The 72,089-nt window shown below is 44.9% G+C and overlaps 1 protein-coding gene across 1 annotated transcript; it reads right to left on the bottom strand.

Moving 5' to 3' along the window:
• Positions 1-24,286: 24,286 nt before the first annotated feature.
• Positions 24,287-57,010, bottom strand: man1b1a (mannosidase, alpha, class 1B, member 1a). The gene is made up of 14 exons (XM_056291199.1): positions 56,757-57,010; positions 56,261-56,403; positions 51,627-51,735; positions 48,479-48,696; positions 41,066-41,211; positions 40,211-40,332; positions 37,697-37,882; positions 37,238-37,386; positions 36,349-36,537; positions 35,378-35,568; positions 34,934-35,054; positions 34,466-34,657; positions 32,149-32,280; positions 24,287-26,673 (listed from the first exon to the last, which is right to left on the bottom strand). Exons 2-14 carry the CDS (start codon positions 56,384-56,386, stop codon positions 26,464-26,466), a joined length of 2,091 nt encoding a protein of 696 aa, XP_056147174.1. The 5' UTR covers positions 56,387-56,403; positions 56,757-57,010; the 3' UTR covers positions 24,287-26,463.
• Between the last annotated feature and the right edge of the window lie 15,079 nt (positions 57,011-72,089).

Genomic DNA, 72,089 nt, shown 5'->3' with positions numbered 1-72,089 from the left:
CGGGACCGCTCTGAAGAGTGGTAAATTGGTCAAGTACAATTGGGGAGAAAAAGGGGGGGGGCAGTCAAATAAATAATAAATTCAATTGGAAAAAAAATAATATTGAAAAGGTTGTCCACCAACATTTTTAACCTCAAACAGTTGCTATAACCACATTGAATCAGGATTTCGACCTCACCATAGTAGAGAAACTGCTCTCGTCTTAACTTTGATTCCGGTAAAACTTCATTCTTGATGTTACCAGATCTTAGTGCTGCGTTTGACACTGTCAAACATGCAATACTTTTAAACAGGTTAGAAAACTGGGTTGGACCTTCTGGAACAGTGCTAAACTGGTTTATGTCTTCTCTACAAGATAGGAACTATTTTGTCTGCATTGGTAACTATCCATCAGAGCTAACTAAGATGATGTGCGGGGTCCCCCAAGGTTCCATCTTGGAGCCAGTCTTATTCAACCTCTAAATGCTCCCATTGGGCAAAATTATGCAAAATAACAACATTGCCTACCGTATGTACTATATGGATGACACTAAAATGTACATAAGTCTTTCTCCAGGTGATTATAGTCCCATAGATTTGCTATGCCAGAGCATTGATGAGATCAACGACTAGATGTGCCAGAATTTCCTCCAACTAAACAAAGGCAATACTGAGATCATTATATTTGGTGCAAAGGAGGAACAGCCAAAATTCAATACATACATAATTGAATCCCTGTCTCTGAAGGCCGAAGGCCAGTCCAGATATCTTGGTGTTATTTTAGATTCTGGTCTGAATTTCAATAGCCACATCAAGTCAGTAACAAAACCAGCCTACTACTACCACCCAGAAAACACTGCAAGAATTAGAGGGTTTATGACTAAACAGGAGTTAGAGAAATTTATTCCTGCATTGATCACTAGTAGATCAGACTACTGTAACAGCCTCTTAGGGGGGCTCCCTAAAAAAAGCACAATTAGCAGCTTGTTCCGAACGCGGCCGCTAGAGTCTTAACAAAGATCAAAAAAGTCGAACACTTCACTCCAATTCTCAAATCTTTACACTGGTTCCCAGTGTGTCAGAATTGATTTTAAGACACTGCTGCTACTCTATAAATCCCTCTGTAGTCGGGGGTCAAAGTCAATCTCTGACATGCTTACACACTATTAAACCTCTAGGCCTCTCAGATCCTCCGGGGCCGGTCCGCTAACTGTTCCCAGAGTTAAAATGAAACTTGGTGAAGCGGGTGCGGGGTGGACATTTCCCCCCCGCTGCAACGCCAGCCTGCCCGCATCGATGATGTCGCACCAGAGATTCTGAGGTACTCTGACATAACCGGGCAGAGACGGAAAGAAAAAAAAGACAAAAACAGTACACACCGTCAGTCTGGGGTCCCTCTCTGTGCCCTTGGATTTAGATACACCTCCCCTTCACCCACCTTGCTCGCCACCCTGCCAGTCGGGATTTTTCAAAAGTACTAGCTGGGCCGAGCGGGTAGGCTCATAGGGCCTCACTAGCGGGTTCTGCATCCGTAACTTGAAGATGTGGTGTGCAGTATTGCTGGTTCTGATGGCGTACCAGTTCATCATTATTTTCACGAATGGTGTTTATTTGTCTTTGTCTCCGTCCTATCACCTTCTATACTTTTCACAGAGCTTGTCTGTGTTTTGTATTTTTCTCTGCAAATGGCCTCGTCTCCGCACAGACATCAATGGACGTCTAACCTGATCTGATTTAACGTGTCAGTGGTTGCCATTTGCTCCTAAACCAGGCTGACTGCTAGAATTCCTCAAAAGTGAGTCAAAGAAAAGTGAAAGTAAAGTAATGGTTCAGTATTGGTACAAAAGTAAAGTAATGATTCAGTATTCCCACTCCAGACACTGTGGAAAGACATCTCCTGTTGAGTCAGTATGTGTGTTCAATGTATACTATAGTTCACAGTCTGTGTGTGCGTGTGTGTGTTTCTGTGTTTTTTCTGTGTGTGTGTTTCTGTTGTTTCTGTGTGTGTGTGTGTGTGTGTGTATGTATGTGTGTGTTTCTGTGTTGTTTCTATGTGTGTGTGTGTGTGTGTGTGTGTGTGTGTGTGTGTGTGTGTGTGTATGTGTGTGTTTCCATGTGTGTGTGTGTGTTGTTTCTGTGTGTGTGTGTTTCCATGTTGTTTCTGTGTGTGTGTGTGTGTGTTTCCATGTTGTTTCTGTGTGTGTGTGTGTGTGTGTGTGTATGTATGTGTTTCTGTGTTGTTTCTATGTGTGTGTGTGTATGTATGTGTGTGTTTCTGTGTTGTTTCTATGTGTGTTTCCATGTTGTTTCTGTGTGTGTGTGTGTGTGTGTGTGTGTGTATGTATGTGTGTGTTTCTGTGTTGTTTCTATGTGTGTGTGTATGTGTGTGTGTGTGTGTGTGTATGTAGGTGTGTGTTTCTGTGTTGTTTCTATGTGTGTGTATGTGTGTGTGTTTCCATGTTGTTTCTGTGTGTGTGTGTGTGTGTGTGTGTGTGTGTGTGTGTGTGCGTGTGTGTGTGTGTGCAGAGCAGATAGCAAGTAATAAACAGCACCACTAAGACACTGAAAACACCAGCAGGTAAAATAAAGATGCTGGTAAGATGGACGGATGTCTCGGTGTTGTGCAGTGAGAAACACAACATGGCGTCTCAGAGACAGAGCGGCGTTGCAGCCATACTGATACAGAACTGGTCCCGCTGGTGGAATCTAAATGATATAATCACCATGCAGCTGGAAGGAGGGAGTCTCTCTAGGCTTTAGTTCAGAGGACCGTCCAGATATCTGTTGTTTTAGCACATCAGTGATGGACATGAGAAGGTTTAAGATCCGTGTTCTCCTGTGTTTCCAAGATAATACAGACTATACTTACTACTTATTAAGTAGTACAAATACACAATGGATATGTACACGTTATTAAGTAGTAAAAATACAGGATGGGATATGTACACATTACTAAGTAGTAAACAGACCAACTGAAGCTTCAAAGCTCAGTCAAAATTCGAGTCAAGCTCCTAGGTTAAGTCAGTTGTTTTTTTGCCACTCATGGCCACTTACAAGAAACAAGACTTGGTATGTTGGTCTTGGTTACACGTACACACACAAAGACACACACAGCAGTATAAAAGAAGTGCAAATTAATTATTACGTTTGATAACAAATCTACATATAGTAAGTATAATGCAAAAGCATAGGCTAAGTTTGATAAGTATAAAAAGTAAACATGTGGGGTTCCGGGTAGCATCGTGGTCTGTTTCGTTGCCTACCAACACGGGGACCAGCAGTTCGAATCCCCGTGTTACCTCCGGCTTAGTCAGGGGTCCCTACAGACACAATTGGCCGTGTCTGCGGGTGGGAAGCCAGATGTGGGTATGTGTTCCTGGTCACTGCACTAGCGCCCCCTCTGGTCAGTGGGGGCGCCTGTTTGGGGGGGGGCTGCGGGGGCGGGGGGAATAGCGTGATGCTCCCATGCGCTACGTCCCCCCTGGTGAAACTCCTCACTGTCAGGTGAAAAGAAGCGGCTGGCGACTCCACATGAGTCGGAGGAGGCATGTGGTAGTCTGCAGCCCTCCCCGGATCAGCAGAGGTGGTGGAGCAGCGACCAGGACGGCTGGGAAGAGGGGGGATACAATTGAGGCCGGATACAATTGGGGAGAAAAGGGGGGAAAAATCCAAAAGAAAAAAAAAAGGAAACATGTAATAAGTATAGAAGTATAGGGCGTTTGGATAGCGTAGCGGTCTATTACATTGCCTACCAACACAGGGATTGCTAGTTCGAATCCCCGTGTTACCTCCGGCTTGGTCAGGCGTCCCTACAGGTCTGTGGGTGGGGAGCCGGATGTGGGTGTGTGTCCTGGTCACTGCACTAGCACCTCCTCTGGTCAGTCGGGGCACCTGTTTTGGGGGGGAGGGGGAACTGGGGTGGAATAGCGTGATCCTCCCATGCACTACGTCCCGCTGGTGAAACTCCTCACTGTCAGGTGAAAAGAAGCGGCTGGCGACTCCACGTGTATCGGAGGAGGCATGTGGTAGTCTGCAGCCCTCCCCGGATCAGCAGAGGTGGTGGAGCAGTGACCAGGACGGCTCGGAAGAGTGGGGTAATTGGCCGGGTACAATTTGGGAGAAAAAGGGGGGGGGGAGTATAAAAGTATAAAACACGTATAAAAGTAAGAATATAATAAGGATAACATTATGAGTTCAGATCCAGTGATGAGGAATATAAGAGGTGTAACAGGATAGAGCTGTGCTATAAAAAAGGCCATGATAAGCCCTGTTACTTTGAGGCATATATTATATGTAGTATTGCACAGCAGTAAATAACACTGCACAGACCCTGTTGCACAGATTATTGCTCAAGTTCATTTTCCCACTGGACGATGCAGGGTTGCAGGGAATTTGTTGAAATGAATATGGCCTGGTAGTAAACAGTAGATGTGAACAACATAGGAGACTGTAGAGATATTAAGAAATACAGTTTATATGTATTCACATGTTATTCATGTTACATAATATATAATTATATGTTCATATTATTGTCATTTTGTCATACAAAAGAATATACGTCTATATCATTGTATTATTTCATATTGTATTACATAGTATGTTATGTATATTGTCATTTTAATAGTGGCTGTAGAACAAGGAACGAGTGACAGTACATGAACACTGCAGCTGCTGGATTCCAGCGGTGGAGAGACTTCTTTCCAGTGTAGTGTTGGTTGTGTTTCAAGTGCAACCACATTGGACCACATTGGAGTTTAACCACATTGGGGGACAGGGTGTTTGTGTGCCTGGTCGTTCGGGCTGTGATAGACTTCGGTCACGGGAGAGCTTGGAAGAGTTTGTGGCCAAGAGATGTGGGTCAGAGATGGTTTAGTCTGCTCACTTCTTGGCACTGGAAACACAGAGTTTGTGTATGGAGGGAAAGTTGCATCCGATCATTGCGAGTGTCCCGCTTGGTGGCTGAGCTGAACCAGACCATGATGGAGGTGGTGAGGACAGACTCAGTAACAGCAGGATAAAACTGGACTATCGTAGATTTTGGCAGGTTGAATTTCCTCAGCTGCCGCAGGAAGTACAACTTCTGTTGGACCTTTTTTGGCCCAGTGACTGATGTGTGGCTGTAAGCTCGGCCAGGCAACACGAGCGTCAAAAAATATTTTCAACTCAATAAACAACATCCTAAACAAAAATCAAATCTGTAGCCTTGTTTCGATTTTATTTGTATGATTAGCGCGGAAGCTCATCGTAGAGGTCACATGCAGAGCATCTAGTCATTCAACCAATCACCTCTGGGCAGGTCTGAAACAGGAGCCAATCGCTGCCCTTGCAGGGTATCACCTGGCAGCATGATATCACGAGATTTCATCTTTATATTGACGAAAATCCATCTATTGAATCGTCCACCAGTGGACGATTGTTTAACTTTTTTCGTCCTGCACTGGACGAATTTAAGTCAATGGAGATTTCAATGAACTGTCATATCCAAGATGGCGGCGCGCTGGACGCAGCGGCTGCTGCGGCTCCCTGTTCAGTGCTATGTTTTCTTTGTTATTTACACGTTAGTTTTAAGTTTATTTACAAGTTTACATCATGCACTCTTCTGCAGCCGTCAGGAACTTTTAAACTCCCTCATTTCATTTTTAACATGTGCCTGCACATTGTTTTTCATGACAATAAATTGAATTGAATTGAACTGAATATCATTTCAAAACTGACAGGGTAGATCAATCATGTTGTAACTAGCCAAGCTGTTACTGTTCAGTGACCCTATGTGAGTAACGTGTCAAACACGGTTGTATGTTTTGCTTGAAATATCCTGATTTGTAGAGTTATTTGCCGTCATTCACCTAATTTTAATTTGATGTGGTGTTCATAGTGCAAAGACTTTTATTGCAGTTATGGTTAGGGTTAAGGTTAGGGTCAGTGAACAGCGACATCTTGGCTAGTTACAACATGATTTATCTACCCTCTCAGTTTTGAAATGATACGACAGTCCATTGAAACCTCCATTGACTTAAATTCGTCCAGTGCAGGACGAAAAAAGTTAAACAATCGTCCACTGGTGGACGATTCAATAGATTAACTTTCGTCAATATAAGAACGAATTCTCGTGATATCGGGTTGCACCTGACGCAGGTGAGTGAGTGCACAGCAAACGAGGGCCCACGTGATTAACATACAGTCCTGAAGATTTACACCTAAGCAAGTGTCCTTTTAGATAATTTCCATCTCTGTTCAAAACAATAATCAATCTGGGAACATCCAAATCATAAATGATTTTGCAATGGCCCAATTTAATGACAGTCTTGGGGTAGCACATAATGTTTTACATCTTCACCATGAGCAACAAATGATATGGCTCAACAAGATTATAAAAGACCTTTCCGGACATGGATCTACTACTACTTTCGGCTGCGCCCGTTAGGGGTCACCACAGCGAATCATCCGCTTCCATCTCTTCTGTCCTCCGCATCTTCCTCTGTCACACCAGCCACCTGCATGTCCTCCCTCACCACATCCATAAACCTCCTCTTTGGCCTTCCCCTTTTCCTCTTCCCTGGCAGCTCCATATTCAGCATCCTTCTCCCAATATACCCAGCATCTCTCCTCCACACATGTCTAAGCCATCTCAATCTTGTCTCTCTTTGTCTCCAAACCGTCCAACCTGAGCGGTCCCTCTAAAATACTCATTCCTAATCCTGTCCTTCTTCGTCACTCCCAGTGAAAATCTTAGCATCTTCAACTCTGCCACCTCCAGCTCCGCCTCCTGTCTTTTCATCAGTGTCACCGTCTCCAAACAATACAACATAGCTGGTCTCACTACCATCTTGTAAACCTTCCCTTTAACTCTTGCTGGTACCCTTCTGTCGCAAGTCACTCCTGACGCTCTTCTCCACCCACTCCACCCTGCACTCTCTTCTTCGCCTCTCTTCTGCACTCCCCGTTACTTTGGACAGTTGACCCCACGTATTTAAGGGTCCGGACATGGATAATACACAGACATAATACATTAGCATATATGAAATAATCTTCGTATTGAGTTCTCACTCTGGACTGCGGCACATGGACTGTCATATCATATCCTGTGTATTGGCAAATACCCTCGGTTTGAACTTCTGGCTTGTCACAGCTAAGCCCCTGATCCTGATGTGAGTCATCTGGCTTTTTATGTCACGGAAATTAAGATTTAAGCATGCTCACTTCTTGTCAGGATAAGGAAAGGACTGACTGACGTGAATATGGAGATGTCGTCTCAGCCAGCTCAGGTTTTGTACACTTCTCCGTTCTTAACCGTGGCTCTAAATTACTGTAAACAGATCCAGGAGATAAAAAGGTCAGCTTGGCCGTGAATTTGCCTGCTAATCTCTCCACATTTCCAGCTGAGTAGCTTCCCGGCACTGCCGCGGTCACGTGACTCGCAGAGGAGCTTAGCCAGACTGCGAGGGGGGCAATGAACAGCGAGACGGCAATTATCCATTATGAAATGAATTTTTCTATACTCTTTATTTCCCAGCAAAAGGGTCTCATTAGCAAATCGGTCTCTCCTTATAAGAAAGCTTTGTGCACAAACTCGCAAAATACACAAACTGATGAACGGGAAAGTGTGCATACACACATTTCTCATTGAGCAACAGCGCTTCATAGATCTTATGACAAACCCTGTTTGTGAAAGCTTGGATCCTAACATTTAATGAGGCATCTGACTGGTTCAATAAATTTTCCTCGGCTCAGCTTGTCCTGGAGGAGCTGTGAAGACCCGAGGCAACATACACAATGCAAAACCAGAGTTTCCCACTCGAAACATTTCCAAATTAACGTAGCTGACCCATCTGAATGCACAGCAGCTTTAGTGGTGCACCTTAATTCTATTGAGAGTATTCAACATGAGTGGTTTGGATAATGGATGGATGGATGGATAGATATTCTAAATGACTTTTTTTTTTAATTAAGGCCAGTATGATGCATGATTAACTTTCTTATCTGCCCAGGTTCATAATCACCAACATGTTTCAGGTGGCAATTTTCAACCCACCCTCGGCCTGTCTCACTTTGTAGCACTGTATTGATCCGTATCTTAAAATAGGCATATTGTGTTTGTCACCCATTGATTTTTTTTTTTTGAAGAGACAAACAAAGCAAATGATCACACTTAACTGAGCTTCAGCCGTAATGAGTGCTGAGGAAAGGTAGATGACACAATTCTGGGCAATTTACACACAACAATGCAAGGGCGCGCACACACACACACACACACACACACACACACACACACACACACACACACACACACACACACACACACACACACACACACACACACACACACACACAGAAGCTGTGTATTATTTAGCTTGTTGCAACTGACTAGACAGATAATCTGCAGGGATGCGCTGGGCATCAGTCATCAGTTGCCCTGCCATGAGGGTGTGGCCTGAAATCTGTTCAATGGCTTTGCCCTCCTCCTGCCCTGATGCACAACAGCGCCGTTCTGTCCCATTCTTTGGCCGCTGAGACACAAATCTGTCTGTTAGGTTTGGACATATGAACGAAGACTGACAGACAGAGGTCTGTAACTACATGGACACCCCCCCCTTTTTTTTCTCCCCAGTTGTACCCATCCAATTACCCCACTCCTCCAAGCCATCCTGATCGCTGCTCCACCCCTTCTGACAACCCCGGGAGGGCTGCAGACTACCACATGCCTCCCTTCAATACATGTGGAGTCGCCAGTCACTTATTTTCACCTGACAGTGAGGAGTTTCGCCGGGTGGACGTAGCGCGTGGGAGGATCACGCTATTCCCCCCAGTTCCCCCTCCCCCCTGAACAGGCGCCTTGACTGACCAAAGGAGGCGCTAGTGCAGCGACCAGGACACATACCCATATCCGGCTTCCCACCCGCAGACACAGCCAATTGTGTCTGTAGGGACGCACGAACAAGCCGGAGGTAACACGGGGATTCGAACCGGCGATTCCCGTGTTGGTAGGCAACGGAATAGACTGCCACGCTACCCGGACGCCCCAATGGAAGTCTTCCCTCGTAATACAGTCTCATCTTAGTTTAAATTCGTGTAATTGTGGCGTGTCTCCAGAGACTGTCTTTGAGAAGAAACACGTTCTTAATTAGAAAAATGTGTTATGGCAAGTGAAGTGATGCGCCAGACTGGCCCGCTCGCTTATTCAGGTAATGAAACGTGGGCACTGGCCTGGATCTGACATACTCTCTGGCAGTTGTTTTACAATGGGAAGAAAAAAAGATGACTTACCCTTTGTTGCGTGACTCGATGAAAGCAGGACCTGGATTGTACTCATCTTTCCTGTATCGCTTTTCTTCATTTTACCCCCCCCTTGCTTTAATTTCTCATCTGAGAGACTACAGGGTTGCTGCTGACACTTTTTCTGATGGATAGAAATGTCTGTGCTCACAGCACAGACCGGTGCCAAGATCTCCAGCTGGTAAAACGGACTGAACTCTCTCTGGTCAGAGCAGCCGCTGTTCTGCCAGCTTCACCACCCATGTGTCACCTCCTGCTAACATAAGAGGAGATGGTGGAGAAGAAAATGAGGCAGGTAGGAAATCAATGGGTTTTCGCCCACATTTTTTTTTCAAATTATGCAATAAAACGACACAGGGACTCTAAGATGGCCGCCGTGAGGCTTGCCCCGGGTCCTGCTCTCCTGCTGGTGTCTTGCACTTTTGTCTATGCTTTATGTCAGAAAAGCATAGTGTCCATGGAAATACAACTGTGAGGAGTTGCCGCACATCAGGGGGACTACATTTGGCAATTTTGGGACTATCTGCCAACACTTCTGCCAATTTGTCCTCCTTAGTCCCTGTAGCGCTGGCCTCCAACAGCTCCTTAATATACATGTTCTGTGTACGGTGTTGAGCATGATATCAAATACAATGCTAGTAAGAGTGTTGTCATGATCTGCAGAACCAAAGAGGCCAACTATCTAAAATTTCCTGATTTTAAATTGTCTGATAATAATATTGGGGTATGTAGTAAGGTGAAATATCTTGGGACATTTTAATACTGAACAAATGACAGACGATGATGATATTTATAGGCAAGACTGCATGATGTATGCACAAGCAAACACTCTCACACAAGTTTATGCTTTACTTTATACTGCACACCTGTGGTCAAACTACATATTGTACAACACTTTATACTGCACACCTGTGGTCAAACTACATATTGTACAACACTGTATACTGCATACCTGTGGTCAAACTACATATTGTACAACACTTTATACTGCACACCTGTGGTCAAACTACATATTGTACAGCACTTTATACTACACACCTGTGGTCAAACTACATATTGTACAACACTTTATACTGCACACCTGTGGTCAAACTACATATTGTACAACACTTTATACTGCACACCTGTGGTCAAACTACATATTGGACACCACTTTATACTGCACACCTGTGGTCAAACTACATATTGTACACCACTTTATACTGCACACCTGTGGTCAAACTACATATTGTACAACACTTTATTCTGCACACCTGTGGTCAAACTACATATTGTACACCACTTTATACTGCACACCTGTGGTCAAACTACATATTGTACAAAACTTTATTCTGCACACCTGTGGTCAAACTACATATTGTACAACACTTTATTCTGCACACCTGTGGTCAAACTACATATTGTACACTTTATTCTGCACACCTGTGGTCAAACTACAAAAAAAAGCAAGCTTGCAGAGACTTCCAGTACCTTATAATGATGCTATGAGAATACTATTAAAAAGACCCAGATGGTGTCGTGCAAGTGAGATGTTTGTGGCTGCAGGAGTCAGTATCTTTCAGGCTCTTCTAGGAAATCTCGTGTATACTTTTATTTGCCGGCTCAGCGGCGCTGATGACGTCATCATCAAGCGATTAACTAATATGGTGATTCGGCGCCACACGCCATTGGTCCCGGCAGCTCCTGATAACACACTGATTTGTTCCTTTTGTGTTATTTTGTTGCGTTTACGCTGTGTATCGTCTAGGGTTTATCTTTTATGGCCTTATTCTTTCTTCTTCTCCTTTTTTGCTGTTTTTGTTTTGTTTTTTTGTCTTTGTTTGATATGGACCCCGAGTCTGCAATAAAGCTTTGGATTAAATTGAACTGAACGGATAGACTGGTTGTAAACAACACTGGCTCGCCACCCTGGGTAAATACCCCTCGCACAAGGAGACGGAGGACAGGGAGGGGCTCTCCGGCTCAGGAGGCGGCCCTATCGGCCCCCCACTACCGGCACTGATCCTGTCCAACGTGCGATCCCCCAAAAATAAAACAGATGAACTTTTGTCTTTAACACAAACCATCAGAGACTACAGGGCCTTCTGCTTTATTGAGGCATGGCTGGATCGCCCCCCCCCCCCCCGCGGGTTCACTATCTTCAGAGCAGACGGGTCAGTCAAACTACCCCACAAGTCAAAAGGTGGGGGTATTTGTCTCGTGGTCGATCAGCGCTGGGGTACCAACTCGACAATCCGCCATCGCCGCTGCTGCTATGACCTCGAGTTCGGCTAATGCTATCACAGCCGTTAGCTAACTCTCGCAATGCTAACACAGCCGTTAGCTAACATCTCGCAATTCTAACACAGCCGTTAGCTAACACCTCGCAATGCTAACACAGCCGTTAGCTAACTCTCGCAATGCTAACACAGCCGTTGGCTAACTCTCGCAATGCTAACACAGCCGTTAGCTAACATCTCGCAATGCTAACACAGCCATTAGCTAACTCTCGCAATGCTCACATAGCCGTTAGCTAACATCTCGCAACACAGCTCCTCTGCTGAAAACTCCAGCCCCGACACGTCCGTCACCGTGCGGGGTGATTTCAACCGTACGAACCGTCCCCTCGAACTCCCGAACTATAAGCAACAAGTCACTTGCCGCAGCAGAGCAAACAAAACATTGTGTCACCGCTACACATCCATTTTGAACGCTTACCTTCCATTCCCGAGGGCTCCACTGGGGACGTCCGACCACGCTGTTACTCCTCATCCCAAAATACAGACAAAAGCTTAAATCCATCTGGAAAACACCCGAATCTGTCCGGTCCTGGTCCGAGGACGCCCCCGAAACGCTTCTAAGGCGCTTTGAACGCACTAATTGGAATATATTTAGCGCAGCTGTGGCGACTCCCTCGACGAACTCCCCGGCGCAGTGACGTCATACATCCAGTTCTGTGAGGAAATGTGCGTCCCTATCAAAACAGTGACATTGCAGGGCAATTAATAAAAACCCTGCTTCTCCAAAGAATTACACCTCCTACACCAAGAAAAGAACTGGGCGTACAAAAACGGAAGCAGGGATCAGTTCAGAGCAGCCCAGTATAAGTTGCGTGCTGCAATAAGAAAAGCAAATTGTAGCTACGCCGCAGAACTCGAATAATTCTCTTCCAGTCACTCCAGATCAATATGGAAAAATCTTAAGCAAGTGACAGATTACAAAAAAAGGCCCCTGCTCCCCTCCAGATGATGATCATGTAACCGGTTATTTTCTTACCCGGTGCGGGATTCGATACGGAGTGTACTGCACCACAAGGCGACATCACTAACGGCTCGGCTAAAGGGTCAGATCCGATAGCTAGGGGCTAACGTGTCTTATTGGTAGTTTACAGTCGTCACCCTCCCCGGAAGCGCGCCCTGGCGCTTCTTCTTCCCGCGCTCCGAAGAGACTTCTGGGGATCTGCACACTTCCGGATCCCACCACTGCCACCAATGTAACCGGTTATTTTCTTGCCCGGTGCGGAATTCGATACGAGGTGTACTGCACCACAAGGCGACATCACTAACCGCTCGGCTAAAGGGTCAGACCCATTAGCTCGGGACTAACGTGTCTTATTAGTAGTTTACAATCATGACCTCCCAGATAAGTTAAATTAGTTTTACTTGTTTATTTAGTTAGTTATTTTACCCCCCCCCCGCCCGACTACCAAGGGCAGACTACCACGTGCCTTCTCCGATACATGTGGAGTCGCCAGCCGCTTCTTTTCACCTGACAGTGAGGAGTCTCGCCTGGGGGACGTAGCGCGTGGGCGGATCACGCTATTCCCCCGCAGCCCCCCCCTCGCCCCCCGAACAGGTGGCCCCGACCGACCAGAGGAGGCGCTAGTGCAGCGATCAAGACACATACCCACATCCGGCTTCCCACCCGCAGAAACGGCAAATTGTGTCTGTAGGGACGCCCGACCAAGCCGGAGGTAACGCGGGGATTCGAACCGGCGATCCTCGTGTTGGTACGCAACGGAATAGACCGTTACACTACCCGGACGCCTGTAATGTGGTATTCTTGACGACAAGTGTCAGTAAGAGGCCATAAATCACCATTTATAACAAATGTAACTTGGACATTGTGTCAACAGCATCATCACAGGCCACAAAGTAACAGACGTGGTGTGCTCTCTGTTATGACGCGCTCTCCCCCTCCTTCTTGTCTTCTAGTGTAGGTGAAGACAGCAGAAGCGAGGACAGTCGCGAGGACAGGGAAAGTGTAGCTGCGGGAAGCGTCGCGCAGACACGTGACAGGCACCGCACTAATAAAAATGGACAAAGTAAAATGAATTTTATATAATGGATAATGGTTTACACATTCTTTCTTTGTCCTAATGACGGCTGACTTCGTGTTGGTGGACGAAAATGATACAATTTAGTGTTGCGTTTTGACTTTCACTCACGTGTCTCGCTGTTACTGTGCTGTTACTGCTGCTGTTCGTTCGTTGACATCGAGTGTAATGTTCTGGAGACCACGCCCACTGTGGCCATGTGACCACGCCCACCCCGCTCTCACCTGGTCACCCTACAACGCACCTTTCTGTATTTGAATGTAATGATGGGGGTTGCAGACTGATTTGTTGAATGTATGGATGACCTGTCAGGTCATCGTTGTTGTCCTCTGACCCATGGCCAGATGGAGAAAGTAGCCCCACACTTCAGGATGGATGGATGGTGTAAGGTAAATTGTTTGAATCCTTGTATCTCACCCAGTGTCTGGGCACATTTATTAAACTCTAAAGCTGAGAGCACATTTGAAGAAGTTTCCTTTTTTATTTAAAGGGGGAAAAAATCTTAAATATTTGATGAAAGAGATTTAATAATGGTTAAACAGAACCATCCCTAACAAGCAGGACATTTTCAAAGATTAGCAAACTTCAATAAAATCATGAAATCGTGCTTATTTTTGTGTGTGGCTAGACTCTTGATAATGGGTGAATTACAGTGAAGGAAAACCCAGGCCTTGTGACTTATTCATCAAGTTGTGTTGGAAGGCGGCTGGCGACTGGTAAATCCAGGCTGAAATCTCAACAATTAGAAGTTTCCAGTAGCTGATTCTGGTGAATGAACAAGAAGGGCGAGGGGAGACAGAGAGAGAGACAGAGACAGACACAGAGAGACAGACAAACAGACAGACGGATCCAAAAGCCTCAGGCTTGGCCCCCGAGCCAAACCACAATCTACTGATTTCAAAAGCCATCCCAAAAGTGAACAGCAAACTTGGGAGGAGACTCAAAATCTAACTCTCCAAACAAGACCAAAACATTACAAAACAGTGTCAAACATCAATTCGTGCGATGGTATCAAATTGCACAGCAATAACTAGCAAAAACATGTTATTGAATCTATGCATAAAGCTTCAAATTCTGCACCCCTCCCAGTCAGGATGCCCTCGATGGTGCATCTTTAGGAGTTGCGGAGTATCCTGGAGTCCATGCCAGACTTCCTCAGCCTGCGGAGGAAGAAGAGCCGTCATCTTGACATCGATGATGTGGATGGGGATGTGTCCACCCCTCCACTACATATATACTATAGTGGGAGGGGGGGTGGTACTATTGTTACAGCTCTATAATAATATATATTTTCAATACAATTACAATGTTGTGATTTTACAGTGCTGGGGTGGCACAGTGAATTAGTGGTGAGCATCGCTGCCTCACAGCAAGAGGGTGCTGGGTCCATTTTCAGCCCGTCTCTGTGGCGTTAGTATGCTACTCCCGCTTTTCACGTGGGTTTCCACTGGATACTCCGGTTTCCTCCCACAGCCCAAAGACATGCCAGATGACGGTGAATCTCTACCTTGTACATAGCTGTGAATGGTGTGAGTGACCCGTGTGTGAGTCCTGAGATGGACTGGTGACCTTCCCAGGGTATCTCACCTAATGCACGCTCCAGCCCACCACACCCCTAAATTAGATTAAGCGGGTCCAGATAATGGATGGATGGCAGGGTATTCCTATTATCCATCCATTATCCAAGCCGCTTATCCCAATTGGGGTCGCGGGGATGCTGGAGCCTATCCCAGCAGTCATGGGGCGGCAGGCGGGGAGACACCCTGGACAGGCCGCCAGGCCATCACAGGGCCCACACAGTCACACCTAGGGACAATTTAGTGCGGCCGATTCACCTGACCTACATGTCTTTGGACCGTGGGAGGAAACCGGAGCGCTCACGCGGACACGGGAAGAACATGCAAACTCCATACAGAGGACGACCTGGGACGACCTCCAAGGTTCGAACCCAGGACCTTCTTGCTGTGAGGTGACCACGCTGACCACTGCGCCACCGTGCCGCCTGTTCCTATTATAATTAGGGCAAGTGTGGTGTCAGTGTACATTCTAAGCTAAATGCAGTACATATAGTATGTAATGAAAGTATGATAACCCCGCGAGAGGGAAGTGATCTGCACTGATGTCATGTAGTGAGAAGTGAATTCTCGTCTCACTACCCATTAAACGATAGTCCAGAGTGAGGTGATCTGAATTTGTAGTCTGGTTAAATACTCTCATAGGCTGTGATGAATATGTCAGCGTGCCTCTAAGGAATCTGCGAGGCCTTTGGGAAACTTGTGCAAGAGCAGGTATCAGAAACCCCCATGACCGAGCCCAGAGAAAAGAGCCTCATCGTGTTGCACACATCAGTCACACTGGCCCAAGGGCCCGCGTGTCAGGTCAGGTCTACCGGCATGTCAATCATACAAACAAACAATTTCCTGGAGGCACGTGTGAACGCCTTACTTGTTAATACACTAAGGTGGTTTATAACAGGGGGAAGGATCCAGAGATCCAGATCCAGATCCTAATTTAATCTATCTAAATATGAGATTACACACACATATATTGATAAGGTGTGTGTGTGTGTGTGTGTGTGTGTGTACGCTCACATTTACTATAATCAAAGTCGTTTACATTTCATACAGGGTGGCGCACATCAGGAGACCCCTGCAGAGCACAACAATGGTTTCTGCTGCCCCCTGGTGTTCCAATGCTAAACACAGTAGGTATGTGGAACGGGGATATGTATTGAGAAAGAATAGAATAGAATAGAATAGAATAGAATAGAATAGAAGTCTTTATTAGTCATTTTGTATACACATACAAATGCAATTTGCTCTCTGCGTTTACCCCATGCTAGCTGTGTAGCTAGGAGCAGTGGGCAGCCGCCGTGCAGCACCCGGGGACCACCTCCAGCTATTTCTCCCTATTGCCTTGGTCAGGGGTACAGACAGGAGTATCAACCCTGACATGCATGTCCGGAGTGCCCAAGGAAACCCACGCAGACACGGGGAGAACATACAAACTCCACACAGAAAGGACCTGTGACATGGCGTCCGGGTAGTGTAGTGGTCTATTCTGTTGCCTACCAACATGGGGATCGCCGGTTCGAATCCCCGTGTTACCTCCGGCTTGGTTGGGCGTCCCTACAGACACAACTGGTCCGTGTCTGCTGGTGGGACGCCGGATGCAGGTATGTGTCCTGGACACTGCACTAGCGCCTCCTCTGGTCGGTCGGTCGGGGCGCCTGTCTGGGGGGAGGGGGGGAGCTGGTGGGAATAGCGTGACCCTCCCACGCGCTACGTCCCCCTGGTGAAACTCCTTGCTGTCAGGTGAAAAGAAGTGGCTGGCAACTCCACCTGTATAGGAGGAAGCATGTGGGAGTCTGCAGCCCTCCCCGGATCGCCAGAGGGGGTGGAGCAGAGATCTGGTTGGCTCAGAAAGAGTGGGACAACTGACCAGATACAACTGGGGGGAAAAAAAGGGGTGGTCCAAAAAAAAGAGGGATCTGGGATTTGAACTCAGGACCTTCTTGCTGTGAGGCCACAGCGCTAACCAATGGGCCACTGTGCCGCCCCAAAATACTATCATAAAGATATGATTCAGAAAGATGAATTTCAACTAATACCCCATGGGACACCTCCTTATGTACCGCGTGACCTACCGAGCTGTAAAAACGCTCCGTCAGGCTTTGGTAACAAAGACGGTTTGTTGTGGAAGAAACCAACACAACTTAAATTCACCTTTACTGACCAAGTCTTTATTTCATCCCCTCAGCTGGCAGGTAAAGGTTCAAATGTTTCTGTCCGTTTTCACTCCGGTGCCACACACCTCACGGCTGACATCACACCACACAGTGTAAGATGACAAAAAGCGCTTCGACAATGGCAAGAAACCGCCAAGGCCGAGCTCACACACTACTGCACACAAGCAGAGACGCTGCATCTGGTACACCACTTCATGATGAAATACAAAAAAAAAACAAAAAAAATAGAAAATAAGTTTCAACTGTGAAACCATAACTAATCGCACATTTGCTGGGCTCCAATGTTTCCAGTGACTCTTAACGGTCTAAACAACACCACAAACGCTGGCCTCCATCCTTCATGTGGATGTGCTGAGCCTGACAAGTCTGTCTGTAATGGGGGAAACTGGAAGTTGCGGTCCAAGAGGAAACTGATGCAACTTCCCTATATCAAAATATTCCTCCCAACATTTTTTTAAATAATTCATCAAATCAGTGTAAATGTTGATGACTGGGCTTTGATACGGCGTCGCACACTGGCTCCCGCAGAACAGAGGCTTTTAGCGAGGCACGGCGTGACACAAAATAACAATAATAATAACAATAAAGATCCAATCATGTTAAGTGATCACAAACAGGGCGTTCAATATAAAATGACCAAGCAGGTGAGACAGAGAAAGCATCGCCGTCAGCTCAACACTCGGATGAGTGACCCGTTTCCTGTCCTTCATCTCTTTGTTTCCAGCAGTCTCTTCAAACACACACCAGCTTGGCAAAAAACAATGATCATGAATGTTTTATAGTTTTAAGTCTGACTGCAAGCAGATGGAGGCAAATATAATGGGGGGGGGTAGATGACTGTACTTAAGTGAATGTGGGACCTGCAGTTTGCTCCATTTTAGCTTCAGAACCGCATTTCAGAAAGAATCGAGATATATTTTCATTACAATATCCCCAAAAATACAAATATAGATTTTGATAAGCTGTATACTGCATCCTACTCAAGTAATCAAGAGGCGGTTGAGGGTTTAGAGAACCGTTTACAAGGATGGACACACAGGGCTGCAGTGGGATTCATACCTGTGACCTTAAACCCCTCCACTGCTACCCCGTGTCACTATGGCTTGGAAAGCACCAGCTTCAGTGCACATATGGGACTGGCTCTATAGGTATTATTTATTTATTTCATTTCCCCCCCTTTTTCTCCCAATTGTACTTGGCCAATTACCCCGCTCTTCTGAGCCGTCCCACTCGCTGCTCCACCCCCTCTGCCGATCCGGGGAGGGCTGCAGACTACCACATGCCTCCTCCAATACACGTGGAGTCGCCAGCCTCTTCTTTTCACCTGACAGTGAGGAGTTTCACCAGTGGGACGTAGCGCGTGGGAGGATCACGCTATTCCTCCCAGTCCCCCCCCCCCCGAACAGGCACCCCGACCGACCAGAGGAGGCGGTACTGCAGCGACCAGGACACATACCCCGCATCCGGCTTCCCACCCGCAGACACGGCCAGTTGTGTCTGTAGGGATGCCCGACCAAGCTGGAGGTAACATGGGGGTTCGAACCGGCGATCCCCATGTTGGTAGGCAACGGAAGGGACTGTTACGTTGTTTTTGATTACAGCACGTGTTGAGGCTAGTCAAGGCACCACAGCAGATTAAAAATCACTTCAGGATAATATCACGTGGTTAAGGCTAGTGTATGGCAGGGTGGGATACTGCTTCCACTGGCCCCGAGCAAATCCCCCATTCACCACTCAGCACTAGACAGGATGGGACGTGACCATCCCAAGTAGCATATCTAAAGATGCTATTTTGGCAGAGCAGCAACATAGATATCTTTTCTCATACGTTTTGAGGAAAAAGGTAAGCCTGGCTGAGTTAAAAGACCAATACACCCCTCCAGTCAGCTCAATATCAAGTTCTGGTAACCAAAAACCCAAACTCACTATTCATACCCCCTTTCACCCGTAACCAAAGTGTATTGTACTTGCGAGAGCATGCAAGAAAAGATATTGTAATGGGATGGCCTTGGGTTATATCTGCTCAGAGGCTTCATTAAAGGAACATACAGAGGGTTTTTGAAGGAACCAAGAGACAAAGAGCTGCTGAAAATTAGACGGACCCCAATTTAAACCGAGTCTCCTGGTGTCATGGCACATGTACTGAATAAACATTCAAGTATCAGGGGTTAATTCACAATCTGCAGACATTTATCTTTGATTTAGTAACAAGCTAAAAAGAATCTACACAAAACATTCACACAGCTTGCCCTTATTGTTCATTTGCCCAATATTGAAAACCCAAGCTGTATCAACCTGTTTACTCAAAATGTGTTAGAAAACCCTCACCGTCGATGCCGTATCCACAATGAACCAACCCCACGAAACGATAAGAACACATTTCAACAGGCATGGTAGAAAACTGGCAATAGAAATAGCCATTAAGTGATGTCGACTGGTGTATGCTTAATATGGTATACAGTGACAGTCACAGCCTAGTGATACCGGCCCAGCCTCCCTCTGTTCTCGCCTACCCCCTTTGACAGTGGCAAAGTCTTCCTGGACACTGATGCCAGCGACTGGGGAATCAAAGCAGTCCTCTCCCAAATACAAGGGGGTGAGGAGAGAGTTCTGCTTGTGGGAGTCGGAGATTGTCATCTACAGAGCAAAACTACTGCACTACCAGACGGGAGCTCCTGGCAGTAGTGGAGCTCACCTCCCACTTCAGATAATATCTGCTTGGGAGGTTATAACTGTCCGGACTGACCACAGCAGCCAGTGCTGGTTGACCAGGTTGAGGGAGCCGCAGGAACAACGTGCTCGCTGGTTGGAGAAACTGGCAGAGTATGACTTCCAGGTGCTCCACTCCCCAGGGAGACACCACCAAAACGCTGATGCACTGTCTAGGAGACCCTGCTGAAATCCATGTCACCTAGCCAGAGCCCTACCTCAGCAACAACCAGCGTCAGCACAAAGGGATACAGTGCAACCTTACTGATGGTCCAGCCGAGGAGGTCCTCATTATACCCCCACCCCCTAGAGCAACCTCCAGTGGGGGTAGCAGATGCTCTCAGTGGCACCAACCGCAATCATCTCCTGCCTCATCCGACCATTAACGGGGTGAGTGAGTCACCCCAAGCCAACCTGTTCAGTGGTTGGACCCAAGAGCAGTTGAAAGCAGCACAAATGACCAATCAAGACATAGCACCCATGTGGAAGTGGATTGAGTAAGTGTGAAGGCAGCCAACATGGGCTGACTGAGCACCCTGCAGCCTTGCCACCAAAGCCTACTGGGTACAGTGGAAACGGTTCTATCAGAGAGATGGGGTCAATACTGAGAAAGTTTTACAATGCCGAAGGGAAAGTGTTTTACCACAGATCCTGCTGCCACATGCACATGTTTGCTTTGAGAATGTTGTTGGAGTATAGAGAAGGCCAGAAAGAGTTACATTGTGTCTTTGTGGATTTAGAGAAAACATACGACAGGGTGCCGAGAGAGGAGGTGTGGTATTGTATGAGGAAGTCGGGAGTTGCAGAGAAGTATGTAGGAGTGGTGCAGGATATGTATGAGGGCAGTGTGACAGTGGTGAGGTGTGTGGTTGGAAAGGGTTCAAGGTGGAGATGGGATTACATCAAGGATCGGCTTTGAGCCCTTTCTTGTTTGCAATAGTGATGGACAGGTTGACGGGCGAGATTAAGCAGGAGTCTCTGTGGACTATGATGCTTGCGGATGACATTGTGATCTGTAGCGAGAGTAGGGTGCAGGTTGAGGAGAGCCTGGGGAGGTGGAGGTATGCACTGGAGAGAAGAGAAATGAAAGTCAGTAGGAATAAGATGGAATACATATGCGTGAACGAGAAAGAGGACAGTGGAATGGTGAGGATGCAAGGAGTAGAGGTGATGAAGGTGTATGAGTTTAAATACTTGGCGTCAACTGTTCAAAGTAATGGGGAGTGCTGAAGAGAGGTGAAGAATAGAGTCCATGCAGGGTGGAGTGGGTGGAGAAGAGTGTCAGGAGTGATTTGCGACAGAAGGGTACCAGCAAGAGTTAAAGGGAAGGTTTACAAGATGGTTGTGAGACCAGCTCTGTTATATGGTTTGGAGACAGTGGCAATGATGAAAAGACAGGAGGCGGGGGTGGAGGTGGCAGAGTTGAAGATGTTAAGATTTTCATTGGGAGTAATGAAGAAGGACAGGATTAGAAACCAGTATATTAGAGGGACAGCTCAGGTTGGATGGTTTGGAGACAAAGCAAGAGAGGCAAGATTGAGATGGTTTGGACATGTGTGGAGGAGAGATGCTGGGTATATTGGGAGAAGGATGCTGAATATGAAGCTGCCAGGGAAGAAGAAAAGAGGAAGGCCAAAGAGGAGGTTTATGGATGTAGTGAGGGTGGACATGCAGGTGCCTGGTGTGACAGGAAGATGCAGAGGACAAGTTTTTGCCTTCCTACGAGGGTCCGTACTTCATTGTAGGCTTGCTGGAAGACTTGGTCTACTGTATCCAAAAGAGCCAGAGGGCAAAAATCAAGTAGTCCATCATGACAAGCTCAAGCCTTACCATTCCAGGACTCTGCTGGACAACAGCTGGGTCTTCCAGAGCCCCGACACGTGGGCACCAGTAGAGGGGCCACCCCCAGCATCAGACAGAAGCTCTGCTGACCCAGACATCGGTCCCCTCAATCTGTGAGACATAGTGTCATAGACTGAGAATACTGCTGCTGGGGCTCCCCAGGGCCTCTACTCTTTGCCACCAGCTTCACTGAGCAGCAGCCAGCTTCCTGACAGCCCCACTTGGCTTCAGTTGGATGAGGCTGGCACCCAGTGTCCAGTGTCCTCTTATTAACTCCACACCTCTTCAGAGACCCCAGAGGATCTGCAGAGCACTTGCCATGTTCAGTGACTGGGTTGAAAGAAGAACTTCACCTGAGTCAAGGAACTGCAACATTGCAAGTTGTAGTTTAACTGTCCTGTGACGGTTGAGATGTATACTGTTTTACATCTCATGGGCCTACTTTAGTTAGTTAGCTGTACTAACAGGTACTCTGGATACTGATGGGCTGCATGCTAGTGCTTTGACACCTTGTGCGTGTTGAGTAACTGTCGAGATTGCAGTAGGTATGTGAGTAAACGAAAGACGAAAAGGGGACGAGGAATTGTTTAACATTTGCTTGACAAATGTTAAGTGGTTCAGTTAGCAGCATCACCCTCTCCTCAGTATGTGTTCGGATGTTATGTTTTGGCCGATTGGTTATATTAACATAGGAGGAAATGCAGTGTGTGTTCATGGATATTTTATGGACATTGCCCCTTCTCCTGAAGTCGTTTTCCACTGGAGGAGGACCTATTCACCTTGTTATGGGTAAGGTTTTAGTATAATAATGTTCTTATGTTTTCCTATCAATGCTGGAGTGACGTTAAGGGTTTAATCATCACTCAGAGTGGGAGTAGTGTTACCGGCCAAGCCTTCCCCTTTAAGGACGGCGGCCTTGAGAGTAAGCTGTGTGGGTGTGACGTAGTTTGTGTGTTGTTAAAAAAAAAAAAGTTAGATCTTGCTCGTGTGCATGAATGAAAAGTACATGCTACATGCTACGGTCAGTGGGTGATAATAGGCAGTGTAAAAGTGTCCAGATAAGCTCAGGGCACAGCATAACAGTGTCCCCCCCCCCACTTTTCTCCCCAGTGGCCTGGTGGCCTGTCCAGGGTGTCTCCCTGCCTGCCGCCCAATGACTGCTGGGATAGGCTCCAGCATCCCTGCGACCCTGAGAGCAGGATAAGCGGTTCGGATAATGGATGGATGTATCCGGCCAATTAACCCACTCTTCTGAGCCATCCCGGTCGCTGCTCCACCCCCTCTGCTGATCCGGGGAGAGCTGCGGACTACCAAATGTCTCCTTCGATACATGTGGAGTCGCCAGCTGGTTCTTTTCACTTGACAGTGAGGAGTTTCCCCATGGGGACGTAGCACGTGGGAGGATCACGCTATTCCCCCCAGTTCCCCCTCCCCCTCAAACAGGCGCCCCGACCGACCAGAGGAGGCGCTAGTGCAGCAACCAGGACGCATACCCACATCCGGCTGCCCACCAGCAGACACAGCCAACTGTGTCTATAGGGACGCCCGACCAAGCCGAAGGTAACACGGGGAGCATAACAGTGTTATAAGGCTGTGAATTGTGTTCACTGTTGCACAGGAAATAAATTTCCTGTTCGTGAACGCCACCACAACGTCTCGCCAGCATCCTTCATCAGCAGATCAGTCAGTACTGTGAAGGCTAGTTCCCAGCTACGAGCCAGGCTAAATTAGTCCAAAGAAACCAGCGCACTCCCAACTATGCTTCAGGGCCAACAAGCAGGCAAAGTTAACACGGGAGAAGATGGGTTAAACCAAGACTGTATTATCTGCCTTTTTACCACATAAAGGAGGAAAAACTGACATTTTGATTGACAAGGTAAGATAAAAAGTCAGCCCTGTGTGATGGTCTGGTGGCTTGTCCAGGGTGTCTCCCTGCCTGCCTCCCAATGACTGCTGGGATAGGCTCCAGCATGCCTGCGACCCTGAGAGCAGAATAAGCGGTTTGGATAATCGATGGATGGATGGACGTTAGATAAAACGATTTTTGAATAGAGATGCATTGTCATCGCAAAACAATGAAGACAATAATTTGTGGGTTGCCCAATCTGCTCCTTGTGGGCCTCCTACATGACATAGCACCTAGAGTGTTTGCTCTTTCAGGTGATTATTTTGTTCATATTTTTCTTATGGAAATAAACCAGTACACTGGTCTGCATTGATAACTGACTGATGGATATGCAGTAATAAACTGAGCTAATTAAAGTACGAAGAGAATAATCCAGAATTTCTGTTTTTTTGCAGGTTTAAGCGGCGTGCAAAGATGACTGCCGGATGGGTCCACATTTACAATCACATTAAACAAGAACTTCTCATAAATTAAGAGCAAGTTAAACAAAAGCTGTTTACTTAAATTGCGTTGATCTTGTGAGGACAAACTGCTTTATTTTCATCTAATAATTAAGACCGCACGGCGGCCTTAAGTGAATCCTTCATACATTTATGTTGAACAGTAGGTTTCGACTCACCGACAAGTGCTCACATCTCTCAAATTAACAAATGAAAACAAATGAAATTCAGAGTACAAATGCCAACATTCATCATCGAAACAAATAAATACGACTGTTCAGGGCCTTCAACTCAGCAATTTAAAAAAAAATTCAAACTCAGCGTGTGCTCGTTTCCTCCAGTCTGTCAGATGTGCTCCATCACCAGAACAATAACGCTACCAGTACTAAAACCACTGCAAGTGAAAAAGAAAATGCAGTGCAACATAAATTATCCACCTAATTGCTTAAATATTTTTTTTCTGTTATGACTGAGTATCCAGAGGACAGCATTTTTACCCCGCCCAAAAGAATTTTGCTTCTGGTGCTGATTGTTTGTCTTTAAACAGCTTGACAGAGAAATTGGCTGCAACAAATGACAGATATCCTTCAGTAGAGGTGGTCGACCAGATTTGAGGTAACTAGGCCGAGGTCATGGCCGAGGTCAAAATTGTGTTTTGAAACCATAACTTTCAAACATGGTCAAAAATGGCTCGATTTACTTCAAATTGACACCAAAATGTTTGTTTTTTTATGTAAAAGCTATAGTCTTATCTATTGCCGTAGTGACAAATGCAATGTTTGGGGAGATTGGTAGTGTTGAAAGTTCAGGAGAGTGACGTCGCAGGGTTTGTTGTGCTTGGTGCCACTTATTACAACTATCACCATAGTGTCAACTATAAAGTAATGTGGAGAAAACACTGCATCTGGGATCAACTGCACGCAGTAAGTTTTGCACCACATTACCACATTCACTTGAGTGGAAGTGCAAACCCTTTTTTTTCACAGTGGGATCCTTCAACTGGTCCGGCGTGTTAACAGTAATGGTTATCTGAAGCCGAATGGCCACACATTCTCTCAGCACCCGACCAAATATGCACATGTTAACTAGGGATTTTATCTGGGAGTCAATGTCTAAATATATCTCTAAAATGTTCAGGGAAAGTCAAATGGCCTGGAAGGGTCATACCAAATGTTCACAGCAAATGAACTGGGAATTGCCCTGTTATGGCCTGGCGGCCTGTCCAGAGTGTCTCCCCACCTGCTGCCCAATGACTGCTGGGATAGGCTCCAGCATCCCCACGACCCTGAGAGCAGGATAAGCGGTTCAGATAATGGATGGATGGATGGATGGATGGATGGATGAACTGGGAATTATATAGTCCCCTTCTTAATGGACAATATGACCGGTTTCATGTAAGGTTAACCCACACATTTCCAAAGTTTGATAAAAAAGTGCATTAGGGCGAATTTAATTTGATTTAGTGTTAATATCCACCTAGCTAGATGCTTACCAAATAAATGGCTAGTTACTGATAAACATCACTTTAGGTTTTCTACCTGAACCAGTGAGCTGGATGAGGTCCGACAAGATACAGAGGCGAAGTCCGAGCAGTCTCTCTGGGTTTGCGGTACACTGAACACGTTCCATGGACCTGATGATTAGTGCACTTTAAGACCAGTTAAATGACAGTAACCAAGGGATGAGACCGCCAAAATGCAATTCACCATAATTATCGAATCATTCCCTCCACTTTGGTGACAGACCCCTACCTAGATGTGACACCTACAGGTAGGAAGGAACTTCATCTCACATAGCAAAACAAAAGCCAGGGGTAGGACATAGCTGCTACCGTAAGTCCTGTCCAGCTGAAATGTGACGTCATCACTATCCCCCGACACAACGACAGAATGGCACTGGCCCACATCTGGTTTTGTTGTTAGCAGCAAAATTACTTTTCCTTGCTGGCCAGCTCTGTACATTTAACTTTCAGAACAAAAGGAAGAAAAAAATCATTTTGTTTAGAGACCAGCTCTATTTCAGACCTCTTTCAATTAGAAAAAAAAACAAACAAACAAAAGAAACCCCAAAAATAAGTTTCCTCATGTGGAAACACACCAAAGTACCTGTGGATGGCATAGTTGTAATGTTCTCAACACACCATTCTGGTTCGGACAATTCCAGAAAGAGGCTCTGATTTGTTGAGACACCCTGGATGAACACAGGACTCTGCAGGATGGCTGTTTTGAGACAACTCTTCTATGGCAACGTGTCACTTGGGAGGGGACGGCCATATGGGGAAAGGGTGGGCCTCGGTGTTGAAGACATACTTGTCCAAACTTAGCAGCTCCGTGTCATCAGAAAAGAGAAGATAGAAGTACTTCAGAGTCTCACCCAGAAAAAAACTCTCCATCTTGTCCCGGGGTCCTGGGTTCACAGGGTCCCGGACGTTGTTGATGGAAGTGTAGCCACCACTGGATACCTTGACAGAGAGGGACAAAAGGAAAGCGGGTCAAATAAACATGAGACATATAGATATCTGCATTATAGGAAACAATAAGAATCTCCCACATAGTGTGCAAGGAGCAAAAACTAAATATCACAAATAAGATAAATCCTTTAATTGTGAGTCTCTTACCATGGAGTCTCAAACCCTGAATATTACACTGGTAATGTCTTGATGCATGCTCAATAACCCAGGTAAGGAAATCCCACAAAGTTGCATCAGTTCATCTGGACACAATGTTTAGTTGGAGAAATGTTTCATCACTCATCACTCGTGTACTATTCACAGAGGATTGATGGTCTCGGCAATTTGCTTATGAAACCGATTGCTGGTTTCGGTTGTGATGCAACTGTGCCGGTTTCGGTCGTTATGCAACTGCGTTGTTTATAAGGGGTGGGATACCTGCAGTCAGGTGAGACTGATGATGTCTCCCACTAAATGTCGTGTCCAGATGAACTGATTCAACTTTCTTGGATTTCCTTACCTGGATTACTGAGCATGCATCAAGACAACTTGACTCATTTCGGCAAGGACTGCCTTAAACTTGTACGTGAGTATGAGTGAAGGGTACACTAAATAGAAGACTACAGGAACCACCTGGGATTCAGCCTCGGGGTGCAGACAGAGTGGGATTACACCTAAGAGCCTGCGAATGAAATCTTCTGTTAAGGGTCACCGAGCTAGCAAGATCCTCCAGAAGGCACCGAGCCAGCTGCTGAACGAACGGGTGAGACAAACTTAATTGTACCATCGATGCTCTGAAAGCCAGAGGAGTAGATCCAACAGAGACTTGCGTCGTGTCTAGAACAAACCACTTTCCAACATGTGATTGGGTTCATGAAGAAGGCTTTTTTTTATTGCAAGGTCTTTTTTATTACAGATTTTCAGAGTATACTAAACACAAACAGTACACCACATCCAACCCAATCCCAAGTTCCCCCCACCTACCAGACCTGCACCACTAAATTAGTCAGCCATTTTATAGTCTTGCCAAAGAGTAGAAGCACATAGAAAAAAAAACCCAGCCAAATACACAGCAACACAACAAGTCAGAAGTTTGTGCATATTATGGGGTTATAGTCTCTGCTTCCATATTTTCTACGTATTTCAGGAAATGCTGCCAAATTACATAGACTCTCAGAACAGACCCTTGGAGATAGTATCTTCTCTAGCTTGAGATGTTGCATAGTCTCTTGATCCAGTGAGGGTGTGTAGGGGGTGGGAAAGGGTCTTTCCACCTGAACAGTATAAGTCACCTGTTTAGGTGGAAAGACCCTTTCCCACCCCCTACATGCTCTCATTAGATCAAGAGACAATGCAACATCTCAAGCTAGAGAAGATAAGATACTATGAAGAAGGCTTGTCAAGCACAACATGGAAAGAAGTTCTACCTACTTGCTGTATGTCAGAGACATTGGCAGACAACAGATGGTGCCCTAAACGGCAGGCAGACAGAGAGACAGATGCCAGACAAGCGCCGGCGATGTGGACAAGTGGGTGAACAATCTGTCCAACAGACAACTCATCCAGGCGGAGAAAGACATCCTTGCTAAGGGGGTTGAATTTTGCTGTCAAACCGAGACAAGTCCCGCTAGCGGAACTGATCACAGCCATGGAATCGGCGATCCGAAACAACAACATCACAGACCTGCAAGCAGAGCAACCGCGGATGAAAGTTTCAGCCTGCCTCAGCAATGTGAAGCCGTCAGCGTCAGCAGAGACGAGAAGGACGCACTAACAACTCTCAGTAAGGACAATAACATCATTATTCTTCCGGCGAATAAAGGTATATGCACTGTTTTATTAAACCAGACAGACAATCATGAGAAAGTTATGATGTTACTCAGCGACATAAATACTTATGAGCCCCTGAAAACAGATCCAGACAGTGGTTACAGGAAAAAAGTTGATAGATTGTCTGAAGCTGTCAGAACAGGACAATGCTATTGACAGAATTTTGTACCACAGATTATACCAAGAGGAAGCTACACCTAGTCTGGATGGTTTACCCAAGATATATAAACAGGATGTGCCATTATGGCCTATTGATAGTATAAGCAAGTCAGTGACCTATTTCTGGCATCTATTCTTAACCTGATGGTAGGTAGTACTGAACATCACATTCAAAGCACAATTGATTTTGTGGATAAGATGAGGGACATCATTATGGAGGGGGATGAAACAATGGTCTCTTATGATGTCACGTCTCTCTTCACATGCATTCCTGTTGATGAAGCAGTGGAGGTAGTCTGTATGACATTACAGGGTGACCCCACCCTTAGAAACAGGACTACCTTTAACACTGACCAAGAGTGTCTGCCCCTGAAGCTGTGTCTTCAGTCCACATACTTACATACAGGGGGCAGCACTATAGGCTTAAGCATGGGTGTGCTGTGGGTTCCCCAATTTCACCTATGGTTGCCAACTGGTATATGGAGGAAGTGAAAAAGAGGGCTCTGATGTCCTATCCTGGGACACCACTGAGCCATTGGTTTAGATTTGTGGATGACACCCGGGTTAAAATTAAATCTCAGGATGTACCACATTTCACCGACCACATTAACTCTGTGGACAACCACATCAAGTTCACCAGGAAGGATGTGAAAAACGACAGGTTAGCCTTCTTAGACAGTGAAATTGCAACTGGTGATGGGGGACATTTGATTGTTGATGTTTACCATAGACCAACGCATACTGATCAGTACTTAAGGTTTGACTCTCATCATCCACTGGAGCACAAACTAGGAATTATCAGGATGCTGCACCACCGAACCGACAACATCCCCACTGACACAGTGGCCGGGGAAGGGAAGAAATCCAACATTAAACAGGCCCTGGGTAAATGTGGTTATCTAACCAGGCATTTGTCAAAGCCAGGAAGATGCCCAAACAGTGCAACAGCTTATCAAAGAGAGGAGAAGGACAACAGCTGCCTCAGTGGATAACCAGTTGTGGTTCCGTATGTGGCGGGAGAGTCGAAACAGTTGAGACGCATATTTTTCAAACATCCCGTGCCAGCTGCTTTCAAACCCCAGAACACACTGGGCCAGAAACTGGTTCCCCCCAAGCAGTGGGTCCCAGAGTAACACAGTGAACGCTGTTAAGTGCCGGGGGGATTGCCGTGACTTGTACATCGGGAAAACCAATCAGATGCTGGAGAAGAGGATGGCACAACACAGAAGAGCTACCTTGTCAGGCCAGGACTCCGCAGCCTACACCCATCTACAGGCCAGTGGCCACTCTTTCAAGGATGAGGATGTGCACATCCTTGAAAGAGAGGGACGCTGGTTTGAACAGGGAGTCAAAGAGGCCATCTATGTGAAGAGGGAATGACCATTCCTGAACTGGGGGGGGGGGGTGCTATGGCTATGAGTATATCTGTCACCATCTTACAATAATGTGAATGCAACTATTCCCCAGTCCTATGTGAATAATACACAAGGCCATTGTAATGGTCGCATCAATTTGCATATCAAACTGATCGCTGGTTTTGGTTGTTATGCAACTGTGCTGTTTATAAGGTTGGGGATACCTGCAGTCAGCTAACATTGAGTGATGTAACGTTTCTCTCGCTAAACGTTGTGTCCAGATGAACTGATTCAGCTTTTGGGATTACACTTGTAAGAAAATAATGTGTCAATGTAATAGTAAAAGAATCCTACAACGGACATACAGACCAATTTTCATAACTTTTGGACAGTAAAAATCCATGACACAGTAATCTGAGCTCATTCATAAGATACCATTGCAGCAGCTCAGCTGTGGAGACACTCTTCCATGGCATTCTTGTTGGCAGTGGCCCCAGTGAATTTGAATAATATATAAATGAAAGGTTGCATATTAAACAAGCCCACAATCATCCCTGGCCATGTGCAAACACAATGGATCAACAAGAAGGGTTCGAAAGGCAAAGCAGCTGAAAATTTTCAGTGGCAGAGCTTTGTACATTGAGAGGTCGTCATCTTTGGGACAAAATGTCTTTGTCCTCTAGCAAACAACCTCTTCCTTGTGAATCCCTAATGTTGTAACTGTAATTTCTGTCATGAACCCAAATCAATTGCCCCTTAAATCGGGTCAATATTAACCCGATTGATAAGATGCTACCAAATGTAGCATCTTAATAAGGCATATTAATACCTGTTTCCAAATACAGCACTGATGCAAACTGACAAAACATAACTTAAAGATATTTTACTTGTCAGTAAAACTTTTTCTGAGGCAGATAGTCATATGTTGGAACTATACTGCTATGCCAGAGCAGGTGGTATTTTAGCACAGCGGTGTGTTTTGATGATTCTTGTGGGACATGCAAATCACCAAAATGAGGTGGTGGCATCAAAATTGCTCAAGCAGTAAAAGTGAGGTGCCATTCCCCATTTATGAACAGGGAGAATGCCTACCGCGACGCTATTTGTGATATTGGGCTATACAAATAAAATTGACTTGACTTGACTTGACTATCACATCATTAGCCCTGCTGGTAAGTTTGATGAACAACCCCCACAGTGTTTTGTGATTGAACTCGATAATGGAGAAAAATTGAGCTTGGATATGCACTACACCTGGAACTAATCACATTTGTTTGTTCTTTTTTTGGTTTATCACAGATTTTATTGGTTCCTGGTGAATGAGATTTGCCATTTAGGGCAATAAAGCATTGGTCCATTTCTGCTGTTTTTTGTGATTGAGAACCCACAAACCTTCAATAGTCTTATGAGGTAAATTAACATCAAACAGCCCTCTAAAGATGCTGAAAACAAAATGATGAGATTTGTTCAGAAGCATTATTTGATCCAGGAATGATCTGAACAAATGCGGTCTAGAAAAGGCAGCAGAGTGCCTCTTAGCACAACCTGCAGTATGTTTCCCTTTGTGAGAACTTACAATGAAGTGTATGTTTCCAATATCTATTTGTAAAGTCTGTGAATGTTCTCATTCATCCAGGTCATAGTTATCCAAAGGAATTGAATCAAGTGCAACTGGACTTGGTTATATATCCGTGAAGACGTTTCGTCTCTTATCCAAGAGGCTTCATCAGTTCATGCCTTTCTGACTAGACCAAGCTAGTCTGAATGGCTGGTGATGAAACTCAGATATTTAGCCTCTTTGGAGTCGTAATCAGAGCTATTGATGTCAATGGCTCTTTTGTAAAGGGCACTGGAACTAAATGTCAATGTGCAAGAAATAGTTCTGTTCAGTTCCATTAGAATCCGTTAGTTTTTTGTTTTGTTTTTTTACTCAGAAATGATGATTAGTTGATGTCCCTTCATGGTTTCACCTCATCTAAAATCTTGGTAAGGCTGGGAGAGAGACAAAAGTGATTGTGCGCTAATGGGTCAATAGGTGTGGATCTAGAAGTGGCTTTGTTAAACGCTTCACAATTTCTGGGCACACAAACCAAACATGGCATGAGGAACCTGGAGGGATGGACAGGGTGTCATTTGACTGTACCTTTGTGTACTTGTTGAAGCTTTGTAACATGTCCCAGCCCCAGTCTCTGTACTTGGTGTCCTTGGTGAACCTGTACATGTAGAACAGACTTTCCACCGTTTCTGGTCGCAGCAGGTTGTGTCTGTCTGCAGGCTGTTGGGAAGGTGAGTCAGTAAGCAGTTGTGGATTTCAAAACCAATTAAAGACCAAAATTCAATATGCAGGTTCTTTCCAAAGTTTTAGAGAAAGTATTTAATAATCAGTGGACAACATTTTTAATAAAATATACTTTTTATGACAAGTTTTAGTCAGATTTCGCGGCTCACTATAGCTCTACAATTATGTAATTGTAGAGAGATAATGTTCCTCTAAAAAAAGTTACTATTGATCTTTACCTGAGCTTAGATGCCTGTGGTTGTACCATTAGTGTTCTGGGCGTTTCCACTGCTTTTGACACAATACTCGTGCTCTTTTAATTGATCATCTCACAAATTCTTTTTCTGACTTGGTACTTTTTAAATGTGGAATCCCACAAGGCACAATCCTGACATTTTATTTTTGTTTTCTTTTTCATTTATATGTTGTCTTTGGGCCAGGTGACACCTTAATTTCACATTTTTTTTATTTTTTTGGACCCCCCCCCACCCACCCACCCATTGTATCCGGCAAAATACCCCAATTTTCCGAGTCGTCCCGGTCACTGCTCCACCCCCCCTGCTGAGCTGAGGAGGGCTGCAGACTACCACATACCTCCTGCAATACATGTGGAGTCGCCAGCCACTTCTTTTCAACTGACAGTGAGGAGTTTCGCCAGGGGGATATAGTGCGTGGGAAGATCACGTTATTCCCCCCAGTTCCCCCTCCCCCCTCAACAGGTGCCCCCGACTGACCAGAGGAGGCACTAGTGCAGTGACCAGGACACATATCCACATCCAGCTTCCCACCCGCGGACACGGCCAATTGTGTCTGTAGGGACGCCCGACCAAGCCGGAGACAACACAGGGATTCGAATCAGCGATCCCAATATTGGTAGGCAACAGAATAGACAGCTACGCTACCCAGATGGCCAATTTAAAAAAAAAAAAAAATTAGCCTCACAAAAAAGAAAAATCAGTCAACACTGATAAGCGTCAGCTCGCATTACTAGAGCTAAGAATAGGGAATACATCTCCCCTACAGAACTGAGCTGGCTACCTGTGAGTTTTGGTTTCCTTTTAAGATGTCATGGATTACTTTTGATAGCCACTGTGGATGGGTTCAACCCCGATGTATATTAAATACTTTTGAATTCCTCACAAGCCAGGGGAAAGTTTGAGATCCTTGGTCAGAAAGCTAGGCTCAGGATAGAAGGTCATCAGGTTGTGGTCATCAGGGACCCTTGGCTTTAGGACAGCCCACTGGATGAGCTCTAACTCGCTTTGTCGGTATCAAGAAACATTACAGTATATTGAGTTCAGAGGAGTAAACTGCCTTTCATTTCACCCACAGAACTAATTTTATTCAGATTGTTATTTTAATCATATTTTATTCACGAGTTTTTATTTCCTTTAGGCTCCTTGATTCTTTTCTTTATTGGGACTTTGGTGTTTGTTTTATAGGAAATATCGGACTTGAAAACTAACAACTTGCAACGAACCCAAGAAAAACTACTAATGTGCAGTTCTAAAATTCAATTCACTATATGAGTGCTTAAATGACAGGAGGGTAATAACAGCCAACAATTGCTGTATAATATTTTGCATATAGAAAAGGAAACATAATTAGAGCCAGAGGCAGCGCATATATTTTGGTAAGGACAATTTAGGCAGCAACAGAGAGAAGAATACAAAATAGCTCACATTTTGAAAAACCCAGGGATCTTGGTGAAATATATGGTGACATTTAACTAGAGTATGAAAAGTTATACTGCAATGTTCAATTACAAATTACAGATCAGCTCCGTGCATCTGTAATGAGCATTTCCTGGAATACTTGAACTCAGTAGTGAATTCTAATTTCTTTTAGCTACTTTGGATTACTTAGTTTCAAAGTCAACTGAACATGAAGTTAAAAGACAATATATTCCAAATAACGGACTGTAATTTGAACACTGATACTGTCATTTGCCAACTTCATTTACACCCCTACTCCATCATAATCATCACACATTTTCCTGAATTCAGAAATATTTCTTAAACAAGAGCAAATAACAGAAGCATACTGAAGTTACAGGAACATCACTGTAATTAAGGAAAAATAAAGTAAATGTAAGTATAACCCTTTATACGCCATCTTGTTGTCCCCCCTCAAAGAAATAAACCCCAAAACTGAGTTGTAGCTGTGGCTTTTATAACCTCACCTTGACCTCAACATCACGTCCACGGGGCTGTAGGTTGAACTGGACGATCTCAGGGCTCAGCCCCGTTTCCATCTGTGCATACATCTGGTGACAGGTCTCCATCAGCTGTTTAGCCAGATCCATATGATCCCCAGGGAGGCCATTGTGGGCTCCGAGAGCCAGAGTCCCTGGTAGGAAGCATACCAGGTGGTCCTGAGAGTATAAAAAAGATGAAAAGGGGGTAGGAAAGAGGCAGGATTAGATGGACAGAAAGGGAAAAAAGACGAGGGGAGGAAATCTGGGAAATTAGTAACTGGATTTGATTTGACTATTTGACTGACTAAGTGCAAGAAGGACGGCACATGAATGTGTACACATACTGTTTGAACAAGAGAAGACGGACCGATTTCATTTGACAAAGCAGTCATGCGGCCTCTTTACAGGGTCTGTTTAGTTGGAGTACATACGTATGAGGAGCATCGGCCTTACCATCTTGGGGTTGAATCGGTTGTGGGACAGTTCTCCAACAAAGGTTAGGCTGCTGGGCCCTGTCTGTCTCAAAAGGTGCTTTTTCACCCCCTCAATTGCTTGGATGTAGTCTTCTAGCAGGCTGCAAAATGCACAAAAACCAACAACTTTAGCTAACATAAACCTGATGTGATCTGGTGCAGCTTTAATCATACCATACAGCTTGATAGCATTTATGTAGGTCAGTGTCAATATAATGTCATGCACTGACTGTGGAAAAACTATAAAACCCCTGTAAAAGTAAGTTCTTAGTGTCTCTGTGGCTGGGACTTCAGCGCACTTAATAATTAAAGAGATTGGGATTGTACGAAGGGGAAGTTGTGTTTCTTTCTGACCTTCCAAAATTCTCCTCTTACTAGAGAGCACAGAGTAACATCCTATGCGGGGGAAAAAAATCATTATTACTCGTCTTCTGTCTTGCCTCCCTGGATCCACTGTTTAAGCAAGTACTCGTAGTAGCTGTCTGCCCTCGCACCCAGCGTGAAGACTCCTTTGTGGGTGAACTGGCCACTGTTGGTGTTGATAAACATTGGCACCAAGCCATCGTACTTCCCTGGCAACTTGTGCACCAGCTTCATTACCTCATTCACCACCTCCTGGAAGGAGGAGGAAAGACACATCAGGTTACCGGGAGAGCTTGACATCTGTTCCTGCTTCTGGGGTTATGGAACTGGACCCAATTGGTGAATGCAAGTGTTTGTGTTAAGGTTAGGCATGGTATGTTCAGCTATATAGTTGAAAACGTGATTGGGCGATATGGAAAATGATACTCATGGGAATTTTACACAATATCAATATTTTTTTTTACATTTGAGATAATTTTCCCGTGGGGAAATTCCACTCTGCATTTAACCCATCCCAGCTGTGTAGCTAGGAGCAGTGGGCAGCCGCCGTGCAGCACCCAGGGACCAACTCCAGTTTGTCTTGCCATGCCTCGGTCAGGGGCACAGACAGGAGTACTAACCCTTACATGCATGTCTTTTTGATGGTGGGGTAAACTGGAGCACCCAGTAGTTTTCAGTGACCCACAAACCTCTGTCCTCACAACGTACCTCTATCCAGGGAGTAGGGATATCCTACATTGAACCCTCTTCCATTACCAATTTTTAATACATTCTCATAAGTAAGCGTCCTTTTGTATTTATTTTGATTTGGCTTATTACTAAAGACACAAATAAAAGCAACAAAAAAAAAGACACAGCTGTCATGGCATTTCATTTCAGCTCTTGAGGCAATAAAAACTATAGGATTTCAAAGTGCTTGCAGACATGAGACAGTTACATGGAGCGGTTTCTGGTGCTCTGACCTTGTATTGTGGGCCCTGTGTGAGGCGGCTCTGACCTGGTATTGTGGGTCCTGTGTGAGGCGGCTCTGACCTGGTATTCTGGGTCCTGTGTGAGGCGGCTGAGCTCTCTGAACTCCAGCTGGATGCTTGTGACTTCAGCGAGGGTGCTGTCCGATGTCCAGCGAGGAGGGTGGGCCGTGCCCTTCCCAATGTTGACGTCTGAAAAAGGAATCTTGGAAGGTGTTTTGAAGGCCGGCATCAATCTGGACCCTATGTCTTTCTGGAAGAAAAAAAAAATGAAGGAGAATAAAACTGAATAAACTAAACTTTTTTTCCTTCAAGAACAAAGCATCTCTGAATCCATTTAAATTAATGCTGCTCTTTTTTTGGGGGAGGGGGTTCCCCCCAATTGTATCTGGCCAATTATCCCACTCTTCCGAGCTGTCCCGGTCGCTGCTCCATCCCCTCTGCCGATCCGGTGAGGTGCTGTAGACTACCATATGCCTCCTCCGATACATGCAGTCGCCAGCCGCTTCTTTTCACTTGACAGTGAGGAGTTTCGCCAGGGGGATGTAGCGCGTCGGAGGATCAAACTATTCCCCCCAGTTCCCCCTCCCCCTCAAACAGGCGCCCTGGTCGACCAGAGGAGGCGCTAGTACAGCGACCAAGACACATACCCACATCCGTCTTCCCACCCTCAGAAACGGCCAATTGTGTCTGTAGGGACACCCGACCAAGCCGGAGGTAACACAGGGATTAAAACCGGTGATCCCCGTGTTGGTAGGCAATGGATTAGACTGCTATGCCACCCAAACACCCAATTGATGCTGTTCTGATGAGGCTGTTACATTTTTCACTCAATAAAAAAAAACTGTTAAGTAGTTTTTTTATTGCTTTGAGGTATTAGCTGGTGTTCGGCATCAAGAGCACGAAAGGACGGAAACCATGACACTGAAAGTGTCTTCGGCAGGTTGACTCACAGCCTTCTCTAAGAAGAGTTGGTCTCCTGATAGGTGGTAAGCACTGAGCAGACCCCCTAGGATACGGATGGTGCTCTCGAAAAGGTTCACATCCACATTCTTAGAGAAGGACAGCTCTTTCTCCACCCAATTTCGTGCTTCCTGAAACTCTGCATGGAGAGAGATGAAATAAGAGAGCAGGATGGTGAGTAGAAGTGCACAAGAAAGACAAAGATGGACAAAGACAGAGATAAATAGATAACGGAAAGAGTGGAGATGAAGAAAAGAACCGCAGAGGGCAGGGAAACAAGCAAAGAGGGAGGTAGACATCGAGTGAAAGACCACGAGATAGACAAGGAAAAAAAGAAAAATCTAATTTGATAACATCACTTTACCAAAGTGAATGGAGGAAGTGGCTCTTTCCCCATGGTGACATGAACCGGCGATATAACAGACTCGAGTTCATATGACTCACAGTACCTTCTTTCAGCCCCAGAATCCACATGGTGTCCAGCGAGTCAACGAGAGTCAGGCCCAGGCCAAACCACTCGCCAAATGATTTGGAGATGGGCTTGAGCTCATCATGACCCCAGGCATAGTCCTTATACCCCTTCCATGCATGTCTGAAGGCCTCTCGTACTGCCTCCAGTTTGTTCATAGATCCAACTGAAATTGCAAACACAGAAAAATACAAATAGGTACTGAGAGACAAAGAGACATATTTCAAGTAAAAAGAAATTAGAGTGCAACACAACAATGCACCTCCTGGTATTCTCTCTGCTTTAAATTTGCATCTTATTATTTTTCAATAAGACAGATGTGCTGTGCTGAGAGCCGAAAAACACTTAATCTTAAAGAAATAGAGGGATAGTTGGGCCTCAGACAGGTTTTTAATAATAGTCTCACAGCAAAAGTGGTAGTAGTTTCAAGAAAGGAGGTGAAGTGTGGAGAAGGAGACTTATGTGCCTCTGCATCACCTTAATGTTACATGAAGAAAGAAAAAAGAAAAAGAAAGCCACTTTATTTTATCATTGTATTGTTACAACGAATTATATTCTTACAATGAAATGTGGTCTCTGCATTTAACCCATCCTACTGTATAGGAGCAGTGGGCAGCTGCAGCACCCAGGAACCAAGTCCAGTTCTTCTTTCCATTGCCTTGCTCAGGGGCACAGACAGGAAGGAGTATTAACCCCAACATGCATGTCTTTTTGAAACCCACGCAGACACCGGAAGAACACACAAACTCCACACAGAAAGGACCTGGGACAGCCTGAGGTTCAAATCCAGGACCTTCTTGCTGTGAGGCAACAGTGCTAACCACTGGACCACCGTGGTTGGTACCGTGGTACCGTGAATGTATTCATGGCACCACAAACATTCTTCCAAAGATAAGATAAAGTTAAGATTTGTTGGTAGTTGCTTTTTTAGGGATTAAGGCACCAAGGAGGTCTGAAAAGTCCCTAAATCTAACGACAAAGTTGCCAAATAGGTAGTTTATCTTAGGTAGGGTAGTGAAGCGGCTAGGTGATTGGCTGTCTTATGCTGCATGCTGTTAAACATGAGAAGAATCCATCAGAGCCAATATTGAAAAAAATAGCTGACCTGGGTTAGTAAAAAGAAACACAAATGAAAATCAAATAATTTGAAATGACCATCATTTCATTGAACAGCACTATGTCAGTGTGACTCTGGAATCAGCGTCCATGATCGCCCCACAGTTTCGGACCTGAGCACTGCACTTTAAAGTCAGAGACTCAGGGTCTGCAGCAGTTTTCTGCATGCAGGACCAGAGACAAGGTCTTCAGCCTTACCAATGTTGAGCTATCGAAAGTGCAACCAGAAAAACTAAGATCTGAATCAGTTTAACACAGTTCCTGAACGGCCCAGCCAACTCTCAAGCATAGGAAGACGGCCTGCCTCAGTATCGAGTCGAAGGTCATTCACTACCATAACAACAGTTGTCTCTGTTTTGTTGTTGGTGAAAAAAACAATATATTATTGGAAAATATAATATTGGAGGTGAAATATTGATGCTGGATTGTGGATTTTAAGATCCTTCCATTTGGTTCTGTGAGAATAAAGATTTGATGTGGGTCAGTAGTAAGTGATAATGGAGGTGTCTAAGTTCTTAAAAATGTACAAGGAATAATTAAGATAAATAATGTATTAACAATTTCTAAGACATCAAATAGGGAGCTAAACCCCCCCCCCCTTTTCTCCCTTATTGTATCCGGCCAATACCCCACTCTTCCAAGCCGTCCCGGTCGCTGCTCCACCCCCTCTGCTGATCCGGGGAGGGCTGCAGACTACCACATGCCTCCTCCCACTCATGTGGAGTTGCCGGCCGCTTCTTTTCACTTGACAGTGAGGACTTTCGCCAGGGGGAACGTAGCCCATGGGAGGATCACGCTATTCCCCCCGGTTCCCCTTGCCCCCCCAAACAGGCGCCCCGGCCGACCAGAGGAGGCGCTAGTGCAGCGATCAGGACACATACCCATGTCCGGCTTCCCATCCGCAGATGGCCAATTGTGTCTGTAGGGACGCCCGACCAAGCCGGCGGTAACACGGGGATTCGAATCGGCGATCCCTGTGTTGGTAGGCAACGGAATAGACCGCTATGCTACCTGGACGCGCCCAGCTAAAAACACATTTAAAGAAGTTAGTGGGGAGGGGGTCAAGGGACCAGATGAAGGGCTTTGGCAATCTTATAACCTTGCCAAGCCTATTAGACTAAACCATTTGTCACACCACCCTCAGGAATACATGGCTTGACTCCCTCTCCATCCTCTACAGGTTTGAGCCAACTTTCAACCAATGTGTGAAATGTTCAGAGTTCTGCTTCACATTAAAACCAGTCTTAATAGCTTAATGATTATTTTCTGTGGGACCTGCTTTGTAGCCGACTGCCAATTTTTGGCAAGATGACCAGTTAATCGTGTAAATGTAAAAAGGGTAACTGTAGTGGGGTATTTTGTTTGACTGAGCACAAACCTGTTGCCGGTGGGACAGCATCTTCAGGGTTGGCGGACAAAGGGGGCCCTGCAGCTTCTCTCTCATTGGCAGACGGTAGAGGTTCTGTGGCCTGGTCTGCTTCTATCATTGCGCCACGCCAGCTGCATGTGAAACAAGAGTGTCACACGTATGGGTCATTTGCGAATCATTTTACACCATCGACTTGTCTGCTCGCGACTATCGGTGCGGATCTTTTGAGGCAGATGCTGTACTAAGGGTTCAGTATCACTTCTCACGTGGCCCTTATTCTAATACGTTTCTTCGTTGAAAGTAAGCACAATTCATCATGTCACATATGTCATTTACATGTAATACAGTTTGTGCTTTAATCATAAAAATTTCCCCTCGGGGATGAATAAAGTATTCTGATGCTGATTCTGATTCTGAAAATCCATGCTGATGCTTCTGGAAGGTGTACGCCTTAATAGTGATACTAATACTAGAGATTGGTATTTTGCCCCAGGTTAAGGTTTAAAATAAGCAGTTTTTAAGGTCTTTTTATCCTCTATCAACCATAACGGTGATAGTCACACATGGACATACAAACACACACTCATTATTGTTAAAAATAATAATAACAATAATAAATAGCAACTAAATTTTATTGGTTGTAATTTCAAATATTGTGATGAATGTAAAAAATTATATGAATGAAACCTACATGCTATAACTTATAAACACAGTTTATCACCTAAATGCCATTAACTTCAATCATTATCTATAATTAATTTTACTTTCATGCTGATAGTTGTTAAAAACTTAACATTATGATTTATTTGTTGACATAATTTGAAGAAAAAAAAAAAACCAAAAAAAAAAAAAACCCCAGACAACCTGACAATCTTCTTCTCTCCATTCTCCTCCTCTCTCTCTTCGGCCTTAACTGTGGTCTGCTTGGGGTTCTCCCTCCCCACATCCTCTGATACATTCCCCCGTTTCTGCAGGGTCGGCGGGCCTCTCTTGTTTGGCAATGGTCTTTTCTGTAGTTAAAGAAAGACAAAAAACTGTCAGTTAACTTGCCAAATTCTATGGGCATTAATGCTGCAAACCTACAGACTATTACAACTGACCTACTTGTCTATGCTTTAAAAGTGTCAAAGTCTAGGTCCAGACTGTACCCTCTCAGCACCAAAATGGTAGAATGAGGACCTGTATTCAATCAGAGCTCCAGTCTTGCTTACTTAATTCATTCATTCATTCATCTTCAGCCGCTTCTCTGGGGTCGGGTCGTGGTGGCAGCAAGCTAAGTAGGGCACTCCAGCCGACCCTTTCCCCAGCAACGCCGCCCAGCTCCTCCTGGGGGATCCCAAGGCGTTCCCAGGCCAGATTGGACATGTGGTCCCTCCAGCGAGTTCTGGGTCTACCCTGGGGTCTCCTCCCAGTTGGATGTGCCCGAAAAACCTTCAAAGGAAGGTGCCCAAGAGGCATCCTAATCAGATGCCTGAACCGCCTCACAGTGCTGTAGTCAAGTCACTAAACCTCGAGTCCGAGTTGAGTCTCGAGTCCCCAGTGTTCGAGTCTGAGTCCAAGTCTGAGCCCCCAAAGAAGAGTCCAAGTCGAGTCCGAGTCAAGTCCCCATTACCTGAGTCCGAGTCCGAGTCATCAAGGTTGAGTCTGAGACAAGTTCCAAGATGGGTTCTAGTGCTCCACCCTGGCATTGTAAAAAAGCTGACATACAAAAAATTATTATAATTAAAAATTAATATAGCTATCAATGTCTTATGCCAAATTATTAGGGCCTATTACAAAAAACTAACAAAAACGAAAAAAACAGTCTTTATCAATGAACAAGACCGAGTTCTCATCTCCAACTTCCGAGTCCAAATGCAGTCAATGCTCGAGTCCAAGTCCGAGTCATCAGTGCTCAAGTCCAAGTCGAGTCACGAGTCCTGGATTCGAGTACTACAATACTGCCACCTCAACTGGCTCCTTTCAATGCGAAGGAGCAGTGGCTCTACTCAGAGCTGTCTCCGGATGTCTGAGCTCCTCACCTTATCTCTACGTCTGAGCCCAGACCCCCTATGGAGGAAACTCATTTCAGCTGCTTGTATCCATGATCTTGAACCTTTATCATACCCTTTACCCCTTTACTTAATTCAGTAAGCCAAAAAAAAACAAAAAAACAATCCTTCCTTTTCCAGGCCTTCCTAAATCCATAGCCGGTCTCTAAGCGTGACTGTTAAAAGGATTCATGACATTGCATTGTTTAGCTAACTTGTAATTACAATTCCTTACTCTTACCACTGATGTCCATGTTGGTTATCTACATGACATGCCCTGGGCTATGATTTGTCTAATTCTAATCATTAGAGACTCAGAATCCCTCTCATTCTTCCAATCCCGTCTCAAGACACACCTTTTCTCCATTGCCTTCTCGTGCCCCCCCGTCCGCTCATACACCCCTGGTCTGGGGCAGGCTGGGGACTGAGCGCTTGACCTGCATCTGTGATTTATGTGATTTATGATGTTTGTTTTTCTTTCCCTTTATATCTGTCCAAGTCGGAGAGCACTGCTGCCGTCGTTTGTGGCTGCCGCTTCTCCCTCTCGTAGCCCCCCTTCCCATCCACCCCTGTATGTCTGTGTTATGTTCATCTGTCGTCTTGTTTCACTCCATTTATTGTCAAGCGACTTTGAGTACTTGAAAAGCTCTATATAAGATTGATTTATTATTATTATTAATTCTTTCTTCTTCCACTTTAATTTTTATTGATGCTTATAAACATATGAGACCAACAGATGCAAACAAAAAAAAAAAAAGTTTTTCTTTGGGGGATAGATTTTTAGTAGTCCATCTATCCTCACAGTTTTATCAACTAAATCAGTTTTCATTTCCATAGTCTGTCACTGTTTTGGGTCCTGAACAATGTCCATGTCTCTCACTTTTCTTCCAGCTGTGCTTCCTGCAATCTCAAACGATGCGTCGGTTTTTCCATTATGTAGATTTCCTCTATCTCTATCCATTGTTCCTGAGTGTGCGGATCCGCTTTACCCCATTTCCTTGTGACAGCTTTTTTACTAGCTATTAACAGTATTCTGACAAGAATCTCTTTTTCGTACATTTTCTGCAGAAAAAATTACACAGAGTACCATGTAGCTCAAAGGGATGTCATACCCCAGTACCGCTTACAAAGTTTTGTATTCCATTTTCCAAAACAATATTTTGTGGCATTTCCAATATACTCGTGTTTATTGACCTCCTCCCTCTTGGCAACACCTTCCTGCACTGTGGTATCCATTGCCACTGCTACGCTGATGATACACAGCTTTATGTGTCCACTAAGCCCACTTCCACTCTTCCTTCCAGTACCCTCACTGCTTGTCTCCATGATATACAGATATAAATGACTGACAATTACCTGAAATTCAACAGTGGTAAAACTGAGCTATTCCTCATTGGGGCTAAATCTGCACTCTCAAAAATTTTTAAATCCCTTATCATATCTTTATCATTAAACCTTATTAAACCTATTTATTAAACTTATTTATTATAAACCTTACCATTGCTTAAATCCCTTATCGTACCTGGCGATTTAAAATTACTATCAAATGCTACCCATTTGAACAAATTTTTATCTTTCTTTAGTCAATCATTTTTTATTTTTCCGAACCATAATTCCAGAGCACACAATCTAATTGAAACCATATGATTTTTAATTTTCTCATAAGCTTCTTTATCTATAATAGTTTTCTGGGTTGGATGTTGTCCAAACTCTTTTTCCATTTCTTTCCACTTTGCTGTGTAATCTGGCCTGCACCAACATACAGTATATCTTATCCGGGCAGAAGAAAAGTATTCCTTCAGTTTTTGGAGACCCACACCCGCTCTATGTTTTGATAGCTGGAGAGTTTCATACCTAACTACAGGCTTTTTGCCTTCCCAAATAAACCTGGATATTATCCTGTCTCAAGTCACAAATTGGGTTTCGGGGACCTCTATAGGTAGGGACTGGAATAAATAAAGAAGTCTAGGTTGCACATAGCATCTCCCTGGCGCTTTCATATGTCTGCACTCCGTTGTTCCAATGTGATGTATTTTTGTGAGCGGTGTCTGAAAACTGACTCCTCTTTTCCTTCAGCACCTTTCAATGCCCACGCTTGTGCTTTCTCAACTTCACAATCTTCCACATTGCAGTTGTCCTTCCCACATCTCCCACATCTTCTGACTCCATTACATACTGCAGCAACTTGTCCATCTTCCCCCCCCCCTTTTTTTTTCTCCCCAATTGTACTTGGCCAATTACCTCACTCTTCCGAGCCGCCCCTGTCGCTGCTCCACCCCCTCTGCCGATCCGGGGAGGGCTGCAGACTACCACATGCCTCCTCCGATACATGTGGAGTCGCCAGCCGCTTCTTTTCACCTGACAGTGAGGAGTTTCACCAGGGGGACGTAGTGCGTGGGAGGATCACGCTATTCCCCCCAGTTCCCCCTCTCCCTCCTGAACAGGTTCCCCGACCGACCAGATGAGGCGCTAGCGCAGCGACCACGACACATACCCACATCCGGCTTCCCACCTGCAGACATGGCCAATTGTGTCTGTAGGGACGCCTGGCCAGGCCGGAGGTAACACTGGGATTTGAACCGGCGATCCCCATCTTGGTAGGCAATGGAATAGACCGCTATGCTACCCGGACACCCAACATGTCCATATTCTTGACAGCAAAAACATCGGAGAGCAGCTCTTCCATATGGCCTCATCCTGTAACTCAAATCAAGGAACACTCTGCAGCAATTCCCGTTCCAAACTCAAACACACAGAATTACCGTCCTCCTCCTCCTCCCCTTCACGGAATCTAGCCATTCGTCTTGCCTCACACACACATGTGTAACATCCTGAAATGACTCAGCCTCTACTGACAGTGGCACACCACTTATCACTCCCTTCTTTGCTTTTAATCCGAGTGGGAAGCAAGTCCCACAAAGATACCTACTAAATACCTTGATTTTAAGGACTCTATCCCTCTGATGCCTTGAGATACAATCAATGACTACTATCCAACTTCTAGTCATCATTATCGAGCATACATCTCCAAATTTTTCCTCTCTGCTTTGCGAAATCATGCGGGTCCTTGAAAATCCCGTCTTCTCTTGCCAGGGCTTCCATCCCAGTCCAGATACGTCTGCTCTGTTCTCAGTGACTGACTAGAATCGCTTGAGCAATCTGATGTACTCCTTCTCCCTTTCTTACTTTCAAACCCTCTCGTGTCTTCATTTTCATTTCCAGTTCCGCTCTCCGACTCCGACACCATTTCCGCCATGTAGCCCCCCTCATCACCTTCCATCTTTACTTCGATGTCAACAGTGGCCAACCACCAATATGTATAATTCTAACTTGTGACATCATTCAGCTACTTTGTAATATGGCTCTCCTACCACTCACTGTTGATAATCTACCTACAGTGCACTTACATTGATTTTACTAGATATGACATACACTCTTGGCTATTATATATATACACACACACACACACACACACACACACACACACACACACACACACACACACATTATACTATTTAGTGATCTGAGATTGTCCATTGATCCATTCATTATACAAGCTGCTTATCCTTACTCAGGGTCACGGGGATGCTGGGGCCTATCCCAGCAGTCATTGGGCAGCAGGTGAGGAGACACCCTGGACAGGCTGCCAGTCCATCACAGGGCTGACACACACACACACACACACACACACTCACACATTCACACCCAGGGACTATTTTGTATGGCCGATTCAGCTGACCTACATGTCTTTGGACTGTGGGAGGAAACCGGAGCACCCGGACGAAACCCACACAGACTCGGGGAGAACATGCAAACTCCACACAGAGGACGACCCGGCACGACCCCCAAGGTTGGACTACCCTATGGTTCGAACCCAGGACCTTCTTGCTGTGAGGTGACCGTGCTAACCACTGCGCCACCGTGCCGCCCAATCTGATCTGAGATTGTGAGAGACACAAATGAAATATTTCAAATAAAAGTGTCTGCTAAATGGGAAAATGCAAATTATGACATTTTTATGCCAAAAAAATAAATAAATAAATAATTGCAATAATTGTAGAAGCTAATACAGCATGAGCGTAGGGATCAAGTACTGATTATTTTCATAATTGAGTGGTCTGTGGCTATTTTTTCAAAAATCTAATTCCTGTTTTGATTAGCCTTCACAAGTAGAAATAATGCTCCTAGAACCTTCAGCTGTCAAATCAAAAATGATTAAATCCATCATCCCTGATGTGAAAAAAGTCCATACGTCCTTAATAGCTAGAAAATAAAGTGCAAAAGAGAAACAATACATTCAATTTGTAAACAACCACTGTGGTCATCAGATTACGGTTTCAAACTGCACGCAGAAATCCAACGTGTAATTTCAGTCTATGCAGCGTTGTAAGGAGAGCCAACATGTTCAGCCAGAGAAAAAACAAATTGCCAGCTCTGAAGGTTAGATGCAGTGGCTCCCGGAGGCCTACGTTTCAAATGCTCATGAACTGCAGTTGTGCAGCAGTAAAACACCAGTTCACTTCTGCAGAGACTGACTGCACTGGACCTTGTTGTTAGGCCCACTTTTGAAATACTCCCAGACTTTAGACGTATGGTTCTTGCTGACTTTGATTTTGCTTCATTTTCCGCCATCTTTCAACCTCTCTATTTTTCCTGGTGCCAGTAAACGGTTGTCTTAATGCCCCGCCCCCCAAAAAAGCGTGTGTGGTTTTGTGTTATTTAATAACTCTGATATGATATGTCGACATAAAAATCTGGGTTGCTGATATTCCAGTTGACGTTGAATTTGCTGACTTGTCGTTTCAGCCCTATTTGAGTATTAACAGTAGATATATACTGGGCACATGGGAAGTTGGTATACTACTGCTAGATACTGCGAGGAATTGAGAGGTCTGCAGCACTTCTGCTTAGCACTCGCATGTACATATATACTCACTGGCCACTTTATTAGGTACACCTTGCTAGTACCGGGTTGGACCCCCCTTTGCCTTCAGAACTGCCTTAATCCTTCGTGGCATAGATTCAACAAGGTACTGGAAACATTCCTCAGAGAGTTTGGTCCATATTGACATGATAGCATCACGCAGTTGCTGCAGATTTGTCGGCTGCACATCCATGATGCGAATCTCCCGGTCCACCACATCCCAAAGGTGCTCTATTGGATTGAGATCTGGTGACTGTGGAGGCCATTTGAGTACAGTGAACTCATTGTCATGTTCAAGAAACCAGTCTGAGATGATTCGAGCTTTATGACATGGCGCGTTATCCTGCTGGAAGTAGCCATCAGAAGATGGGAACACTGTGGTCATAAAGGGATGGACATGGTCAGCAACAATACTCAGGTAGGCTGTGGCGTTGACACGATGCTCAATGCTAAGGGGCCCAAAGTGTGCCAAGAAAATATCCCCCACACCATTACACCACCACCACCAGCCTGAACCATTGATACAAGGCAGGATGGATCCATGCTTTCATGTTGTTGACGCCAAATTCTGACGCTACCATCCGAATGTCGCAGCAGAAATCGAGACTCATCAGACCAGGCAACGTTTTTCCAATCTTCTATTGTCCAATTTTGGTGAGCCTGTGCGGATTGTAGCCTCAGTTTCCTGTTCTTAGCTGACAGGAGTGGCACCCGGTGTGGTCTTCTGCTGCTGTAGCCCATCTGCCTCAAGGTTCGACGTGTTGTGCATTCAGAGATGTTCTTCTGCATACCTCGGTTGTAATGAGTGGTTATTTGACTTACTGTTGCCTTTCTATCAGCTCGAACCAGTCTGGCCATTCTCCTCTGACCTCTGGCATCAACAACGCATTTTCGCCCACAGAACTGCCGCTCACTGGATATTTTCTCTTTTTCGGACCATTCTCTGTAAACCCTAGAGATGGTTGTGCGTGAAAATTCCAGTAGATCAGCAGTTTCTGAAATACTCAGACCAGCCCGTCTGGCACCAACAACCATGCCACGTTCAAAGTCACTTAAATCACCTGTCTTCCCCATTCTGATGCTCGGTTTGAACTGCAGCAGATCGTCTTGACCATGTCTACATGCCTAAATGCATTGAGTTGCTGCCATGTGATTGGCTGATTAGAAATTTGCGTTAACGAGCAGTTGGACAGGTGTGCCTAATAAAGTGGCCGGTGAGTGTATATGACAACTGTGATCATGTGTGTAACTGAAACTAACAATCACTCCCAAGTACCACTTTGTGTACTGAACCGCAAAGGACACTTGTCTGACAACCCTTACCTTAATAGTGGGGTCAGGTAGGATGGGGTCTTTTGGTCTCTGCGGCTCTGGGATGACATCTGGAATAAGCCCCTGGCCTACAGTTGGCACCAGATCTGGCCCCGCTGCATGAACTGAAGCTCTGCCGACAGCTGGCCCCACCACAGGTTTCACCCCTGGTGGCATGGCCTTTAGCGCTCTGTCGTCCAACTCCAGCCAGTCCTCCTGGTCTGAAAAGCCTGCACAGACAGAACGGACATGAAGTGTGCTCTAAAACACATGTGCAAAAGCACACAAAAGAAACTGTAAGTGCTCTGTAACAAGTAGGCATGTGCACATGCATACATGCACAAAAGGCAATTATTACAAAGATGCAATTATCAAGGCATCCTATAGCGTCCGTTTAATATGTTGCGATTCATTATCATAACTCAAACAATAACAAATGGACCAGCATCCCATGTAGCAGCACCAGTAGAATGGATGACAGATTTCACTCTGTGTATATATATATATAGAACTTTGTTTGAAGAAACACTCAACGGTAGGGAAAGTGCTCATATATATATATATATATATATATATATGTATATATGTATATATGTATATATATGTATATATATGTATATGTATGTATGTATCAACACGGATACAGGAAAAAAGATTTTAATACATTGCAGTACAGGCCTGTTTCGTAGGTCTCGCACTTAACACCATTGACCATTTCGGAAAAAAAACACTATATATATATATATATATATATATACACATACACATATACATACACACACACACACACACATATATATATATATATACACTACCGTTCAAAAGTTTGGGATCACATTGAAATGTCCATATTTTTGAAGGAAAAGCACTGTACTTTTCAATGAAGATAACTTTAAACTAGTCTTAACTTTAAAGAAATACACTCTATACATTGCTAATGTGGTAAATGACTATTCTAGCTGCAAATGTCTGGTTTTTGGTGCAATATCTACATAGGTGTATAGAGGCCCATTTCAAGCAACTATCACTCCAGTGTTCTAATGGTACAATGTGTTTGCTCATTGGCTCAGAAGGCTAATTGATGATTAGAAAACCCTTGTGCAATCATGTTCACACATCTGAAAACAGTTTAGCTCGTTACAGAAGCTACAAAACTGACCTTCCTTTGAGCAGATTGAGTTTCTGGAGCATCACATTTGTGGGGTCAATTAAACGCTCAAAATGGCCAGAAAAAGAGAACTTTCATCTGAAACTCGACAGTCTATTCTTGTTCTTAGAAATGAAGGCTATTCCATGCGAGAAATTGCTAAGAAATTGAAGATTTCCTACACCGGTGTGTACTACTCCCTTCAGAGGACAGCACAAACAGGCTCTAACCAGAGTAGAAAAAGAAGTGGGAGGCCGCGTTGCACAACTGAGCAAGAAGATAAGTACATTAGAGTCTCTAGTTTGAGAAACAGACGCCTCACAGGTCCCCAACTGGCATCTTCATTAAATAGTACCCGCAAAACACCAGTGTCAACATCTACAGTGAAGAGGCGGCTGCGGGATTCTGGGCTTCAGGGCAGAGTGGCAAAGAAAAAGCCATATCTGAGACTGACCAATAAAAGAAAAAGATTAAGATGGGCAAAAGAACACAGACATTGGACAGAGGAAGACTGGAAAAAAGTGTTGTGGACGGATGAATCCAAGTTTGAGGTGTTTGGATCACAAAGAAGAACGTTTGTGAGACGCAGAACAAATGAAAAGATGCTGGAAGAATGCCTGACGCCATCTGTTAAGCATGGTGGAGGTAATGTGATGGTCTGGGGTTGCTTTGGTGCTGGTAAGGTGGGAGATTTGTACAGGGTAAAAGGGATTCTGAATAAGGAAGGCTATCACTCCATTTTGCAACGCCATGCCATACCCAGTGGACAGCGCTTGATTGGAGCCAATTTCATCCTACAACAGGACAATGACCCTAAACACACCTCCAAATTGTGCAAGAACTATTTAGAGCTGAAGCAGGCAGCTGGTATTCTATCGGTAATGGAGTGGCCAGCGCAGTCACCAGATCTGAACCCCATTGAGCTGTTGTGGGAGCAGCTTGACCGTATGGTACGCAAGAAGTGCCCATCCAACCAATCCAACTTGTGGGAGCTGCTTCTGGAAGCGTGGGGTGCAATTTCTCCAGATTACCTCAACAAATTAACAGCTAGAATGCCAAAGGTCTGCAATGCTGTAATTGCTGCAAATGGAGGATTCTTTGACGAAAGCAAAGTTTGATGTAAAAAAAATCTTATTTCAAATACAAATCATTATTTCTAACCTTGTCAATGTCTTGACTCTATTTTCTATTCATTTCACAACATATGGTGGTGAATACGTGTGACTTTTCATGGAAAACACAAAATTGTTTGGGTGATCCCAAACTTTTGAACGGTAGTGTATATATATATATAAGGGCTGTCATTCAATTTAAAAAATAACTAAATAATTGCACAATTTGCTGTGATTAATTGCAATTAATTGCTTTTCTTATTCTTCAGACTGAAGCTTGTAATAATGGATATTTACATGTATAATCATGGAATTAATGTGGAATCAACACAAATGAGGCATATTTAAATAGTACATTTAAATTTAAATACTGCTGTTTAATAGCAGTGGTCATACCAGTTTCCTGCTTGTTGGCGTGTACTATTGACAATGGCATATTTTTCACGTCAAGTTCAAGTTATGTCCACAATTCCGTCCGTCCATCCGCTCATCCTCATAATTATGGACATAACTTGATATGTACAACTTGAATATTTTCATCTGTTTGCTGATAGGTGCAGGTGCAAGTTTGTCGACAATTTTGTGCATGTCGGTGACATTTATCCCTGGTAAATCTTGCAGGCATCGCGAAATATATGCCATTGTCAATAGCACACGCCAACAAACAGGAAACTGGTATGACCGCTGCAGTAGAAACTGGAAGTCAGTGGACTACAGTTATGCACAGAGCCGATTGGGGAGAAAAAGGTGGACCCCCCCCCCCCAAAAAGAACATTTGACAGCACTAATATATATATATGTGTGTGTGTGTGTGTGTGTGTGAGAGAGTGTGTGCGAGAGAGTGTGTATCTATGTGTCATTGCATAGGTTTGCCTCTAGTGTTTTTTAGGGCTTAACTTACCTCCCCTCTGCTGTGTGAGGTTGGGATAGTACAGTACACTGAATATCAGCAACAGAGCAAGCAGGAAGAGGATGAGACTCCGCTGCAGCCGAGACAGCTGCTTCCACTTCTGCAGAAATACAAAGAGAATGGACTTACTATGCTGAAACATCTCAACCAAGTTCTTTATGCAGGTAAACAGCATCAGCCTGGTTGGCTGAACAACTAAGAACACGACGGAAGAACACGACTTTATCACGTCACTCTTGACAGAAAAATAGGAGAAAAAGGCAATTTTCTTACGGCCTTTGTCTGAAGTATAATAAAAGAAGCTGAAAAACTGTGGCTTGATGGTTATTGTGGTTACCAACAAATACACTTACAAATAATGCAAAAAAAAAAAAGGGAGCGATCACCGAGCCACAGACTATCCTCCTTCAGTCCTTTAAAAATAACATGAAAAATGCCGTGAGACAAGGCTGACCCAATTATCTGTCTTTGTTTCTGTGTAGCCTACCCTACGCTGTCCCCCCCAAAAATCTGAAAACCTAACAAACTGTAGTGACTGAGCTCACCCTGTGTAACTTCAACATGCCGCTCCGTTCGATGCCGTGAAGCCCATTGACTTAGCTGGCAAATAAACAATCTGACCTGCGCACCGCAGCACGGAGGGAGGGACAGAGGCGGTGCTTCTCAAGAGAGACAGCTAACAGGGCAAGGCTGAGTGCTGCTCATGAGTTCAAAGCACTCTGGGCTACCTGGTCTAATGCAATAGCTGTGCAAAACCACAACACAACCAGCGGCACAGTCATCTGTGAGGTCTGATGGGAAACAAAATCTAACCACCTCGGGATAGTTTTCCACTATTTCCCAATTTTTAACTTAATATTGATATCACCCGGGGACCAACTCTAGTTCTTCTTTCCATTGCCTTGCTCAGGGACAAAGGCAGGGGTATTAACCCTAACATGTGCGTCTTTTTGATGGTGGGAGGAAACCGGAGCACCCACAGGAAACCCACGCAGACACGGGGTGAACACGCAAACTCCACACAGAAAGGACCTGGGATGGCCTGGGGTTGAAACCCAGGACCTTCTTGCTGTGAGGCAACAGTGCTAACCACTGGGCCACCATGCCGCCAAGTCTGAGACACTCCCCATCGGGGAATTGAGCCCCGGTCTCCCACGTGACAGGCGGGGATACTGACCACTATACTAATGAGGCGTGGCAAATAAAATGAAGAATAGAAATGAAATTATTCAGATTATGTTTCTTCATCCCTTTTGGACTCTAATATGTCCATCCATCCACTATCCAAGCCGCTTATCCGAGGTCGGGTCACGGGATGCTCAGCAGTCATTGGGCGGCAGGCGGCGAGACACCCTGTGCAGGCCGCCAGTCCATCACAGGGCCGACACATTCACACCTAGGGACAATTTAGTACGGCCTATACACCTGACCTACATGTCTTTGGACTGTGGGAGGAAACCGGAGCCCCCGGAGGAAACCCACGCAGACACGGGGAGAACATGCAAACTCCACACAGAGGACGACCTGGGATAACCCACCAAGGTAGGACAACTCTAATATGTATAGCCAAAAATATATATAATCATCAGAGGTAGGCTTTGAACAAGACTGCGAGACAGCTACACAAGAGGACCAATCTGCCAAGCAGGAAGCACTGTCAGCTTTAAGTCCCTGTGAGAAAAAGCTACTCAACAACAGACAGAGACATGAGAAAAATGGTCTAACAAAAACAAGCATCAAAGTCTACCCAGGGCACGGCAGGTGAGAAAGAGAATAGTGAATAGAATCATGAATAGAATAGGTAAAGGGGGAAAAAAAGGAAGCAAGAGGAGAAAAATTGAAAACTTGTAGGCTTTGACATCCAGTTGTCATGATGGGAGGATACAAGCAGAAAAGGGAGGCCATAGAAAGGAGAGAGACATCTGTCCATCTTAGTGACGGTATCCCACGATATAACGTACAGCACATGACAACAAAATCAACCCCAGATGAGAAACAGCCTTATTTAAAGAACAATAGGATAATATCATTTGGTTGTCATAGTCATCGATGATAAACTATATTATCCAATCCTAACTTCTGGTGGACACCATCATTTGCCCAATAACCAGCCACCATGCAGGCCTCCATCAACAGTCACGTGGCCTTACACTGTTCTTAAAGAGTAAACTTTTGTCTCTGTCTGTGGTGGTGGTGGTGGTGGTGGGTCGGGGGGAATGAGGCTGGCAGTAGCTATGTTTAGATGCAGAGATCTTCACATATCCAAATGAAGATTCCAGATAAACTGTGAATATGCACAGCAAACATGGCGATCCATTCAGTGTCCATGTATGTGCAATATATATGTTGTCCGAACATATCGATTCTGCACGTGCAAAGAATGTATTAGCATCAGTTTACCATCATGAGTCCTGTCAATACACAAGTAGACATACCAATATCAAATGAGATTAGAATCAGAGACGTCACCTAAAATTCCCCATTTGAGTCAGAACTTTTTTTTGCGAGGGAATGCACCTGTACTTCCTCTATTGAATTAACACAGACATGGGCTATGGTGGGAAGCTTGACTATGGTGAAGTCTTTCAGTGTGATGCAAATGATCATGCACAATCATACCAATTAAAAAAGTAGTCAGACTAAACTGATTACGTGGCTAGTTAATGGATCGTCAAAAGGTATGCACCTCCTCTTTCCATTGGATAAAATTTTCAACCGGATAGAGCTCAGTCAGACAGCACTTGTGATCTAGGTGTTTATAAGAGGATTACTCTTTCTGATCAAACCATCAGCCAGATTACTATCACATTATTTAGATGCATATAAGCATAACTAATGTTTGGTCTTTTTTGGGGTGTGTGTGTGTGTGATGTTTCCCCCTTTTTCTCCCCAATTGTACTTGGCCAATTACCCCACTCTTCCAAGCCGTCCTGGTTGCTGCTCCACCCCCTCTGCTGATCCGGGGAGGGCTGCAGACTACCACATGCCTCCTCTGATACATGTGAAGTTGCCAGCCGTTTCTTTTCACCTGACAGTGAGGAGTTTCGCCAGGGTGACGTATCGCGTGTGAGGATCAAGCTATTCCCCCCAGTTCCCCTCTCCCTCCCGAACAGGTGCCCCGACTGACCAGATGAGGTGCTAGTGTAACGACCGGGACACATACCCACATCCGGCTTCCCACTCACAGACACGGCCAATTGTGTCTGTAGGGGCGGCCGTCCAAGCCGGAGGCAACACGGGGATTTGAACCAGCAATCCCTGTGTTGGTAGGCAACGGAATAGACCGCTACGCTACTCGCCCCCCTATAGCTAATGTTTTAGTAGAAAAACCTCGCCTCAGCTTCTCACAGATCTACCCAGAGAGTTTAGCTGGCTAATGCTGGTATGTCACCTTTCTACTTGCCTCATAATGTTACGGTATAATACACTGGACCCCAGGTTGACCCCAGGTTGTCTTTGATGCCCCCTACGTGACATAGGTAATTTGCAGGGGGCTGATCATAATGTGTGTTTTCCTCTGGATGTAAGAAAAAGCAGAGAGTTTCTCCCTAAAAGAAGCTGTATGATGTGTCTCGTTTCTTTGAATTTATCATAACGGCAACCAGTTCCACCATCCTAGTTCCACCATCCCATCCGAACAAAAATGGAAAAAGAGGATTTTCTATTTATTTAAGCAAGCCAATGCAGTTGTAACCTGGTATTCAAGTTACTTTGGATAGAGACATCATAAATATCACGCTGACACGGCTGTGTTTGCTTCCCTCATAGCCAAATGTCATATATTACTTCACTGGAAGAGTCCTAATCCCCCTGGCGTAACTTCCTGGTTAAAAGATTTAATGTCTTTTCTTCACTTGGAAAAAAATCAAGCACACAATCAGAGGATCTGAGAAAAGACTCCACAGAACTTGGGGCCCCTTTCTTTCCTATATTAACTCTTAATCAGACCAATATTCTTTTTCTTTAAAGGGGGACCTGCCCTTCCTAGGACATGGGGATGGGTGGGCGGATGGGTGGGAGGGCAAGTTTTGTGTCGTCTGTTTATGAGTTTTATTTTTTTTTTTTCATGTTGTAACTGTTTAATGCTCTAGAAAAAAAAAGAAAAAGCCCTCAGACTTCCTATTTGTAACTATTTTATTTTTTTCCTGAAATGCAATGTATTGAATCCTGTTTAACAAACAAGTTTGAAAATAAAATAAAAGCTTGTTGGACAATAAAGTATTTATCTTTTTATATATACATCCTATACCCATCCATTATCCGAACCGCTTATCCCGCTCTCCCCACGACCCCCTATACCCTATATATGCATATGGATAATCAATATGACTACAAACTATAAAGCTCTTTTACTATATTGTTTGTAATTATTGTCCTTGACAGTAATACACAAAATTTATCTAACTAATTGACTTAGTTTGTGTGGTCTAAATTCTCATATTTTTCCATTCTTTAACACGCTGTTGTTTCGAGGACCAGCGTATATTCTAAAAGCATCATACAAACACGTATAGGAACCTTGTAGGACAAGACTAAATACGTTTTTTACCCATATGTGGGGCATGGACTCATAATATTGGTACTGTCAGTGGCATTTTCTCCCTGTTGCACCATACAGTACTCACCCTCCAACAGGACTGCCTGCGGTGCTTGCCATTATTGTAAGTGCAGCTGTGCTGATCACTGAGGGTCAGAGAAATGAAGTCCTTCCTTGCAGGGGGGTACATCTCTCCGGCTGGGAGGGCTGTCATTAGTCATAGAAGGTGTTCTGGGAGAAGTGGGGGAAAGGAAAGAACAAGTCTAACCATTGCTTCTTTTTTTCTACAAAACCAAACAAGGTGAGGATAAATTATCCACAGGTAAGTGGAGATCAACTTTGCACTGGTGAACAGAGGTGGGATCCACACTCTTAATAATCTGGCTGCTCTATCAGCAGAGCAATCTTATCTGACTCAGCCCTGGTGCATGACCAAGTACAGAACAAAGTATATTGTCATCTTTAGCAACAGAGTTTTTTAGTGGTCTGCTGTCAGGGACAGGGCAGGCCGAAAGACAAGCTGAAACGCAGGCAAGCTTAAGACACGATTCTCTATCGTGTACGAGAGCGTGTTATCTGCTCACCGTCGTCTCCCTCGCCTTACGCCCGGGCGGACGGCCGAGGAGCTAACCAGCTGTTAGCCGAGCCAAGCTACAACGGGCTAGCTTGCGCGTCGACCGTTTTTTTCCTCTTTTTCATCAAAATTGAACAGTGACGGCGTGGCAGGCGAAGGCCTGCCTGCATGCAGCCTTGGGGTTGAGTCCGGTTCTTGGGCGAGTTGATCCTGCGTGACATAGGACACCGATGCTAAAGCTAGCTCGCGTGTAGCCGGAGGAGAGCAACGTGAGCCAGATGCGGAAAGTGACAGCGGAGCCAATTCTTTGTTGACAGCGAAGAGGGAGGGCGGTCACGTGATTTATCATGTGATTATCGTGACCATGTGCTCTGTCAAATATTGTCAAAAGCCAAACTGTTTTCTTTTGTCGTTGTATTTCCTTGTTATATTTTCTCTTCACTGTTTTTTTATCATTTACTTACTTTTACCTCTGTTGCTTCTTCATGTCCGTTCCCTTTATCCCGCTTGTGCTGTTTATTTTCTTCTTCGTGTCCGTTCTCTTTATCCCGCTTGCGCTGTTTATTTTCTTCTTCGTGTCCGTTCCCTTTATCCAGCTTGTGCTGTTTATTTTCTTCTTCGTGTCCGTTCCCTTTATCCCGCTTGTGCTGTTTATTTTCTTCTTCGTGTCCGTTCCCTTTATCCCGCTTGTGCCGTTTATTTTCTTCTTCGTGTCAGTTCCCTTTATCCCGCTTGTGCTGTTTATTTTCTTCTTCGTGTCCGTTCCCTTTATCCCACTTGTGCCGTTTATTTTCTTCTTCGTGTCCGTTCCCTGTATCCCGCTTGTGCCGTTTATTCTCTTGAGTCGCCATCGCCTACTTTGTGCCTGCGCGCTTTGGCATCGCGTCAAACGCGTTGCGTTTTAATGTACGACACGTGCTGTATCAATTAAGTGTTGATTGCTTTATTGCCACTCTGCCAGATGCAAAAACCCTGATTAGCGGTGGCTAATCAGTTGATCGATCTACCGACGAACCGTCCTTGTTTATGTTGCACATCCTATTACATGAAGTACGAGGCGATCCACTTTACGTTGAATGAAAATGCGCCGATTGAACTATAATTATAAAGGTACAAGGAGATATAACGGAATGGTTTGATTTAAAAACTTTGTCGAATTAAAACAAGACTATAACTGATCAGCAGCGGTTAAAGAGTAAAACTAGAAGGGGGTTACCCGAGAGGAGAGCGCCATTGAAAAGATGCGCTTCGAGGAGATGCTCAGGAATGACTATTGAAGCGGCTGTCACCCATCCCCACCCGTCCCGCAGTCCAGGACCATGTTCACGTAACGCTGCGAGAGGAGTTTTCCGTGGGTCTGGAGGCTCAGTCAGGAGCATTTATCTATGTAGCATATTGTCCCGTTTGCACGAAACATAAGGACATCTGTTGCAATATGTACGAATAAGTGATCTTGAAATGTACTCCAGCACTAATTGGCAGCCAAGTGAGGAGATTCCAGAACACGAGTGATGTGAGGTTGACTCTAGCAGCGGTGGTCTGGGCCAAATGCAATTGCCCCAACAGTTTCCAAGGGCAATCCTAACCGCACTATAATGCCAGTTAAGCCTGTAAGTGACAAAAGCTAGCACCAGCTTCTCAGTATCAGGTCTCCATGGCGATTTCACTAATTAGCACACCTTCAGCCAGACAGGGGAGAACTAATGAGCGAAATCAGCCGATGCAGTGTTGAGTTGGAAAGAAAACCTGCACACGCGTGGCTCCCCATGGCACATGACTGGGCACCGTTGTGCTGCAACAAACAGTTGTTAGCTGGACCGAGGTTGTATTTTAAGCCACAAATAAATGACGGCCAGCATTTCAGTATGTATGTTTTATTCAGTGGGTACATTTCTTTGAATGAGCTGATGGGATGGATAAAACACAAGACAGATGTCCAGCATATACGTTCATATTTTCAAAGTGATAATTTGTACAAAACAAGTTTATAATCAATAAAAAAAGGAACCAAATGATCAGTCTCAGCCAGCTAAGGCAATCATATTGAATGATGATGAGAAATCTCAATACAAAAAAGAGAAAAAAAGAAAGCACCTAAAATGAATCACTATGCCAGAGTCTAAGCATTTACCAAGGTTGAGTTGCAAACCCTCAGCAGAGATCTAAAATGCTCCTTGGACAAAAAATATTTTAGAAATAACGATATATCTGCCCTGATACACAGCAGTCATTCAATGTTTGTCATGCCTTAGATATATGAATAACTACTGAGCAATTAGGCTCTCAAGAGCTGGGAGTTTGGTATGGGTAAGAAAATTAGTGTTTGTCTCATCAGGCTCAACAGCAGATGGCCAGGTTCTATTACTTATGACCACATTTCCATCAGCCCTCCGGTACTAAACTCAAGAGACCATACATGACTCGATACTTGTCTCTATAGTGCACTACATTGTTAGTGATCACACACTGTACTGACCAGTTTCATGGAAAAAAACAAAAAAACAAAAACCTGATTCTGCTGAGAAGGTGCAGGACTTGTGACTTTTCTTTGGACCGAAGCGCTCTTTAGACTGAAAGCAGAAACTGGAGAAGACAGCCATTAGTCAGTGCTAAGTGGGGGTGGGGGGGGGTGGCATTGCAGGGCAAAGCAAGGACTCTCCAGGACCAACTTAAGTTTGTAACACCGGGGCCACCATTAGCCAACATCATTGCACAACAGCCAAACTAACAAATTATCTCTACTGGCAACGAGATATGAAATAAATTACAGTATTGTCAAAGCTGGCTGACGTTAATTGTGAGCCCTGAGTGTCCCTCGTCAGTTCTGTACTGTAAACTAGGCTAATTTGTGGCACCACAGAGCAAAAAGACAGATACAAAAAGACAGATACATTTCACTTAACTGACATCTAAGATGTCACTTAGTTGAGTGATGAAATGTATCTCAATAAACGTTGTATCCAGATGAACTAATTCAACCTCCTTTGATTTTGTTTCAATGCTCCTCTACTTAACCAATAAGTGTGCTGTCTACAGCCGCTTCAGTGCCCATATGTTTATCATATTAATATATACCTGAGACAATACGAATACAAACTCATGAGAATCTGTGAAAGAATGTATCATGTAATGAATTTTAGTGATGAGTTTTGACTTTGTTGTAGTCTATGACCAAAGTGAGTATAAGAAGGCGTTTTCAATGTGATAAATATGGATGTGATGAACTTCCAAGTATGTAAAAGACAAAATTGCTGTCCCCATATACTGCTTAAAGTTGAAAGGATTTCTAACGATTAGCACCTTGAAAATTGTGACACAACTATTCAGTTCACTTACAGTAATCACTAAAACATTGGTGTAACGGTGAACACTTTTGGATGAAGTTGACTGGCTCGGTCACAAGACCAGTACAGCAGTAGCCGCGCCCAATGGTGGAACACATTGTTGAGGCCAACGCCACTACAAATAATACGTTAGCGAGTTGGGATGATCTGACTTTTATCTATACACTATAGACTGGCTGTAAAAGAAGCCCGTAGAACATAATAAAAATTAAATTGAAAAGAAAAAAAACTGTAAAGAAAAGATGAGAGAAAAATACATTTTTAAATTATTCAATACAATATAAACATCTCTGTAAACAAGATTGAATTCTCCATTAAAAACACATGAGCATATGAAAACTGATGCCCTGTCAATGTCATGTGGAGTCACTCAACTTAAGAGATGCAATCCCCTAAACAGGGGGAAATGAAAAGTGATGCCCTCGCAAATCGAAGGAGAGATTCCAGTTTTCCTCCTAGTCTGAACATAGATGGTCCATGTCTTGGATCTGTGAGTCCTAGGTGATGATATAGCTGTTGCCCCCTCTAGCTGAAACACACAGGTCCAATGGTGAAGCCAAACTGATGTTTGAAATTTCCATTGTTCATCACGGCCACATCTCTCAGGGGGAGCAGCTGGAGGTCTTCAAACTCAAACACCGACTCTCGGGAGCCAGGGACCGTCTCCTCTCCAAGCTAACACATAGGAAACATAATACGCATCTTTTTACCCAATTGACTGGAATCATGAACAATTACAACAAGATTTAAACTGTATGTAAATATCCCTAAGCATTCCTCAATTACTGTGAAGCGATATTTCACATATCCACTTTTTAGTACACACATCGTTGGTAAAGCTTACAAGCAATCAACCTTCAGCATAGGCTGCACTGAGGGTCTGCTGTCACCTTTCCATTCAGGTTTTAATCCTAAAAGAAATCATACTGTTTTTGGAAGAAAAGAAAAAATCATATGGCTCTGGGATTCAACATCATTCTTGTCAAAATGAAGAAGACTACAGGGCAGACTACAGATACATAACTTATTGTTTAACAACTTTGCGTCAACATTCCAAGTTAAATCTGGACATTTAGAGTCAAGTGGCGGGGTTAAAAGTCTGGGTTTTTTATGGCACACTGACTGTGAGTTAGCACAGCATTAGCAACTATCACATTACTAGCTGTCCTGGGCCCAGTCATATCTTCCAAATCTACAGGATATTGCTGTTTTTATTCACTGAATATGGCTTTTTTGTCTCTAGTACTTGTAATGAAAACCACAAAGTTGAGAAATGACAAGATTTTTTTTGATGAGGTTTTGTTGGGAGACTTCTTTAGTGTTTTGCTTCCCCAAATCACCTATAAATGTAACTCACAAATGTCACATAAACAATTTGTGATGACGCTGTTTTGGAGGAACAGTCACTGGAAGTCTCTGCCACCAGAACAGATTTTAGTTTCATCAAAATGGAAAACCCCTGCCTGTTCCTCTTATTATACAGCTTTGGTAACAGGGTCATTAGATCCTACTGCTTAACGTAGGGTCTAGCTAGCGAGACTAGGATAAATATTTTAATCTGGACTGTCTAGTCTGGAAAGAGCTATTAGGAAAAGGTTAATTTTAGACAAAGAAAGAAAGAAAGCAAGAAAGAAAGAACATGCTAGATACAGCATTTCAAGTCATACTACCAAGATTTCTTTTGGGGGGGGGGGTTTCTCCCCAATTGTATCCGGCCAATTACCCCACTCTTCCGAGCTGCTGGTCGCTGCTCCATCCCCTCTGCCAATCCGGGGAGGACTGCAGACTACCACATACTTCCTCTGATACATGTGGAGTCGCCAGCTGCTTCTTTTCACCTGACAGTGAGGAGTTTCACCAGGGGAACGTAGGGCATGGGAGGATCACGCTATTCCCCCCAGTTCCCCCTCCCTCCCCCCTGAACAGGCGCACCGACCAACCAGAGGAGGCGCTAGTGCAGCGGCCAGGACATCACCCACATCTGGCTTCCCACCCGCAGACATGGCCAATTGTGTCTGTAGGGAAGCCGGACCAAGCCGGAGGTAACACGGGGATTCGAACTGGCAATCCCCATGTTGGTAGGCATCGGAATAGACCGCTACGCTACCCGGACGCCCCAATAAGATAATTTTTAAACCGTCTGCCAATGTTAACAAGTGTGTTGTAAGAGCTTGTAAGTGCCCAATTATTAATCACTTAACCACTTTTACCTACCACACAGTCTTTAATTTCTCCTAAATAGCTCTGTTTTCTTGTATCAGCAAGGAATTTGACGTCTGTGTCTGTCTGTCCTAATTTGTGACCTGGGTGGCAGGAGTAGGTCAGTTTCTGGACGGCAGTATGACTGTGGAGCCTCAGGAAGCGCATCTGGACAAGATTGGCACCTGGAAAGTCAAACTGACAAAAGAAAAAATGTGCTTCATTAGCAAGATTTCCCCACGATATCACAGGTAAGAAGAAGAGGAGATAAGAATGAGAAGAAACATTTTCACAAAATCTGTCAAGAGTAGCAGTAACACAGATATATAATTAAAACTAAAGCTACTGAATCACAAGTCACTTTGATGAGTGATGAAATGTTTCTCCCAATAAATGCTGTGTCCAAGTGAACTCAACTTTTCTGGGTATTTTTCTTCTTCTTTTTTTTTTGGACCCCCCCCCTCTTTTCTCCCCAATTGTACTTGGCCAATTACCCCACTCTTCCGAGCTGTCTCGGTTGTTGCTCGACCCCCTCTGCCGATCCGGGGAGGACTGCAGACTACTGACACATGTGGAGTCGCCAGCCGCTTCTTTTCACCTGACAGTGAGGAGTTTCACCAGGGGGATGTAGCGCATGGGAGGATCATGTTAGTCCCCCCAGTTCCCCCTCCCTCCCCCCTGAACAGGAGCTCCGACCAACCAGAGGAGGCGCTAGTGCAGCGACCAGGACATACACCCACATCTGGCTTCCCACCCGCAGACACATCCTAGCTGTTACCTGTGTAGCTAGGAGCAGTGGGCTGCCGCCCTCATGCTGCGCCTGGGGACCAACTCCAGTTCTTTTCCCATTTGCCTTACTCAGGGGCACAGCAGGGTTTGACATTGACCATGGCCCAATGGCCATAAAAAGTTACTCTGTGGCCACCATATATCCCCAGTAGGTGGCCCCTTGTGGCCACCAAGTCAAGGTTAAATCAAAAAACAAAAAACAAAACAAAAACATCGCCCTTCGCAAACGCAACGTCACAGTTCCGCAATCATCCCGAGTCATTCGTGCCTTGTAATTCAACATTCTACGAAAACAGCTAACAATAACTTAATTTTACTCATCGCCGGCTAGCTGCCGATATGTCGGGGCTGCTGAAGTATGGGTTTACTAAGCCTAACGTTACTCAAGCTGCGAACACGATCCCTACAGAAGAACCAGAAACACAAAAGGTGGACTATGAACAAACGGAACGGCAACGAAAACTTAGGAGTGAATGGAAGCAAGAGTTTAAGTGGCTGGAATACGACACAGCTAAGGGCGTAACGTACTGCGGGGTGCCGCCAGTTTCCTCAACAAGCCGAGAAGTCTAGCTCACTTTTCATCCAAAGCAATGTCTTCAGGAAACACCACATCACAATTCATGGAAAAAGTGGACAACACTTAAGGTGCACAGTTGCACACCTTGCAGTTACATCGCCTGAAAATACACCCATGGGGAGACAAATGCATCAAATGGGGAGTGGATAACGGGAGAAAATTATTCAAAATTTCAACATTGCACACTATTCTGTACGCAAGGCTCAGCCTTTTTGTTTTTTTATTGATTTTCACTGAAAAATACCCAGAGTTTTTTTTTTAAAAGGAGCAGATCCGTTTAAACTGATTTTCACACGGATTTTATGTTTCCACGGATCCAAAAGTTGGTCATCTTAGTGTGACGTTATGTAAGTGTCCTCTTGTGGCGAAATTCAGCATGCTGGATGGCTTTGAAAAATAGAAACCGAAAATGTTGAGCCCTAATGGTGTGAACGTTGTAGTCGGCAACTTTACTGCTGTAGATGAATCCCCCACATCTACAATGACACCTGGGAACCAACACTGGAGAAGCTGTACTAAGCCCGCTATATTTCGGTTCTTGCAGATTATAATTCTACTGCTTTTTGTAATGTTTTTATTGCACACATGACTGACAGGCACAATGCTGGGAGGGAGGGAGCAAGCAAGCGAGAGAGTATGAGGCAGATGGATGTGAAAAAGACTGAACTGACACTGTGAGAGAATATATGTACCATATGTTTACAAAAACTTGAGTTTTCAATTTAAATAATTATTAAAAAATTTTTTCGTTCTGCCCATGTATTTTGACAATTTTGGCTACAGTTAGAAGTATGTGTTATAGGTTTTTTACTGCTTTTTGTAATGTTTTTATTGCAGACATGACTGACAGGCACAATGCTGGGAGGGAGGGAGGCAGGGATGGAGGGAGCGAGAGAGAGCATGTATGAGGCAGAGGCATGGGGGGGGTGCAAAAAAGAGACTGACTTGAGACAGAGAATATGTATGTATGTTTACAAATGAACTTGAGTTTTCAATTTAAATAAATAGTTACATATTTTAATTTTGTTGATGTGTTTTCGTTTGTTGATGTGTCACAGTGTTAAGTTGTGTTAAATTGCCTTTTCTGTGTTTTTACATTTGGGTCACCAAAAATGTACTTTGGCCACCAAATTTAGGGACTTGGTGGCCCATGGGGCCAGTGCTTAAAAATATTAGCGTCTATCCCTGCACAGACTGGAGTATTAACCCTAACATGCAAGTTGTTTTTTTTTTGGTGGGGGAAACCAGAGCACCTGCAGAAAACCCACCGCAGACATGGGGAGAACATGCAAACTCCACACAGAGGATGACCCCCAAGGTTGGATAACACCAGGGTTCAAACCCAGAACCTTCTTGCTGTCAGGCGACAGTGCTAACCACTGGGCCACCACGCCACCCTAGTCTAATTGTGGTGTCTCTGTGGCTACATTAACATCGTCAGTGTTTGGGATTGACAACCATGCTTGCTAACTAAGAGTGAATCTTAAAATGTGTTGTACATATTACAGCAGAACGGAGTGACATAAGTACTGGGTGTATGAACACGTAGACAGTCAGTTCCCTTAGCTAGTCTCGTGACAGCCACAATTTAACGTCTGTAACAAAGACGGCCACCTCAGCAGATTTAGGAAGTATTCTTACCTCACTTGACCATCAAACAACAAGAGATGTGAGTTTATCCTTCAGGTTCTGATAATCTGACATTGACAACAACAGACCGCAAAACTCGTGGGAGCAAATCAGGTGGAAAGACAGTGACTGGGTTGAAAAGATTCAGATGACACACCACTCTTATCTCCGTGTCTGAGTTACTGGCACCCCACATGGAAAAAGTGCTTGTTGATTTGTGAGGTTTGGCTACCCTTGATGAGTAACACACCTTTTCTTTCAACACACTTGCAGTATACATACAACATGGCCAGCTACTCATTGTCCAGTGCCGTTCTAGTACATAAAGCAGAGCTCAGCCAAATCTGCACTCAAAAATGTGGTAATAATGACCTGAACATTTCTGGCAGTCACTGGTGAGAGAATGTAGTTGTAACTCTCTTTCATAACCAAGCTGTGCCCACACACACACACACTTGTATCCGGCCAACTACCCCACTCCTCCGAGCCATCCTGGTCACTGCTCCACCTCCTCTACCGATCCAGGGAGGGCTGCAGACTACCACATGCCTCCTCTGAAACATGTGGAGTCGCCAGCTGCTTCTTTTCACTTGACAGTTAGGAGTTTCGCCAGGCACCCTGACCTGAACAGGCGCCCTGACCGACCAGAGGAGGCGCTAGTGCAGCCACCAGGACACATACCCACATCTGGCTTCCCACCTGCAGACACGGCAAATTGTGTCTGTTGGGACGCCCGACCAAGCCGGAGGTAACACAGGGATTCGAACCAGCGATCCCCGTGTCGGTAGACAACAGAATAGACTGCCACGCCACCCAGACATCCCACTGTGTCTTAATTTAACCGGATTAAGAGCTCCTCCATAAGGGATGACAACTGTATTTAGCTGCTGTATGAACATAGCCTATATGAGCTACACTACATGACCAAAAGTATGTGGACATCTCTTTTAATTAGTGTGTTTGGCTACTTCAGCCACACCTATTGCAAACAGGTACATAAAATCAAGCATACAGCTATACAGTCTCCATAGACAAACACTGGCAGTAGGACGTGACTCATAAGATGCCACCTTTCCAACAGACCAGTTTGTCAAATTTTTGCCCCGCTAGAACAGCCCCAGACAAATTAAGTGCTGTTATTGTGAAGTGGGAACATCCAGGAGCAACAACAGCTCAGCCCTGAAGAGGTAGGCCACACAAGCTGACAGAACAGGAATGCCGAGTGCTGAAGCACGTAAAAATCGTATGTCCTCAGTTGCAACACCGAGTTGCAACTACCGAGTTCCAAACTGCCCTTGGAAGCAACGTCAGCACAAGAACTGTTCATCAGGAGGGTCCTGAAATGGGTTTCCTGGCTGAGCAGCCGCACAAAAGCCTAACATCACCATGCACTATGCCAAGTGCCAGCTGCAGTGGCGTAAAGCACACTGCCATTGGACTCTGGAGCAGTGGAAACACATTCTCTGGAGTGATGAATCACGTTTCACTATCTGGCAGACCAATCTAGCTTAGGCAGATGCCAGGAGAACGCTACCTGTCTGAATGCAACTGTAATGTTTCATCGAGGAGGATAATGGTCTGGGGCTGTTTTTAATGTTTTGGGCAAGGCCCCTCAGTTCCAGTGAAGGGAAATCTTAATGTTACATCATACAATGACATTCTATAGAATTGAGTGCTACCAGTTTTGTGGCAACAGTTTGGGGAAGGTCCTTTCCTGTTTCAGAATGACACTGCTCCCATGCACAAAGCAAGGTCCATAAAGACATGGTTTGCCAAGTTTGGTGTGGAAGAACTTGACTGGTCTGCACAGAGCCTTGACCTCAACCCCATCCAACATCTTTAGCATGAACTGGAACGCTGACTGTGAGCTAGGCCCTCTCACCCAAGATCAGTGCAAAACTTCACTGATGCTCTTGTGGCTGAATGGGAGCGAATCCCTGCAGCCATGTTCCAAAATCTAGTGGAGAATGTTGTAGCAGCAAAGGGCGGACCAATTCTATATTAATGCCCGTGGTTTTTGAATGAGATGTTCAACAAACACATATTGGTGTGATGTTCGGGTGTGAACATACTTTTGGCCATGTAAGTGTGTATGACCAACAAAACCAAATGAGATCACCAGCAAGAAAGGTAGATATTGTTATATAATGAATCCAATCTGAGCTTGTCTCCAGCTCCCTGCAAAACCTGATGAAACTATTAATGGCACACAGAAGGGATGCAAAAGCACATAACCTCATCCTTGCATATCTCTCTAACACCTGTTTTTCCAAAACACCACCAACTCCAACTCCACCTCTTCTCTTCATAAAAGATGCACTAGCTGCAAGAGGGTAAATGTAGATCTTTGCGACATTGAATTTCTTCCATCACTTTTGACCATGGAGGTGCACAAAATTAACAAAAATCCAAAACTCCTCACAGCAGCTGAACCACGTGACTATTGCTAACACAAAACAAAGAATGCCTCCTACAGTGTTTAGTGTGTCACATTCCTACAGACACTCGTTCACATTAAGGCAAGTCTATGAGGGTAACATCATGATGGCTGTGTAACACCATCATTGAAAAAAGGCACATTGATGCAGCTTGCAGTGTTACTTGAAGTTTAAATTTATAATCAGTTAAGACATACAATGTAGTTACAGTGGTTAAGGATACGAGTTGTGTAAGCCAGCATCTTAATGTGTTCACTCGATAGGATTCACCAACCTGAAATCCCTGCTCCAGACTGCTGAGCCATTCGAAAGATCCCTCTGAAACAGATTCTTCCATCCAGGCTTTCATGGGCATCTGCAGGCAGAAGAGGGAAGGTGACAAAATGTGCATCTAGATAGCGGCTGATGAATTTCCGATTAGCATGCAGCTCAAACCTGAGCTAGCGAATTGGATTCTCAATTTAAAATGACATTCACCACAGGGCATCCAAGAGCAATTTATGTTATTCCGTGGTTCAGTGACTCTATGTTTAATGTAGCGGTGAATGATAATCCACTGTATACGAGAGAGAAGGGTGAGAGATGAAGTGGCTGTTGATACCTTTGTTAGACTTGTAAATCTGATTCAGCTCAAAAGAATTTTTTTTTTTTTATCATCTCCAGGATCTTGACAGGCTTGCTGACTGCAGGGTGTAAAATGTCACATGCTCTAATGATCATTATTGATTTATTTTTGACTGTCTCTTCCCACAAGGGGCTCTGAGTGCAGTGTTTGCTATAAAACCATGACCCAGATGCCTGCCAGAGTGCTCAGGGGTACTTCAGCAGGGCAGACTCTACCACAGGCATGTGGTAGTCTGCAGCTCTCCCCGGATCGGCAGAGGGGGTGGAGCAGCAACCGGGACAGCATGGAGAGTGGGGTGATTGGCCACGTACAATTGGGGAGGGAAAAAAAGGGGGGGGGTTGACCCCTGTGTCGACATGCATCATGTGCATGTGACAGACTGGATTTGATATGCTGACAATGTAGTCTTGTGAGGCCAGATATACACAAGTATATACGTGTATTCTCAGCACAGAGTGGCATAGTCATGTGTGGCCCCACAAGACTAGTTGGCATACATACATTGTATATATGTGACAGGACATTGACCATTATCGTGTTTTCAGAACTACAAATAAGATACTGTGGGAGTGCAGGAATGAGGAGATGGAGAGATCGAGTCGAGTCAATTCCGTTTACTCGCCACACAAAACGACACTGATACAGCACAATCTCTCGTGGCAACCAGCTAACCACTAGGCTGCTGCAAACATGGCTCCACCCCGGAAACTCTAAACAGTGCCTATGTCAGCACTCTGAACGTCTGCCGTAAAGGAGCAGCAGCCCCTGGTGAATCTACCCTCAATTGTGTATCACCACAATACAAACATTTTGAATGTGAGACTGGATTACTTTCGTGCTAAATGCAATTAGCAGGCACATCATTGCTGCAAAACAGTTTCCCTAGCCGTTCTCTGATGATGCATTCATACCTGTGAATCTTGAGGATGAAGGCAAGTCTGTTTTGATGTGTCAGAGAAGCTGCAATAGGCCAGGAGAGCATCCACTGGGCTGCCTTGGTTGGGGTCGATGTAATACAATCCTGCAGACAGAGGGTAACTACAATTTAAATGAGACTTCCCAGGATGAAAGCTCTCTGTGATGCAGTCAAAGCCCTTAGATCCGACAGGGAGAGCAAACCTGAAGGACGCATGGAAACGCATCGTTCATGCCAATATCCTGGCAGTGAGATCATAGGCATGAGGGCAATGGGATGAGGTCTGAGGGATTTCGCTGTAAAGTGGGTCAGAAGTCTTTCATTGTACCAAAGAATAAGTTTTACGTCCTATGATATTCAGTGAGGACACATACAGGCCGTAGAATTAGTCGTTTGATTGTCCATTGGACAGGCACCCACATTCCTGAAGGGTTGCCTTGTTTTTAAAGATTGTTTACTTTTAAAGACAACGTAGCTTGCGCCAACTCTCTATTCATCAATGAATCGACATTCATTCATCACATGAAATATTCTTAAGGATCATTTGCGACTATCCAGCATTAAAAGATCTTAATTTGGTGGGCGTCCGGGTGGCGTAGTGGTCTATTCCATTGCCTACAACATGGGGATCGCAAGTTCGAATCCTCGTGTTACCTCCGGCTTGGTCGGGAGTTCCTACAGGCACAATTGGCTGTGTCTGCGGGTGGGAAGCCAGATGTGGGTATGTGTCCTGATCGCTGCACTAGTGCCTCCTCTGGTCAGTCGAGGCGCCTGTTCAGGGGGGAGGGGGAACTGGGGGAATAGCGTTACCCTCCCACGCGCTACATTCCCCTGGTGAAACTCCTTACTGTCAGGTGAAAAGAAGCGGCCGGCGACTCTGCATGTATTGGAGGAGGCCTGTGGTAGTCTGCAGGCCTCCCTGGATCGGCAGAGGGGGTGGAGCAGTGACTGGGACGGCTCGGAAGAGTGGGGTAATTAGCCGGATACAATTGGGGAGAAAAGGGGGGGGGGATCCACACAAAAAAAGATCTTAATTTGCACCACTCACTGTTACCTGCAGCTGCATAGCTGAGTTAATACAATGAATGCTTTGTTAATTTATTAAAGTGAAGGTTGATCGGGTCTACTCTACTGCAACAATTTCGGGTTAAGTGCCTTATTTGCACTTTCACAGTATTTGTAAAGGAAGGGCTCAAATATATCCAGTTGGAATGATTCAATTTGGCAAGCTGCCAAACACAAGCCTGCTTCTTTGGCAACATCTTCTTTCCTTTACTTTTGGCATAAGTGCAAACTAATCATATTTTTTAGAAATCTGCTTAAGGTTTGTGGCTCTATTAAGGACATGTCTATTAAGTTGGCATTAAACATAATTATTCTTATGACATAAAAAAAAAAGAATCTGCCACAACCAACATATCCTTGTGTTAGGGTTTATATTGCTCCAATAAGTAAATCTGGAGTGAACTGCTGGCAAGAAAATTAGACTTTATTTGCACTAATTTCACTGATATTTGCATCTACATCAAAATGTTTCTTTATGGCGGGGGTGTTCGGGTAACGTAGCGGTCTATTCCGTTATCTACCAACACGGGGATCGCCAGTTCGAATCCCCGTGTTGACTCCGGCTTGGTCGGGCGTCCCTACAGGCACAATTGGCCGTGTCTGCGGGAGGGAAGCCGGGTGTGGGTACGTGTCCTGGTCGCTGCACTAGCGCCTCCCTCTGGTCAGTCGGGGCGCCTGTTCAGGGGGGAGGAAAAACTGGGGGGAATAGCGTGATCCTCCCACATGCTACGTCCCCCTGGCAAAACTCCTCACTGTCAGATGAAAAGAAGCGGCTGGTGACTCCACGTGTATCGGAGGAGGCATCTGGTAGTCTGCAGCCCTCCCCGGATCAGCAGAGGGGGTGGAGCAGCGACCGAGAGGGCTTGGAAGAGTGGGGTAATTGGCCAGATATAATTGGGAAGAAAATCACCCTCTGCTTGGCAGGCATCTGCCCAATAATGTTAAAGTGTAACTTCTCCCTCAGGTCTGAGCCCTACTCCACCCACTGCATAATTTAGAAAAATGCTAAAAAGTATGCAAGGGGCTGAAGGAGGGGGGCAGGGCGTGGATGTGTGAGGCAGGAGTAGCTGGGCAGATCCGCGAGAAGGGCCCAGTGCGTGTCCAAAGTTGCCGCTGCAAACCACCGTGGTCCTCTCCACTGGCCCGCCTTCCAGCATGGCATTAGATGCCACCCCGCGAAGACGCCCCGACTGCTATGCCGCAGATGTGCTGTAGACAGAAGGGGAAGGTGGGTTGCCTACTACAGCGCGTTAACATTCTTTCTTTTTTTTTTATTTCATGATGTAGAAAGTCCCAACTGGTAGACTCTAATTCACCATTGGCCTTGCAAGGTACCGGGCTGATTTAAAACAGTAGGTGGTGTGTTGAGCTATTTTCTTTTCTTTTTTTCTTTTTTAAATATTTTTCCGTTTTTCTCCCCAATTGTATCCGGCCAGTTACCCCACTCTTCCAAGCCATCCCGGTCGCTGCTCCAACCCCTCTGCTGATCCGGGGAGGGCTGCAGACTACCACATGTCTCCTCCAATACATGTGGAGTCACCAGCCGCTTTTCACCTGACAGTGAGAAGTTTCACCAGGGGGACGTAGCACATGGGAGGCTCACGCTATTTCCCTCAGTTCCCCCTCCCACCTGAACAGGTGCCCTGACTGACTAGCGGAGGTGCTAGTGCAGCGAGCAGGACACATACCCACATCCGGCTTCCCACCGCAGACACGACCAATTGTGTCTGTAGGGATGCCCGACCAAGCCGGAGGGATTCA

This window comes from Lampris incognitus, chromosome 12 (genome assembly GCF_029633865.1).
Source record: "Lampris incognitus isolate fLamInc1 chromosome 12, fLamInc1.hap2, whole genome shotgun sequence".
NCBI classification, from domain to species: Eukaryota; Metazoa; Chordata; class Actinopteri; order Lampriformes; family Lampridae; genus Lampris; species Lampris incognitus.
This window is presented reverse-complemented; position numbering and strand designations above follow the sequence as displayed.

Excerpts from the sequence above, each read along its gene's own strand:
- man1b1a (XM_056291199.1), bottom strand. The coding sequence starts at position 56,386 with ATGACAGCCCTCCCAGCCGGAGAGATGTACCCCCCTGCAAGGAAGGAC. Across the intron at positions 51,736-56,260 it reads GCAGGCAGTCCTGTTGGAGG|AAGTGGAAGCAGCTGTCTCG; the intron begins GTGAGTACTGTA and ends GTATTTCTGCAG. Across the intron at positions 37,387-37,696 it reads GATTCTGGGGCTGAAAGAAG|AGTTTCAGGAAGCACGAAAT; the intron begins GTACTGTGAGTC and ends CTCTCCATGCAG.